Source organism: Cupressus sempervirens, chromosome 3 (genome assembly GCF_028749045.1).
Source record: "Cupressus sempervirens isolate cs-2001-9-10 chromosome 3, ASM2874904v1, whole genome shotgun sequence".
Classification (NCBI taxonomy): domain Eukaryota; kingdom Viridiplantae; phylum Streptophyta; class Pinopsida; order Cupressales; family Cupressaceae; genus Cupressus; species Cupressus sempervirens.
In genome coordinates this window covers 163,134,793-163,206,881 of record NC_143120.1, presented here as the reverse complement: position 1 = coordinate 163,206,881, position 72,089 = coordinate 163,134,793, and the positions used below count along the sequence as shown (strand labels likewise).

The 72,089-nt window shown below is 33.6% G+C and overlaps 1 pseudogene; it reads right to left on the bottom strand.

Annotated features, from left to right (window-relative positions):
• Positions 1 to 41,204: 41,204 nt before the first annotated feature.
• On the bottom strand, positions 41,205 to 47,204 carry LOC149565276 (wee1-like protein kinase; annotated as a pseudogene).
• Positions 47,205 to 72,089: the final 24,885 nt, after the last annotated feature.

Genomic DNA, 72,089 nt, shown 5'->3' with positions numbered 1-72,089 from the left:
ATAATGTTCTAGTAGTGCATGTCCTTTGATGCATGATTCAATATACACTTTTTTCCCCTCTGTCAACTATAACCAATCGAATACCTCTTCCACTTGCAACTAAGTCTATGAATGTCAAATTTAATGGTTAGGGCTCATTTGGTTGTAGGCATAAGAATTGAGAATAGGAATGCATGTTGGGAATAAGAATGGCTATTACAATAACAAGTATTTTTTGGAATGGACATAAGCTCATTTTAGGGGTAAAATGAGAATATGTATTCCAATTCCCTATTCCAATTAACACACCAAACAAAAAATAGAAACTAACATATTCCTAATTTCCTATTCCTGTTTTAGTGATTTTATGTTTTCCCTTCTTTCTTCTTTGACCATGATGATGTCCTTTTTTATGTACTGTACTTCCCCATAAATAGGGTGATGTAGTCTTTTGACAATTGCATCCCATCTTTTCTTTATTATATATATTATTATTATTAATATAGGAATTTTTATTTTTTTTTGATTTTATGATATAATTAATGTTATAGGTAGTGTTAACATAAAATACATTTAATTACTAGTAAATATGTTTTATATTAGAATATCTTATTAATTTGTATCATATTGACTTTCTCTATAAATTATGATATTATTATTTCAACTTTTATTCAATATTAATTATCAAATCAATAATTAATAACATGAAGTCAATTGAATTAAATTTTGTATATACAGTATTGGGTATATGAACTTTGCATTATTATATTTATTATTACTATAGAAGATTTTAATATTTTCGAGTTTATGATATAATTATTGTTATAGGTAGTGTTAACATAAGATCCATTTAAGTGCTAGTAAATATGTTTTATATTAAAGTATCTTATTAATTTATATAATATTGACTTTCTCTATGAATTGTGATTATTATTATTTTAATCTTTATTCAATATTAATTATCAAGTCAATAATTAATAACACAAATTCAATCAAATTCAATTGTGTATATACATTATTGGATCTATGACAATATATGTGTGTGTGTGTGTGTGTGTATGTGTATGTATATTTATATGCATGTATATATACATATACATATACATACATATATATACACATATACATATGTATGTGTGTGTGTGTGTGTGTATGTATATATGTATATTGTAATATGCCCGCTAAACAATATAATCTAATTATAATTAAATAAAAGAAAAACATATTAAAATAATTATTAAATATACCAAGGTAATTGAGCCACAATTATAATAGATAAATAATATTATATGATCAATACAAGTGATTGCTAAACAATAAAAGATTAATAAAATTATAGTAATAGATAAATAAATAATGATTACTTTATCTTACAAATAGACAACCACACCTTAAGATATGTCATGGTTTACTAAGCATTGCACCCTTCCATACAAAAGGGTATAAATAGAAAATAATTCAAATGACTTAAGCACCAAAAATTCAGATATAAAAATGAATATTCAAAAGCGAATATATGCATTATCTAATTCTACCAGTTTGTAAATGGAACAAGAATATTGCCAAGCAGAATGTTGAAAATAAGCACACTACCATTAATATGACAAGTACGAACTAGTCAGCAAATGTGTAGCATGACATGGCGTCCAAGACATTATAATCATTGCCTGTAAAAGTCAACAGCAAGGGCTATCAGACCAAGTGTGATGGAAGGCGAACATACATTATAAGAGGGATGTCAGAACTTATATTAGCAAATAAAATATATAAGAGAACCTGTCACCTACACCCTAATTAATAAAATGAAAAAATTATAAAAAAGAATAGACCATCGAATTGAAGGAAGATGGTTGTAACCATAGTAACAACGTAGCCACCGAGACCCCTCAAGTAATCAAAATAGAGAAAGAAGAGTAGAAAAGAAGGGATGCAGTTCACCACAATATATAATTGACTATCATTGTACAAGTACCCTCCAAGAAATTTGGATACCATGTATTCCCAATACGACACTGTAACGTGCAACTTATTTGCACTAAGTTGTTTAGCATCCGTTTAGCATTTTCGTTAGTTGCCCTTCCATCTCTTGTACTTGTTAGTTGATTTGACAATGTTACACAAAATATGTTTGTTGAAATGTAATTTACCTTCTTTGTGTGTTTTTATAGTTTTTGTATTATAGTTTTTATTTGTTTTTTTTTAGTTTTTGTATTATAGTATGTAATTTAAAGAATATTTTTTTATAATGGTTTTATAATATAATTGTAATATAATTTAATAATAAATTAAATATCTCAAATTCATATAAATAATTTTATATTATTAAAATTTTTAATATTATTATTATATACTTTAAATCTTATTTGTAATATTTAAACACAAAAAATTATAAATTATTATTATTTTTAAAAAAGAATTCTTAGTTTAATAAAAGAAGATAATATATTAATCTTATTTTATTTTATATTAAAGAATTCTAATTTAAATATATTAGATTAATAAAAGATAAAGTATCTTTTGAATTTAGACGTTAACGAGTTATTAAATGAGTGTTGATATACCAATTGAAATTCACTTTATCTCATTTTTTATAAAAATATTATATTTTGAAAAGTTACATTATAATTTCTTAACCTTATAATATTTATAGATTAATTTTCTAATTGGTTCAATGTGGGTCTTATATGTGATTTATGAATTTTGCATTCAGTCCTTTTATTATTAAATATTATTGTAAAGCTTATTTACTTCACTAGTCTCTATTTTTATATGTCATGAATTTTAGGTATAGATTATCAATATGATTAAGGTTAATGTTTAGACTTAGTTTTAGTTAGGTTTTTTTAGCATTAAGGTTAGGGTGAGGCTTAAGATGAAGTCTGTATCTAGGGTGGAGATTAATATTTACATCTTGTTTAGGGTTAGGGTTTGAAGTATGGTTAGGGTTCATATTTTGAATTAGTTTTAGGGTTATGGTTAGGGTTAAGATTTTGGGAAAATTTAGTGTTAGGTTTACAATTAGTACTACATTATGACTTCATTTAGAAGCTTCTAGGATTAGGTTTATGATTATCAATATGATTAAGCTTAATTTTAGATTTAATTTTAATTAGGGTTTGAATTAGAAATTACACAATTATATATATATATACTTTACAAATATTTATTTTATTTTAAAGAAATGGTATAAAAAAATTGAAACTTTGTATAGTATATATATATATAAGTAAAATAAAAATCTGTATAGTATTTTTTTTTATTATTATTGTGTAATTCCTAATTCAAACCCTAATTAAATTAAATCTAAAATTAAGCTTAATCATATTGATAATCATAAACCTAACCCTAGAAGCTTCTAAATGAAGTCATAATGTAGTACTAATTCTAACCCTAACACTAAATTTTCCCAAAATCTTAACCCTAACCATAATCCTAAAACTAATTCAAAATATGAACCCTGACCATACTTCAAATTGTAACCCTAAACAAGATGTAAATATTATTTGCCACACTAAATTATGGATATAGACTTCATCTTAAGCCTCACCCTAACCTAAATGCTAAAAAACCCTAACTAAAACTAAGTCTAAACATTAACCTTAATCATATGGATAATCTACACCTAAAATTCATGACATATAAAAATAAAGACTAGTGAAGTAAATAAGCTTTACAATAATATTTAATAATAAAGGACTGAATGCATAATTCATAAATCACATATAAGACCCACATTGAACCAATTAGAAAATTAATCTATAAATATTATAAGGTTAAGAAATTATCATGTATCTTTTCAAAATATAATATTTTTATTAAAAAATGAGATAAAGTGAATGTCAATTGGTATATCAACACTCATCTAATAACTTGTTAATGTCTGAATTCAAACATACCTTATCTTTTATTAATCTAATATATTTAAATTAGAATTCTTTAATATAAAATAAGATAAGATTAATGTATTGTCTTCTTTTATTAAACTCAAAATTCTTTTTTTTTTTTTAATAATAATTTATAATTTTTTGTGTTTAAATATTACAAATAAGATTTAAAGTATAATAATAATAATATTAGAAATTTTAATAATATAAAATTATTTATATGAATTTGAGATATTTAATATATTATTAAATTATATTACAATTATATTATAAAAACATTATAAAAAAAAATCCTTTAAATTACATACTTCACACATATAAAAACTATAATACAAAAACTAAAAACTAAAAAATAAAAACTATAATACAAAAACTATAAAAACAAACAAATAAGGTAAATTGCATTTCAGCAAACATATTTTTGTAACATTGTCAAATCAACTAACAGGTATGAGTGATGGAAGGGAAACTGACAAAAATGTTAAACAGATGCTAAACGGCTTGTAGCTGGTGCCTTCGCAATACAGAGGCAACACCATGTTGGGACATTGTGTCAACTTCCACTTACTCATAGCAACAACATCATAAATACATGGTTGTACTTGAAGGTGGTCAACACTAGTCAAGTCACACGAATTAGAATGCTCATAGACCAAGATAAGGAATAATTTTGTGAAGCAACTAAAGTTATCGAGTTCCATATCAATTATTAAGGTATGATTAATATAAAGAATCTTCCCTTATATAATAATTTGAATATTCTAACATTAGTTTTTAGTTTTATATATATTATATATTTATATAATATAAATATATAATAATAGAATCAATTATTAATTCAATAAATAATTATTTTTAATATGAATTGTGTGATGAAGAAAAGATTAAATAGAAAAACATAAGTTGATCCAAGCACATCTTGGTGGAGAATATTCATTATGAATGTCATAATTTGATCCAGGTATAACCTAGTGGAGGGCATCCCATATAATGCCATAATATAATCCAAGGCAATTTGGTGGACAATATGAAATATCTAAGTAGATTTATTGTGATCTTTAGTATTATTATGTATCCCTATCTAACCCTAATAGTGGGGACATACATACATACATACATACATACATATATACATACATACATACATACATATATACATATATACATATACATATACATATACATATATATAGATATATATATACATATATATATATATGTATATATGTATATATATATGCATATATATACACACACACATATACATATACATTATATATACATGTACATACATATATATATATATATATTTATTTATTTATTTATATGTGTGTATACATATATATATGTTTATATATACATATATATGTATATGTATATATATACATATATATGTATATGTATACATATATATGTATATGTATACATATATATGTATATGTATATGTATATACATGTATATATATACATATACATACATATATATATATACATATACATAAATATGTATATGTATATATATATGTATGTATACATAAATATGTATATGTATATATATATATGTGTGTATACATATATATATGTATATATATACATATATATGTATATATATACATATATATGTATATGTATATATATATGTATGTATATGTATATATATATACATGTATATACATATACATACATATATATATACATATACATATATATATATGTATATACATATCTATATATATGTATATATGTATATACATATATATATATGTATATACATATATATACATATGTATATACATATATGTATATACATATATATACATATGTATATACATATATGTATAGATATATGTATATACATACGCGCGTGTGCACGCCCACACACACACACACATATATCATTTGTTGTGTAAAATGGTGCATTTAGGAAAGGAAACTAATAAAATGGTGATATCAAATTATTTATTATAACTTTAATCACTTATCGTGGATTCTATAGAGGATGAATGTAATATTCATTAGAGATAGATTATTGGGGATGAGATTGGGACTCCATAGAGGATGAGTGTAATTCTCATTAGAGATGGATCTCAATATCTTTAGGGGGGCTACCAATGATTGTCATGGTCACCATAGTCTCAGGGTCATACCCAAATTTAGGCAGATATGGTTACCATATAAAATAAACTATATATTCATTAGAGATGGATTCCTATTTGAGGGGAATTAAAGGAACTTATGGTTTCCCTAATCTCCCATAGGCGGTATATATACTTAAACCTAGTCATATGCTTATGCGTAGGTTTGGATAATGGTGTCCATATCTAAGAGATCTTGGATTAGTGCTCTATGGAAAGATGGCATGATGCCAGACCTAGAGGCAATCCTAGTATCAATTCCCCTTACTAGCTTAGAATAGATTATATTTCTTACTAATATTTGATGTTATGCTATATTAATACTGGTTTTGCAGGTAATTTGTGAGGAGAATATCCAGGGACACTACATATATAAACACACACACTTAATAATTTATTATCAATAATAATAATGCTCCATCAAAATAATAGAGAAAGATAGATAAAAAATGTTTAATGGACAAGAGATCAATCAAATATTTCATCGATTGGAATCATCTGATTGAAATTACAATCATTAACATGTCCTCTTAGCTAGAAGGATGATTTCTATCTAAATAAATAGCACAGTGTGAAAAGACATGTCACTATAATTTAATATCAAATTACATGGCATTGTTCATGGATATCTTGACTTTGGTGATATCCATCATAGTTACATCATCTCATGCTATCAAGAGAAATGACCTACTAATATCAAGTCTTGTGATATTTACCAAGTACTCAGAGTAGTGGCCTATAAATATCAAGTCTCATGGTATTCACCAAGTACTCAATATGTCCAAGATGTTATCTTATGGTATCATTAAAACTGTGGTCAAAACATTAGAATCAACCATAAGATATTCACCATACTTATATTTTCCTTGGTATGTGCACTAGCATCAAGTCTCATGATTCCTATTGAGGAAAATATTTGCACATGGTGTCTCCATATACTAAGTCTCATAGTGTACACCATGCTATATGTTAATAACTATTAACTCAATTACATGAGATATGTACACTATCATGATCTCCAGGGACACCAACCAAATGACATCCATCATGATAACAGGTTAAATTATTTTTAGGATCATGACTTTACAATAGTAACCCTAAGTGAACTTATTGAAAGATTGTCACCTCTCAAGAAGTTTTCACAAGATTATGTAATAACTCACTTGACATCCACCATGAATCATATCAGAGGGTGGGTCCACCATGAATATTTCTAGAGGGTGGAACAAGGGTTTTTTCCTAAAAAATTTCTCTCACAAAGAAGCATGCATTAAGATACATCCTAGGAAATCACTAATGTTGTGTTTCCCTCTCAATAAGGGGTTCGACCCATAATTTTGAGCTTATCTTCAACATCTTGAAAACTTCACTTTGGTTGAAATATTTGGTAAAAATATCAATTGTTAGATATTTAGTGATAGTATATTCTTAATGAATAGCATTCCATGTGTTCATCTATGGTTTGGGCATTTGCATAAAGGTCTTTCAATTTACACATATGGAACTTTATCTTATGAATGATAGTCCTTTGATTGCTATAATTTTCTAAATCATTAGAGAATCCATCTTGACATGGTCTACTCCCTCTGAATCAATATGACCAAGATCCTCAAAAGTCAACAAAATCATATCCTCTACTTTATCCCTTTATCCCAAAAGAATACACTTCTCTCATGGCCTCGTTATGGAAGATATCTTGCTCTAAGAGATACTCATAATTTGGCATGATTCACATACAATTGAAAGTGCATGATCCAAGACCACCTTAGACCTACTATCATAAGATATATCCCTATACTAGATTAGAATATGACCATCTTTAGATTGGAATACAATATCCTCGTAGTCTCGTCCCTCTCACTAGAAGATCCCTCTTGTCAAAATTTCCTCCCTCTCACTAGCACAACCCTCTTGTTAGAACTTTTCTTTGTAATCTCAAATATTATCACCCACAAAAATGCCTCAACAACATTCCCAATGCACCATTCTTCTCTTGCTATAGAAATATCCTTGGAGACAAAGGAAAGGGAAAATATTATATCAAGGAAAATGTCTCTTATTTTCCATATATATAAGCAAGATACTATAATAAGAAAATAAATGTAGTACTCAATGGTAATGAGTACTTACTTGCACATCTTTAATACAAGTTGCTCCAATGAAAGTCCATATGCATCAAGTTCGAAAACACCTGGCCATATAAAGCATTTATCAAACAATGGTAATGGAACATTGGTAATTATCTCCCCCCCCTCAATGTAAAATTCCCACTTATTCTATTGTTTATAGATTTTTTAGTCACTTTTCACAACTAAATTATATTTGTTATTTTACATATTGGCCCACATTATTTTTTAATTTACTCAAGATAATCAATGTTCACTTCATTCTAATCTTAGACTAATTTATTCTCTATAAGACTAACTACAACTATAGAGGAAGATGAATAGTTGTAATGTTTCACTTAGCCATATAAGCCAGAAACTCCAACTTTCATAGTATGTCCTTTGGATTTTACCAAATTTGTATATAAACTAAGCAATTGATAAGTATAAATCAGTTTTCTAGTCATAAGTATTTTCTCTTGATAATTGAGCACTTGGTAATTTTGTGGAAAAATCCACTTCTTCAATATATTCTATTAATGTCATCTACATAGACCAATCATATGTTTTCTTCTAAATAGAAGATTTCACATATTCAATACTAATCTAAATAGCCATCTTTTGAGAGACTATTTTATATGGATTAAAAAATAATATATATTAATTTGAGGATTATATGACCAATGCTTTCTCTTTCTTAGTATGTTTAATATCCAAATCTTGAGTGTATTTTATTTGAATTATACATTATTTATTCTTAAATGAATATTAATATATTGATGATTGTTGATTTATGGCCCATCATACATGGATTAATTACTCCATTTTCTAGAACGATCAGTCATTTCACCAAACGACACATCCATGGCTATTCTAATTATTGCATCTTCCCATTAGCAATCAAATTGTATCCTCTTAACTAGTAATTATTGTTTTTTTATAGTACCTCTTCAATCCATTAGTATATAACTTGTGTCTCTCATATGGCTCTATTCACTAAGATATCGGTGTTGAGTCTTCTTGATGCAAGTAATAGGTGTAACTACCAAAATACACTCCCTATTCCTTCCTTGAGATTATCTTAAGTCTTACCAATATTCCTTCAAGTCCCTTAGGACCTACCAGTGGCTATAGATGTGGTGAATGACCTTTCTATCCCTTCACATTCACCTTCCAAAACCATCTCTACCTTCTAGGTACACCACAAGCCTTCAAAAGAAAACCAAACATCAACTTACACCTCAATCCCTTGCACCCTACAAGATATTAAGCACTCCAACACTCTCTTATGCTTCCTTCCATCTTTCCACCAAGTTTCAAGACCAACCAATAGGTTTTGGGCACTCTCTTAAGCTCAAACAACAAATTTCATTAGGAGACCTAATTGGGGGCTCTTCCTTGTAGCCCTATTTCATTGACTTGACCATAAAAATCACAAATATTGAAAAGGACCTACCAAAAAAATGTAGGGATATTTCATAAGTCACATAAACCTAAAAAACTCCAAAATATGGAACTTGGGTTTGTCATCCTTACCCCTTAACTATCGAGCCCTAGTTTAGGCCTCAAAAAGGGCTAATGCCACAATTTTCTCTAAAACCTAGCTTACCTTGTAACCCACTTCACAACTGATCATGCCAACACAAAAGGGAATCTCAAAAAATCTATAACTCCATGATTTCAAGCATCTACACCTTCCCTATTGACCTCTAGAATATTTTCTAGTAACTATCTACTTGCCAAGCACATAGAGATGCTTAGTCGAATAGGCTTCAAAGGTCTTCAAGCAAGTGGGTGGCACAATAGCTAACTCTAAAATTACTTCCTTCATCCTATCCCCTTTCCATATGCATAAAATGGAATTTTTCCACTTGTGTGTTTAGGAGGGAGAGCCCATTCTTGCCTCAAACCATAACTATTGTCTAAGGTAAATAATGAGCAGTAATAAAACAAAAACTTTAAACCTAGCTATTTACAATGACCAAAAGGTCTCAACACAACATATTAAATTTTTCCTTATAAAGGTCTTTGATCTACTCCAATCCAACACTTTGCAACTTGACTTCTTGAATTGTAAGTATCTTTCCCCTCAAAGCATTTTCCACCTTATTGATAGTCCCCTTCTTGTGCTTTATAGAAAAAATAAAGTGTTGGATCCATTCCACCCACTTGACATGTCTGTGATTGAGCTTTTCTTGTCTATTTAGCAAGCTGAGGGTGTGATTGTCAATATAAACTATAAACTCTTTTGGCATGAGATAATGCTTCCATTTCCTCAAGGCTTGTACCATGGAGTATAGTTCAAGATCATAAGTGGAGTATTTTTTCTTTTCTGCATTCAACTTCTCTACGAAGAATGCAATAGAATGATTTTCCTAACTTGGGACTTCTCTTATAGTATTTTTACTAGCATCACACTCCACCATAGATAATTTTGCAACCTTCTTCTTCAAAAATTTAAAACTCATCTCTATTGTTTCAATCCACTTAAACTTTCATTTGACCCCCCCTTTGATGGTGCCAAGTATGGGAGCAACTATTCCACTGAACCCTTTGATAAATTTCCTATAAAATGTAGCTAAACCATTCAAACTCCTAACATCACTCACTATCTTAGGACTAGGCCAATTTAAAATAGATTCTAATTTACTAGGACCCATTTTTAGGCAACCTTTGAAATCACAAAACCAAGATAAACTAGTTCAAATTTTTAAAAAAGTCACACTTTTCCAAATTGATGTATAACTTTTCTTCGTGTAACTTCCTCAACACCATTCCAAGATGTTTCAATTTCTCTTCTTTATTCTTGCTAAAGATCAAAATATCATACAAATAGACTATCACAAATTTACCAATGAATTTCACTAATACATCATTCATCAATCTCATAAAGGTGCTAGGAGTATTGCTCAAGCCAAATGGAATTACTAGCCACTCATATAGTCCTTCATTAGTCTTGATTTTTTTTTCCATTCATCTCCCTGCCTGGTTTTGATTTGGTGATATCCTAATTTTAATTCAAGCTTGGAATATACACATGAATCTCTTAGATAGTCCATTAGATCTTCAATCCTAGAATTGGGAAACCTATACCTAATTTTAATCTTATTGATTTCTCTTGAATCAACACATAGCCTCCATTTACCATCCTTCTTAGGTGCCAAAACTAAAGGGCATGCACATGGGCTCAAACTCTTCCTCACCAATCCTTTGTTTAGTAGTTCTAACACTTGTCTGCTTGCTTATTTATTTTTTTGGGGTGTGACTTTATATGTAGGCTTGTTTAGTAATGTTGCACTAGGTACTAAATCAATTTGATGGCTTATGTTCCTAACAGGTGGTAATTCCTTTGGTTTTTCCTTTATAACCAATGAGGGGTATTCTCTTAACAAGTCTTCAACCTCGTAAGTTGTGGCTCTTTGTCCTTGACCTCATCCTTTGGCTTTGTTATTAGGGCATACCCCTAAAAATCCTCCTCCTTGGTTATCTGTGGGAATTCTTTACCTCTAATTAGTCTAACTGCACTATTATCATTGTCTTTCACCATGTGGTCAGGTAGTGTATCCATTCTAAACTGTCTATCACCCTTTTCTATCAAATAGGTGTTCTTCTCCCCATTGTGTTGGGCTTTCACATCATATCTCCATGGTCTCCCTAGGATTAAATAGAATGCATCCATCAGGATTATTTCCATAGGAATCTATCCTTGTATTCACCTAATTCAAAATCTACCCATGCCTTCTCTTCTACTATAAAACTTTGGCTCTTATTCAACCATGAGACCTTATGAGGGGCTACATGAGCTAATCTTTTGAGTTTACATTTCTTAGCCATTTTCAAAGATACAACATTCTCTATGGATCCAAAATCAACTATAATTTTTCATAGCTTACCATAGGTCTTGCCTTGAGTTTTGAATATAGTCTTTCTTTGTGGTGGTTCTAACTTCAAGGACATCTTCAACATAGTTCTTATTAGCATCATGTTCTCCCCATCAAATACTAGTGTTGCACTCCCAACTTGTGCTACACTATTACTTCTACAAGCCTCATCATTCATGATTAACTGGTTCCTTCTATCTCTATCATTATTAGGGGATTTTGTGGTTTTGAGTGGGCATCGAGCCATTGTGTGACCTATCTGTCCACAAGAGTAACATTTCAAGATTTAATTCCCTCTTCCTCGTCCACCTTCATATCCCCTAACTCTGCAAATAGACCCCTCTAACCTTTAAATCCTTGGTCACCCCTATGAGAACATTCACCTTTGTTACCATTGTCATTCCTCTATTCATTATGTTGATGGTCTTCTGGTCTCTTGGCTTCATTTCTAGGAAAGTTTCCTCTAGCCATTTGCTAATTATTTCTCCCCACTCTACCCCTAATTGAATTATAATTCCTTCTCTTTATATTCTCCTCAACCTTAATAGCCAATTGAAAACATCTTGCCACTGTATTGGGGCATAAAATTCTTACTTCTTCCTAAATATTATATCTTAGGCTAGTTAGATATCTATCTATCTTCACACCCTTTGGTTCTATCATCCTTGACCTTATATATAGCATCTGTAATTCCTCAGTATAGGAGCTCACATTCAGCTTCTTTTGCCTCAAGTTTTGTCTTCTCGTATGTAATTGGACTTCATATTCCTCACAAACATAAGTGTCCCTAATCATGTTTGACATTACCTTCCACGAGGTAATATTTTTCTTTCCTTCTCTTGTTCTTTCTTCCTAAATGAAGTTCCATCATATGAGGTCTTCTCTCTTCATTCTTGTTTGTGCTACCCTCACCTTCCTTCCCTCTGTTATCCCATGACATTCAAAGTGACTATCAAGAGCCTCCATTTAATCCATTATAGCATCAAGATCCATCCTCCCCCAAAAAATAGGAGTGCCACTTGAATTTCTCCCAAAATATTCTAGGTCTTTTATGAAGGTTTCTTGGTTCAATACATTTGATATGTTTTGATTAGGTTTTGAATCTCTCAAAGTCAGTCATTTATTGTTGTCATGTTGATATGAATTGTTCAAAATTCTAGGAGGCATTATTTGACTTGTTATAACTTTGACCCAGTTGACTAAAATGAGAAAATTCCTTTTGTTTTGCATTCTAGAGGTTAAATACTTGCTATGTTTCAATTTTCAAATCTTGACGAATCCATTTGATTAGTTTTCAAATGTGATTCCAAATGCAATTTATGATGTTTTACTAGTGTCAGTAAATGCAAATTGGTTGGTACCCCTGTTCGTGATGTTATGACTCAAAAATTTTGATAGGTGGGATTCAATGGATTGTACTACTATGTTACACTCTAAAAATAATTTAAGTATGTCAATTTTCAAATCTTGACAAATCTATCTACACACTTTCCCAGGTCCATTCCATTTCCAAAAAACACTTTTTTGCCAGTGTTTCTAGTTTGGAATTTTTGAATAGCCCATTTTGACCGCTTGCCAAATATGTCCAGTTATTCATCATGATCCCTAATCATAGATTCATGTTTTCCTCATGAAAGCAAACCAATTCACTAGTTTCCATGCCCCCAAGTGTCAGTTTGCCCTATTTTTAGAGCCAATTCCGAATGCAATTTATTATTTTCTAACATGTTTTCTTCCAGGCAATTCCAAGAAGGAAACTTTGACACTCAATATCTTTTGACTGAGAATTCATCATGAGCTGAGATTCATAAGGGTAAGAGTGTGTGGAATAGAGAATCAATATGATTGATTTCAGAGCTCGGTTAGTTGTTCTTATTAGTTTTCAAACGCCAGTCAAAGGACCTCCTAGTACAAAGTTGGCAGTTTGCAAATTAATGGTAAAATGAGTTTTAATTAATTGTTCAGTGGTACAACTTGATTCTAATCAATATGATAGGTTTAATGGATCAGTTTCGAATATCAGTTGCTCGAAAATGAAATTTTTTTTAGTCAGACCCACTTGGGATCTGACTAATTCCATTACATTGATAAGATGTTGGAAATGAAAATATTTTGGTATGTGATTATTATTGAAAATCAAATTGGTGAGTGGTGCCTATTCATGATGGGTCATGAAGAATTTGAATATGTTAGAGGTGCTCTAATATCTATGAGAAAATTGAGTGTAGTCTATTCATTACTTCAATTTCCTTAAATTAGTATAAGTTTTCTATGAAGAGATGTATCGAGTGGTTGCATTTGAAAGAAAGGCACAAAATGCAAGTGTACATATTACACCTTTAAGATGCAATTGCTTAGCTTTAATTTTGTGGCCTTGGAATGTGGGAAATTTGAGTGCTCAAAAAGGATGAGATTTGGACGCACACATATTTTTTCTTATCACTCAAAGAGCACAAACCTCTTAGATGAAAAGCCAAAAAATTTCAATATTAAAGTGTGTTGGTCAAATAAATAGTATTGACAAATGAGTGTCAACACACTTAACCATTTTCATCATACATGCTGAGTACACAATAGATGCTGAGCCAAAATTTCAATAGGTGTTGAGTCACAGTTAGTGTTGAGTAGATTACAGTATAGCATTTTTTGAGAAATATAGGAATTGTTCATGTGCTAAGTAATAGAATCATTTAGATGTTGAGAAACTCAGAACAACATATGCCAAGTGATGTAGGATACAATAGGTTTCGAGTGAACCAGGAAATATAGTTGATGTCGAGCAATCCAAAAATAGTATGTATCGAGCATCAGTAATACTTCATGTGCTAAGAAATGCAGGATTAGCATAAGAGTTTGTACTTGCACAAACTAAGATGTAAACTATTTTTGGAGCCAACTTAGAGAAATTTTGAAGGAGAAAGAGGATAAGGATGAGTCATTTGTATTCCCTATGAAATTTGAATGCAACCAATCAGAAAAATGATGAAGGCATGCAACCAATGAGAAAAATGCAAAATATGAGTGGAAATTTGAGATTCAATTTGGATTGTAAATCCATACCTAACCCTAAGTCTTTGCATTCTTTATAAGGAGGAAAAATGCACCATTGTATGAATGGAAGAAAAGTTGCAAGGGGAGAATATAGTGAAATTTCAGTATGAAATGAAAAGACTTAGTGAAAAGGATAGCATTTATATTCAGTTGATCATAGAAAAACCAGGGACATATTCAGAGATTAGATCAAGCAAGGATCAAAAGAGAAAGATCAGATCAAGTGCCTGAACCCAGTAATTCAAGATTGCATTCAATCAGGTCTAAATTTCTAATACTCTCTCACAATTGTATTAGAGGTTGAAATCATATGGTGATAGGTTAGCTTAATAACTAGGAAGGAGAGTCTTTGGAGAAGGACAAGAAAATCTTATGTATTAGGTAGGTTTAACAACCTTTATGTAAATCCTTTAATAGGGTGACACTTCTTGTAAAGTGTTTGTAAATCCTTTCAAAAAGTCACTATTGACATAGTGTAAAGCCTTTAACAGGGAAAACCATCAGAAGTGGTTATACTCATTGCTACAGTAACTTTGTGGGTGTCATCCCCACCCCAATTTTACGTTCTTATTCCTAGAGGGTTTCTAGGTCACCAAAATCTCTTGTGTTATGTGTTGATGCATGATCTCATTTTATGTTTGTTTACTTGCATGCATGTTAAGTTCAGTTATATGTTATTAAGAGTTTGAGAGGATAACAATTGGTACTTCTAATTCACCCCCCCCCCCCCAACCTTAAAAAGTACTCTTCCCATTTGAATATTCTAACAATTGGTATTAGAGTTGTGGTTCTCACAAGGAGAAGCCTAATAGCTTGGAGAAAAAGGTTAGAAGATGGAAGTCTTCAAACTTGGGAAGATCATTGACAATCAGGCGATTGATGTGCAACTAGCTCTACACAAAGTAGAGGAAGCTAGGGAGGAACAAAGAAGAAAGGAGATAGCCATAGCTGAAAATGAAATACATTACAAGGAGATTGATACCACACATGTATTTTCCAATGGAGATTCCAAGGAATTTGATGCAAAAATAGCAAAATTAATGGAGAAAAGCATAGCACAAGCTAAAGAAATTAGATTACTCAAGCTTGAACAAGAATCACAAGCCACAACACTTTGTGAATTAACTGAACAAAAGAAAAGAGCTATTGAAGAAAAGGTCATGGTAGAAGACAACAAGAGAAATCTCATCAATAGATTGGAAGAGAAGACAATTGAATTTGAAAAGATTTCAAATCTGCAGCTAGACACCTTGAGCCAAACGATGAATGCTCATCATGAGTTGAACATGAAGGACATTGAGATCTCCACTTTGAAGATGTAGAATGAATAGTTGAAAAATGAATTGAAGAGAGAAAAGGAAATAATAGAAAGCTACAAAAAACCCAATGAGGCCATCAAGTATTTTGAGCAATTGCTGAAATCACCAAGGGCTAGTAATGATACTTCAGGACTTGGCTACATCAACACTGAACAAGGAGAATCATCTAAGATTGCAAAAGAAAGAATAAACAAAGGTGAGAACACTAAACCCACTTGTCATTTCTATGGTAAAAAGGGACATACCTCTAATATGTGTAGAAGCAAGAATAGTCATTAGCATGTTAAGACCACAAATGAAAGTTTTTGTCTCAAGTGCAAAAAGAAAGGACATTAAGCACATGAATGTAGAACCAAGATTATAAGGACACTAAGATTCGAAGGTCATTGCTACAATTGCAAAAATATGGACATAGAGCTTTTGAGTTCAAATCAAAGCCTATGTGGACACCTAATTAGCCTGCAAGAAGAACCAATCATGCACATCACTATAATTGGGATTACAACAACAGGTATAGCTATCACTATTGCCAAGAGTATGGACACATTCCTAAAAATTGCATAAGAACACATTTTAAGGAAATTACTCCAGATGGTTAAATCAAACTACTTTTTTTAGATGCTTAAAGACTAGTCATATTAGTAGGAACTGTCCAAAAAAAGTCAAAGCACCCAAGACTGAAGTTAATAAGGGCAAAGAAAAAGTTAATGACAAACACATTAGGGAACATATGAAGAAGACATGGCAAAAGAAAGGTGAATGCAGCACATCAAATGGAGAGATCACTTCACCCAAGAGGTCAAGTGATCATACCTCATCAAATTAAGCACTAGAAAGGCACATAGGTATGTTACATAGAAAGATGTATCATACATCAGCCAAAAAGAACATAGGAACACTACAAAGAAGAAATCTGCATAAGTTAAGATGACAGGATAAAAGTTGGAAGATGATGTCAAGCTATCTTTGGTTGGTGAGTAAAACTCTAGTACAGGCCGAGTTAAACAGTCTAGTGGATGCCAAGTAAAGAGATAATAGTAGCTGCCAAGTGAGTGAAATACTATTGATGCCAAGTTGGAAAATCCTTTGGAAGCTGAGTGTATAGCTGTAAAGCATGAATGCAGTAAATGCTAGGTTTAAAGCCTAATAAAAGAGAAAATCATTCATTTTCATGGCATTCAAACAAAGAGAAAAAAATAGAAGAGCTAAGAGGTGATCAACAACCACCTTACAGTCACTCGCATCAAATATAATAGAGATTCAACACAAACTCAGTGATTTGAAGGTATTTATTAAGTGTCGAGCTACATAGAGTTTCAATTTTTAATACATTTTATAGCCCTAGTTTGGTAATATGGCTTCTAGCTCAAGAAACCCTAAGGGTAAGGGAGATCATGAGATTGAACTGGTTAGTAATGAAGTTAAACAACCTGAATTTAGACCAATCTCCAAAGTAGCTTATAAAAATGACCTAGTTGGTGCACTATCTATCATTCAACCCAAAATCATCATGGTTCAAGACATAAGGAAATGCTACAATTGTAAAATTGGTGCCATAGGTGACCTAGAAATATTCAATGCCTATGATAAGTTATGTGAGAATAAGATATTAAAGGATGAGTTTTCAATCATTGAGAAGAAGGGTTTAACTAAAACCCTAGTTTTCCCCATAGTGTTTAAAACAGAATGGATTCGCATTGTTCTGAGTCAAATTCATGATGGATGTATGTGGCTAGAGTCAGGACTGATAAAGATTACTAAGAGGATTGTGCATAGGGTTACTGGTCTTCCAACCCTAGATCAACCAAAAAATTGAGAAGTGACAGAAAGGAGGTAATTGAGAAGAACATGGGCACAAAATAGAACAATAGGGGAATGACTATTGATACTGTGAATGACCCCCTATTTGACTTTGCTGTGAGGATAATTTCACACAAATTTTATCAATCTAGTAGACTAAACAATTTTCCTTGCATAGCTATTGATGTGGCATACAAGTTGGTAAAGAAATATCACACTTATGATTTGGTTGAACTCATGTTGCAACAAATCAATGAAAACTTAGGAGCCATAAGAAGATCAAAAGGTGCACAATGTAAATTTGGCTCATTTCTCATGTGCATATTCTTTTATGTGATGGAAGAATTCCCTTCAATTGGGAAGGTTAACTGGAATTCTAACAAGACAATAGTCACTCAAATTAATGAGTTCATTGATCAAATGGGAGACAATTTTGAAGCCCAGATGACTAGCTATTTTGAAGACTTTAGGAAGTCTATGAAGTAAAGGATGAGGATACCAGTCTCACTAGTTGAGAAACATGTCAATGACATATGCTTCTTGGTTGATATTGACCTCACATACATTCAAGCTGCAATACCAAGGGTAAGATGCCTAAGGCCATTAGGATATGAACTAGATATTGATGAAGCCTCGGTAGCAATCACAATGTATTTAGCAGAAGAAATTGATAAAGCAGCTCCTCACTTTGGAACTTATGATGTTTTTAAGTCCAAAATTGAGACAGAACTAAAAATTGCTTCAGTTATTAAGAAGAAGGATAAAATGGTGAGGAAAATAAAGAAGACATTTGGAGCAAATATTGAAGGTGAAGCAGAAGAAGTGGAAGAAGTGGAAGGAGACAGTGAAGAAGAAGAAGAGCAAGGGCAAGAGATAGAAGAGTTGACACAAGGGCAAGAAGAAGACAAAGAGGAAGATGTTGAGGAAGAAGAAGTTGAGGAAGCACCTACACCTATCAAGCAAAAGAAGAGAAAGGCAAAAACACAACCTACAGCTCAGTCAAAGCCCAAGAAGATAATGAAATCAGCCCCAACCAAGCTAGCTCCAACTAAGCCAACAACAACAAGGGTCACAACAAGAGAATCAACTCAAAAGGCCAAAGAAGTAGTAAAAGAAAAGAAGAAAACCACTGCACAGCCAGCAAAAGAGCCCAAGAAAAGAAGAAGAGATGTGCCTCAACCAGACACAGATGATGAAAGGATAGAATATAAAGATATCAGTCAATTTAAAGTGGTAAGCCATCCTCCAAAATCTATGATGATAAAATTTGCAACAAAATTAAAAATGCAAACTTGAATGATTTGAAGTCCTTAAATTTTATTAAGCTCACTAGGGAGGAACAAAATAAAATAGAGGAATATGTGTATGCCATGATGGCAGAATTCAAAAACACAACTCTAGAGCTTGATAACACTATGCCACAAGAATTGTATGAGATAGTAGAACATAAATGGCATTATTGTTTACAAATGGAAAGGGAGATTAGAGAATCTACCCTAGCACAAGTGAAGCCTGGCATGTCAAACGCTCAAATAACCAAGGCTAATAAGAAACATAGTGGGAAGTTTGCGCCCAAATACAGAGCCTTTTGTATTCTTCAAAATAAAATTGAAGATGTTGTAAATAAATCCAAAAAAATATGGAAGACAATATACAAGATAACTAATGATAAGGTGGAAGAAAAAAATAAGGCAAAAACAAGTGCCAAAGAAAAGATAGAAGAAAAGAGAGTAGAAGGAGAAGAGAAGAATGAAGAGAAAGGAGAGGAGGAACCAAGTAAGGGAGAAGAAATTATGGCAACAACTGACCAGCAATAGGAAGAAGAATAAAGTGTGCAAGACACACAATTGCCACCTCCCAGCCCTCCTCACTCAACTACTACACTTGCAGAGATAGTCATTATAAAGGATGTTACTAACAAAATAGCTCAAAACATCAACCCACTCACTGCAGAGGATTTCTCAAAGATCCTTCACCAATCTACTCTATAGGCACAACTATGCATAAGTCCTCTATTGGTGAGTGTAGATGAAATATAAAGAGCAATAGCAACACCACAAAGACAAAAGGTGAAGCCAAAGGAACAGCCTTTTACATACACTAAAGCTAAATTTTTGATGCTGCCACCACCACTGCCACCAAGTGTAATTACAGATAATGTTTAGATGTTGAGTACAAAGGAGAGGAAATCAAATGAGAGGGATGATACAACAAAAGAAAAGGAGCAAGCCACCATTAAGACATTGGTAGAATTACCAAAGACTAGCACTCCTACTAAGACTATTTAAAAGTTGAGCACTGAAGCTATTCCATTGCAATTTTCCATGCCAGGCTCGAGTTCAAAAAGAGTGGTCAGGGTACTTCACTATGGAGACCCTAAACTAGATGAAGAAATTGAGATACCCTCCTATGATTCCAAGACTATCACAATGGCACAAATGACTGAAATGCAAAATGCATTGGATAGGAGGATGATGTAGGAAATTATGAGAAAAGAGTTTAAACAAAAGCAAGCACTTCATGATATCAAGGACATCTTAATGGATGCCTTCAGCTTGTAGTCACTAGATGAAGGAAAACCAATAATTGAGCAACTATCAGACCTAGTTGATTAGGTGAGAAATGAGGACTAGGACACCAATGTTAAACTAATGGAATGGTCAGAAAGAAAGCTTCAAGAGAAGGTTAATGAGAAGATATCAAGTGGCATTGCACTTGAACAGGTAGAGTTGGCTAAGACAATTGACAAGCCAAAATTATTCTTGAAAATATTTTTTCATTATATAGGAAGTTATGTGATTTTTCAAATTTCACACAAGAAACTAATCAACAAATAATGAGCTTGGAAAGGAACTTGAAAATCTCTAGTATGCAATTACCTAGAGATCTAGCTCAAAGTGAGAAGCATTTTGCACAGACGCTTCACACACAAAGGAGTTAGTTGTGCTAACAACAGAGGAGGCAAATATAAAGGCTAAATTGATGTAGATCTAGTCCTCTATAACCCCTCATTTAGAAGTCCTCCACAAGGAACAAGTTTATGTTGAGACAGTATTAAAGAAAGATCCCAATCTTTCTACCCTTGATGGACTTGGACTTAGTTGTGCTAACAACAGAGGAGGCAAATATAAAGGCTAAATTGATGTAGATCTAGTCCTCTATAACCCCTCATTTAGAAGTCCTCCGCAAGGAACAAGTTTATGCTGAGACAATATTAAAGAAAGATCCCAATCTTTCTACCCTTGATGGACTTGTACACATTGGTGTAGAGATTGTCATCCAGCACAAGTCATTGGACATTGCTTTGGAGAATTGGGATGCAGCTCTAAAAATAATAGTGGAGGTAAATAGCAATTTTTTGGCTAAATATGGTATTACTCCATAGACCCCTTTGACATTAGTGTCAAAAAGGGGGAGAATGAACAAAGGGGGAGATATATATTATAGGGGGAGTAATAAGAAAAGGAGGAGATGTGTAAATACTATGGGAAATTACCAAATTTTGAGAAATTTTGATCATTCTTTCATTCTAAGAATAAAGTGGAATGATTGTAAATAGCCAAAAAGGGGAGATAAGGAACAAAGGACTGAAGAAGAGATGTAAACTTTTGGTAATCACATGGAATATAGGCACATCACACAAATTAGATACAACATACAGGGTCAGAATGTAGAAAAAGATCAAAGGACAGAGAGGATCAGGTATATTGGTACAAAATTTTAAATTTCAAAGGCATAATCAACTCAGGGGGAGCTATAAGGTATATTTTCACTCGCAATTTTTAAAAATTTTGCAATTATTGCATTAAAGTTGAGTGAGTAAAGAATGTACTCAATAAGGTTAGGATCATCAATGCTTAGTTAAGTGTTTTTGACGCTCATGTCAAAGGGGAGATTGTTGGTCAAATAAATAGTATTGACAAATGAGTGTCAACTCACTTAACCATTTTCATCATACATGTCAAGTACACAATAGATGATGAGCCAAAATTTGAATAGGTTTCAAGTCACAGTTAGTGTCGAGTATATTACAGTATAGTGTGTGTCAAGCAATATAGGAATTGTTCATGTGTCGAGTAACATAATCATTTAGATGCCAAGAAACTCAGAATAACATATGTTGAGTGATACAGGATACAACAGGTACCGAGCGAACCAAGAAACATAGTTGATGTTGAGCAATCCAAAAATAGTATGTGTCAAGCATCGGTAATACTTCATGTGCCGAGAAACACAGGATCAACATAAGAGTTTGTACTTGCACAAACTAAGATGTAAATTATTTTTGGAGCCAACTTAGAGAAATGTCGAAGGAGAAAGAGGATAAGGATGAGTCATTTGTATTCCCTATTAAATTCGCATGCAACTAATCAGAAAAATGATGAAGGCATGCAACCAATGAGAAAAATGAAAAATATGACTGGGAATTTGAGATTCAATTTGGATCATAGATCCATACCTAACCCTAAGTCTTTGCATTCTTTATAAGGAGGATGAATGCACCATTGTATGAATGGAAGAAAAGTTGCATAAGGGGAGAATATTGTGAAATTTTAGTATGAAATGAAAAGACTTACTGAAAGGGATAGCATTTATATTCAGTTGATCATAGCAAAATAGGGAACATATTCAAAGATCAAATCAAGCGAGAATCAAAAGAAAAAGAGCAGATCAAGTGCCTAAATCCAACAATTAGAGATTGCACTCAATTAGTTCTAAAGTTCTAATACTCTCTCACAATTGTATTAGAGGTTGAAATCCTATGGTGATAGGTTAGCTTAATAGCTAGGAAGGAGAGTCTTTGGAGAAGGATAAGAAAATCCTAAGTATTAGGTAGGTTTAACAACCTTTATGTAAATCTTTTAATAGGGTGACACTTCTTGTAAAGTGTTTGTAAATCCTTTCAATAGGTCACTATTGACATAGTGTAAAGCCTTTAATAGGGTGGTCCTTTAATAGGGAAAACCATCAAAAGTGGTTGTACTTATTCCTCCAGTAATTTTTTGGGTGTCATCCCCACCCTAGTTTTACCTTCTTATTCCTAGAGGGTTTCTGGGTCACCAAAATCTCTTGTGTTATGTGTTGATGCATGCTCTCATTTTATGTTTTTTTACTTGCATGCATGTTAATTTCAGTTATATGTTATTAAGATTTTGAAAGGATAACAATTGATACTTCTGATTCACACCCCCCCCCCCCCCCCCAGAAGTACTCTTCCCATTTGAATATTCCAACAAAGTGATTGTGGCATTAGAAAAATCCATAAAATATTAAGCTTTGAAAATAAAGTTTATAAATAGGAGATAGGTCTCTCCATATTATAAATTGTAAATAGGCTATAAGGTTTATATTTACACCAAGCCATCTTTTGAACCATTCACTTGTTCTTTTCTTTTCAATTACCAAGAGGGAGGAAGCATCCATGTAGAATCTTTTAGCTTAAGTAGCAAAATGAAGGGAGTTATGCCATGAGTTGAGAGGGGTAGTATAAATTGAAAGGGGTGTCTCTGGATGATGCCAATAGGAGTAGGTTGTGGAAGCAGCATGAAGGAGAAGTTTTGCAAATGGAAGATAGCAGTTGTAAGTCAAAGAAGAAGACTTTTTTAAGGTGAGCACAGTCATGCAAGCCTTGGTAGAAGTGAAAGGAGCCACAATTTGAAGTAGGTCCTTGCCAAATTTAATAGCAAACTTAGTCGCAGGAAGGGGCTATGGACTCATGCACTAAGGATTAGCTCAAGGAGGTTTTGAAATCATCTGCACAAAAAGAACCAAGTTTACTAGCTTGTATAAACAGCATGGCAAGTAGAAAATAAGTTAAAGAGGACATTATATGTTATGAATCTGAAATGTGAAGTCAAAGACATTTAGAAAGGCACTCTTGCAGTATAGAAAAATAGAAAATGCTAAGGTCTTTTACTAATAAAAAGAGTGGTAAGCCTCTGGGTTTTGGCTTTATCAAATTTCACACTAAATCAAGTGCTTTAAGTGCAATGAGGGATCTCGTAGAGGAAATTCAATGGCATGAGTAGGGAAATTTTTTATCGAGTATGGAGGAAGTAGGCCACCCCTTCTGTCCCATGGACTAACCTTCCTCCTTATTATATTTGTGGTAAATAAGGTTCCTCTACTTATGCTATTGGTGAAAAAGCTACTGCTAGATAAACTTTTGGATTGACTACTCATGGATGTATAGGGCAATGACTTAATAATCAACAGTGTCAGGTTGTTGGGTCTTCACTATCAACCAATGATACAGGCTTTGATAATCTAGATGTGCTTACTCTACTACTGGATATGATACTAGAACTACTGGCTAGATAAGATGGATAAATCTTGTTCAATCAGAATGAATTCTAGAAGATCAAACTCATGAGAAAGAGGAGGCTAGCGGTACTTTAACTTGAACCATTTACTCCCACATGCATTGTGGTGAGGTTCTTTTAGATGCTTAAATACAACTACACTTCAATACTAAGTTTCTTAAACAACACTACCATTTAAAGGCAACGACTTGCACCACGGAACTCATTGTGGCCGGTGGATGGCAAAGTCAATGGTTTTAACTAGTAGAGAAGACTTGCCGAAAAAGATGCAAGATTCTGGCGGTCACCATGTTGCCATTGGAAAATGGAGGATTTCACCAGTAAAGACATGGTGACCTCCCAAAAAACTTAAAAAGTAATGAGAGTTGTGGGACTAGATAGTGGTCAAGGGGACCTATCATAGTTCAACATGTGGCACTATTTGAATGGTCAAGAGAGGTATAAGGAGATGCATTGAAATAGTTATTATTTTATTTCCAATTTTTGTTTGAGAATTCAATCTCCAAATTTGAAAAAAAAAATTTAAGTGTTGATTTTTCTATAGTTTAGACTATAGAGATTTTCAAATTTGTTGCAAATTCATTCATTTAAACTATCCATTTTATAGTCTTAGGCTAGTTTTTCAAATGGCTACTAGAGGGGCGAGATTGAACCAAAATATGGAGTCCAATATATCATTGGAACTGGGAGGAGATGAATTTTTTGAATATGGGGTCAAAATTTGCACAGGTATTCAGTGGTACAATTTGTAAGTAGATTTGTATTTTGCAGGACATTCTCAACAGAATGGACAGAATTTATCATTGAGCATCAAAATTGGTTGGAGGGTAGATATGAAAGTTTGTTGAAGCTTGAATGTGGAGAAAAATGATTTTGAAAATTTTATTTTGCCTCTAGAAGTCATTTAACTAATTTTTTGCCTTTGCCTTGATCTCAAATCTAGCATCAAAATGAGTTATATTTTCCTTCAAATATATAAGATATTTTATGCTTTAGGGAGGTAAAATGAATGAGGATTTTATTTGTCAATTGTTGGGAGATATTAGAGAGATGTTTTTAACTTCTTGAGGAAGTTTTCCAAGTGGACTCATGGCGGTTGTAGAGAAGATCCAAGAATTCATTCCTTCTATATCTTTCTTTCTCTCATTCATTGTGGGAGTTTGTAATTTTCAGTATGAGACCACATTGTTGAATCCATAACTATGATTCCACTAAATTCTTCATCATCTTTTCTTTTGTATGAATAGTAGTAGTGAAGATAATATAGCTAGTTTTGATCTGTTGGGCATTTCTAGGTTTTAATTTCATGCATATGAATGTATAGTTTCAAGCAAATAAATATAAATGAGTAAGAATCTCTTTAGTTTCATTCTAATTCTCATCTCCTTCCTCTGTTGGCTGTAATGTTTTGTGTTTATGAATAAAGAGCTTAAACTCATTTGCAATCCCTTGAGGTTGTATGTCTAGATAGATTTTCTATCAGAACAAAGAGCCAAGCAAATGCTTATTTACCTTGACAAGGTTGCAAGTTTCACTAGGAGGATATTGCATAAGTATGATAGTTTTTATGAAGATAGATGTATATTTACAAGCTGAATGGATAGATCAGATATCTAAATATATGATTTTATCTTAGGTATCCATGTCTATGTTTTGACTTAGCTTATGCCTAATGGATAAAACACTGATCAACCATAGGATCAACTTGTTCTTACTGTTGTGTATTTGGGGTTTGTTTGAAATCAACATCATTAATCAAATGTTTTTCCCTTTAAATGTTAAAGGACTGAAATGTGATACCCTCACTTAGCTTATCAAGTTCTTTGGTCATGTTATTAGCTATTCCATGTCTGAGATATGTGCATAAGTGTTAGAATATTAAGGGATTTATCTACTTTGTCAAGATTCAAGTGTATGTTTAAGCATTGGTACCATATAAGTGAATCTCAAGGTTAACCCACTTAGGTTTTGCAGAGCTATATTATGCATATTCAGTTTTGTATGCAAGGTTTTGTGTTCTCTAGTTAAGCTTTATTCATGGAAAACAATATATTGTGAGAATTGGATGCAAATTGTGTTCTATGACTGTTATAAATCTATCTTCAATCGGTTCATTTTTGGCATGTGTTGTTGAGAAATTTTTAGAGTCAAGAATTGATTTATGAAGTGTATTCTCTTTTTCAAGGTGTTAATGATCTGCAAGTTTCTCCTATATTGAAAGTTTGGTTCAGAATTTACAAATGGTAAATTGTATCAAATCTTTTCTCACTAAGTGTGAGTGGTGACTCTAGTCTAAATCTCTGTGCTAGTGCATGGTTTATTTTAATATTAGAGGCTTTCAGTATTTATGGGAAAATCTAGTTGGTTAAGAGGAAGTATAAGTTTCTTGATTGATATTTCAAAAGGTGAATCACTATTGTGATAGCATTTTCCCCTTCAAGGAGGTGGTGGCTATATAAAGATTTTATCTATGGTGTCAAGGATTTGATGTTTACATAGTGCCAATTAGTAGATCAGAGGTTTCATGCAGCAACACATAAAGGTATTTTTAGTTTTCATGTATTTGTCTCTCATGAAAGTTGAATGATAGAAATGGTTGCCTCCAAGTAGTGGTTTCAGCACTAAGAAAATAGAGGTAGAAGTGTACAATTTAAAAGATGGATTCATAGGCTAGATATGAAAATGATGTGCTAACTCTTGAAAGTGTTTATACAAATATTGCTAGGCTGAAAAAGAGAGATTCATAATAAGATTGTCATTGGCAAGAAATGAAATTGGTAATATTGAGGGTCTTAATAATTTTCAATTTTACATGAAGTTTAAATTAGTAGTTATGAATCTTGATGGGTCTTTCAGACCTAAGGAGTATTCATGGCCAATGGTACTCTTAGAATTTTCTATGCCACATTCAATTGATTGGTTAGCAAAGTCAATGTTAGAAAAGATTTTTGAATTCCAATATTTTATCATGGAGGTTGAAAGTGATTTGAATGCTAATGAATTTAATGATAATAGAAATGAATATGTTGCAAATGATAATGAATGCAATGAATCCATTGAAAATAATGTTGAAGACAAAGAGTCTTAGCTTTATAAACCAGAGGATAGTAATAAAAAATTTGATGATATGTGTAATGTGGATTCATCTTGTTATGATGATGATTGTAAAAAAGAGTAAAACTGTAACAATAGTAAGAGTCTTTCTTCTAGTCATGAATATGAATGTGCTAAGACACTGGTTGTTGAGGTATTTTCTAAAAAAGAAGATGTATGTGATGATCAGAGTTCTGGTTTTTCAAAAAGTATTACTAATGAGTCTACTCTGTCAAGCTATCCAAATAATAATCACAGCCAAGGAGAAGAAACTAGTGATGAAGTCTTGTTAAGTGTTGATGAGATTTTAGATTTGTTGGCTTATGATTTTGAAAGGTATAAAAATCCATCCAAGGATGTTTGTGCTTTGCCACATTTTTCCTTTTCATATGGTGAAGTCATTTCCCCTAAACTTGATCCAAAAAAGATATAGTTTCAGAATATGCTATGTCAAGTTTTGGAGGTGTATGTGATGGTAGTTTGTACAACAATACACATGATGACTTCTATGTTGAGAAGGAAGATGTAGAGATAAGGTCTATTGTTGGTTCATTTTCTTCTTGTTTTTATGAGACTGAGATACATTTTGATTGCTCATATGATGAGGAAAGTAATAGGAATGAAGTGGTTCATCCTAATGAATTATTTGAAGAAAACATTGATACGGATCAACATATTGTGAAAATGCAATTTTATGATGATTCTTGTGATTTGGTATCTAATCATTTGTTGGACTGTGAGGAAATTGTAGTGAATGTTCAGTCTAATTTATGGAGTACTAATATTACAAACAAGGAGAAATCAGATTTTACATTTTCTTCATATCTGGATGCACAAGGTGAGTTACAAATTGATTCACGTAACTCATTGAATGAAGTAGAGTACCAAAATTTTGTGTTTTCAGTTGAAGGTGTCCATGAGTTAGTTAGTGATGATTAGTTTTAGTTTGATATTAGTAGTTATGATCACATTGATTCATATTTTGATAGTAAGCAAGATGAAGAAAGTATGTCTAGTTTTTGTATGCACTATGAAAGTGATGATGATAGTTTTGTTTTGCCTAACAAAGTGATTGAAAGTTCTAATATGCTGGGTGAACCAAAGGAGAATGAGAGTTTAAGTTTACCTCAAGAAGATGTCAATGAAAATCAGATTTATGACAGAGGTAAGAAGTTTTGACAAGTTTCGGTAGCCCAGGGCTATCGTTTGTACATAGTAGTAGATTTCTTGTTTTCAATAAAGTTGTTCAAGAGGAAGTTTTTGATGTCAAGTGTGTGGTCTACTTCTTGTAGAGATCTAAATCCTTTCCATGCCTATAAGGGACATGCATCCCCAGACACATCCACTTTTGGGACTCAAAATTAAAGGCCTAATTTTGAGTACAATTCAAAAAATCAAGCCCTATAAGAGCTTGTTGTTGCATGTGTACTTCGCTGTCCTTTTGAGGCCTAAGAGGTGTTTAATTTTTCTAACATCTTGAATTTAGTATTTCCACTTTTCTCATGAAGATAAATTTCCATTTTGAGTCATTGCGTGAATTTTTATTTTGAGTAATGTCCAAATCTGCATTTTTACCTAAGTGTCAAACAACGAGAGGAGGCCTTGTTTGCAATTGAATATCTCATACCTAGTAATATTTCATGACTCATCACTTTGGAAGTGTTTAATTTCCATACTTAAAAACCTATGTTTCATATTTTGAGTCACTTTGATATGTTTTGATTAGGTTTTGAATCCCTCAAAGTTGGTCATTTAGTGTTGTCGTGTTGATGTGAATTGTTCAAAATTTTGGGAGGCCCTATTTGACATGTTATAACTTTGACCCAGTTGACTAAAATGAGAAAATTCCTTTTTTTTTGCATTCTAGAGGTCAAAGACTTGCTATGTTTCAATTTTCAAATCTTGATGAATCCATTTGATTAGTTTTCAAACATGATTCCAAATGCAATTTATGATGTTTTCCTAGAGTCAATAAATGCAGATTGGCCAGTACCATTGTTCATGATGTTATAACTCAAAATCCATGATAGGTGAGATCAAATGGATTATACCACTATGTTTCACACTAAAAATACTTTAAGTGTGCCAATTTTCAAAACTTGATGAATCCATCCACACACTTTCCCAGGTCTATTCCGTTTCTAAAAACCATTTTTCTGCCAGTGTTTCCCGTCTGCAAATTTTGAGTAGCCCATTTTGACTGATTGCGAAATGCATCCAATTATTCATCATGAGCCCTAATTTTAATTTCATGTTATCCTCATGATAGTGAACCAATTCACTAGTTTTCGTGCCCCCAAGTTTCAATTTGCCATGTTTTTAGAGCCGATTCCAAGGCAATTCTGAGAAGGAAACTTTGAAAATCAATATCTTTTGGCTGAGAATTTTTCATAAGATGAAATTTGATAGGGTAAGAGTGTGTGAAACAAAGAATTAGTATGATTGATTTTAGAGCCCAATCAATTGTTCTTTTCAATTTTTAAAAGTTGGTCAAAGGACCTCCTAGCACAAAGTTGATAGTTTGCAAATTAATGGTAAAATGAGTTGTAATTGATTTTTTAGTGGTTGAGCTTGATTCTAATGAATATGACAGGATCAATGGATCAGTTTGGAATATTAGTTGTTCAAAAATGAATTATTTTTTAGCTAGACCCACTTGGGGTCCAACTGATTCCATTAAACTGATAAGATGTTGGAAATGAAGATATTTTTGTATGTGAGTATTATTGAAAATCAAATTGGTGAGTGGTTCCTATTCATGATGGGTCATGAAGAATTCAAATATGTCAAAGATGCTCTAATATCTATGATAAAATTGAGTGTAGTCTATTCATTACTTCAAGTTCCTTAAATTAGTGTAAGTTTTCTACGAAGAGATGTATTGAGTGGTTGCATTGGAAAGAAAGGCACAAAATGTAGGTGTATATATTACACCTTGAAGTGCAATCACCTAGATTTAATTGTGTGGCCTTGGAATGTGGAAAATCCAAGTGCTCAAAAAGGATGAGATTTGGAGGCACGCATGCTTCCTCTTGTCAGTCAAAGAGCACAAATCTCTTAGCTGCAAAGCCAAAGGATTTTGATATTAAAGTGATTGTGCCATTAAGAAAATCCATAAAATATTAAGATTTGAAAAATAGAATTATTAATAGGCGATAGGTCTCTCCATATTATAAATTTTAAAGAGGCTATAAGGTTTATACTCACACCAAGCCAGCTTTTGAACCATTCACTTGTTCTTTTCTTTTCAATTACCAAGAGGGAGGAGGTGTCCATTGAAAAATAATAATTTAACATCCATTTGATATACCTTGAAATTCATGTAAGAAACATAAGCAAGAAATAATCTAATAGCTTCAATTTTAGCAAAACATGAAAATGCCTCGTTAAAATCAATTCCTTCCATTTGTGAACATCTGTCACAAATTAATCTAGATTTATTTCTACCCACTTCACCATTCAAATTTAGTTTATTAAAAAAAAAATTAGTTCCAATAATATTTTTGTCTTTAGGCCTCAGAACTATAATCCATATCTTTTTATTCTTAATCTGATCAAGTTCTTATTTCATAGCTTTCATCCAATTAATATCTTTGTAAAAAAATTTAAATTTAAAATCAAAGAAATGTCATCTCTAAGAATATTTACTCTAGTCATAACTGCCTGATTTTGATCACTAATAATATGATCTTCTCCTTGGAGTCTTCAAAAATTGAAATTCTTTAGCCTTAATACCAATATCAATTTCTTCAACTAAATCTTCTTGAACAGTATTCTAATTTTTTTGTTGAACTTCTGTGATTTGTAACTATTTCACTTCATCATCATCTAAGGTGATAGCTCCTATTTTCATTGAGTTCAATTTTCAAAATTATAGTGAAATATTGAATTTATTGTTAAGGGTTGCATATTTCTTGTTTTCATCTGCAAAGGAAACCCTAGCATGTTTTGCCCTGATTCAATTATTTTTATTCTTGTTCGAAAGTATGAGGTTTAATCCCCTAGGGATTTAATCATCCCACATTGCAAAAATATACATGAAATTGGTCTAGACCCTAACCCCAGGTTTTGAAATTAAGTGGGTTTTCATTTTTCCTTAAACATTGTCTTCTATGATGTTACGATAAGTCGGTTAGCGGAGCATTGTAAGGAAGTGTTTTCAATGTTATGATCTCAAGATAAAGGTGTTGTCATCTTAATGTGAATGGTATTTTTTTCTTTCTAATCTCATTATTTCCTTTGTATCCTAAGATCATATCATAGTTTAAATGGTTTATTTTGTGGTGATCTATGATGTTATGACAACGGAGGTCATCATGGCATCGAGAACAATGAAAAGGGGTGCTACGATAATACAAAGCAATAGATATTGTAGGATCATAGAAGGAATAATGGAATGTAGTAATGTTACAAGGTATCTATGATCATAAGATCGTAAAGACTTTAAACAAAAGTAAAGGTGATGATGTGCTGTCAGACAAGTGTCAAGTTTTTGATTGGTCAAAAAAGAGGTATGGATGCCATATATGTGTTTGTCAGGATTAATGGGACCAAAAATTAATTTTATATTATTATTATGAGGCATATAGTGTCTCCAACCTCACAATAAATGGCTCATCATAAGATATCAAGGTAATAAAAGGTGTGTTTTGATGTTACACTAAAGCCATGGTTGTAAGATAGCACATGAAAATGGTAAGGACTATGATGCTATGATGCAAAGGGTTAGTTGTTTGTCGTGATATTGTAGAAGCTTGAAGGATCATCGGAGATGTTATGAAATGATAAAACTAACCATGACTGTAAGACCGTATGAGGGAAAAGGTCAATTTGTGATGCTATGAAGCCATTTGCCAAGATATCATAGAAGAAGAAAAGGATAGTGCTGATGCCACAACAACAAAGGAGTTGTAAGATCGTAGAAGGGTTTTTCTAATGTGTTTGACTGGTTGACAAGGGTTTTTCAAGGATTTTTGTAACATCAGGAGACTAATTTTTTAGTTGTAAGATAATATAAGAGATCTCTTCATTAGGCATGGTTGTAGCATCGTAGGCCCTATTTTGATATTAAAATGATAAGTCACTTTTCTAAGCTAGAAACAACAATAAAGTTCTCGACCAATAAGAATTAAGTGCAGTACAAAAAGTGCATTGTTGGAGAGTAATGGTTATGCTCCACTGAGTTAATAGAATGAGTTGATATTGTGTTTCAAGCATGTTAAAAATCAATGCAAACTGAACATTGATTTGTATATATTAATTTGTAAAGATTTTCCCACTTCACAATCATAGTTCACCATTTGCAAAGAGAAAGAATTTGTACAATTTTAGAAGCTTTCAGTGCATTCGAGATTGCTATTTTTAGAGCTTTTGAGAACAGAGCAATTTCAATATCCTATATTTGCTAGCATAGTGTCAAGATGTCTGACAAAGAAGCAGAAGAGATTCAAGCTTCAGACATGTTAGCTACAGAGCCTTCAACCTCTAAGGGAGGAAAAACTAGATAGAAGAAACCAAATAGATTTGCTGAAGAATGGATGAAGCTTTTTCCTGGTTCTTCCAATGCTAATGTTGTGAATGATCAAGCTTTCATTGATCCATATGCCCTTTGTAGAGATGATATATGCCCTGGTGTTATAGATTCTGATTTTTTCAAATACTTCTATTGTAATAGGGAGAAGAAAATTCCTATGTACAACCCATGGAAGAAGAATCTTGCCAAACTAATATTTCTAGAGGTCTTTGTAGATGTAGACCTGATGAAGACTTTTTTTTGATGCTATAATCTAGCCAAAAAATCCTTTCATAGGAAAGATGGAACCATCCTCTACACTTTAGACTTAGAATCATTCATTGAGGCCTTTGGATTAGATGGAGCTATGGGTCAGCCTATAGATTTAAATGATTTACAGAGGAAATTCTAAGCAAACACCAAGGCATATACTAGGAGATCTATGCTACAGCATATTCCCATGGACTTGAAGGAAGTGGGTGATTACCCTAAAAAGGTGGATAAAATGATACCACTAGATAAATTTAAGAATTATTTTTTAAATATTGTAAATGGTTTCCACAAGGTGGTTGGGAAAGATGGAGTTGACATGGTCTAAGGAGTAGAATTCATAATTGCAAGAGATGTACAGGACTCCTACCATGGTGAGGAGTATGATTATGTCAACTACATTCTAGAGGTGATGAAAGAAAATATTGCCAAGGCTCGGAGTGGGAAGTTAAAAGACTTCAACTTCCATCATTATTCATTGTTGATGCACCTAATTCTCTACAAGAATGTAGGATACATAAGATCTGATTTTATTGATCACACTTCTAATGCAAATGGAGACCTACTAGTGCAATTGTGGACATGGGTATGGGATAGCAATTACCACTTTTTTTATTCTATCTCATTTTTCAATAATTTTAATGATGTAATTATGAGAATGTTAGATTTAGGATACTTTAGGGCTCCTGATATACTAGAAGGCCTCTTGAGACCAGCCCTGCTTCCTGAGGGAAAGAGACTTGACCATAACTAGGGAGACATTTTCGTATTTCCCACCTTTTCCTTAATGATAGTCTATGGTTGTCCTCAGCCACCCCATATATTGCCAAATTTTATCCCTCCTAGGTTAGGTATAATTGAATTTATATGGAAATTATTTATGGTCAATAAGGAATATCTAGGACCCAAAGTACTAGAGGAACATTTTTTGTAGGTGTTTTAGGGTTGGTGACTTTACAATTGGGCAAGAGGCCCTAGACAAGATCGATTCATATCTCCACCACTACAATTTTTCCACCAGTCCCTATAGAATGTATGACCTTGATAATTGGATGAGAGCCACCCTTAAAGAGATGAGAAACTACCTACTACCCAACACCAAGGAATTTCCCCATGAGGATGTCATTCCAAATATAGTTGCAGAGGTTGAAAGCAGCTAGCAAGCTAGCTAAGTTAGATGATGTCCTAAGAGTGGAGAGAGAGTTGAAAATAATAGATCCCCAATTCTTGGGAGTCTACATGGATATTCCATATCCTTAGAGGATTAGGAAGATGGTCATTGACCATGCTAAAATCATGGCTAAGATGCCAAAGGGACCATTAGAAGAAGAACATATGGTGTCCCCTGATAGCCTTGAGCTTGATGTAACCCTTGAAGTAGAAGATGATGATATCCTTGAGGCATTGTGGGTGACCAAGCGAAATAAAAGATAGAAGATTATCGACATCCCTACTCAGGTGAAATAGAGGAAACCACAGATCTTACTTGGGAATAGTCAGTATTTTGCTAACTTAAAACAAAACTACCTCCAAAACAAAGCAAATGCAATGGAGAATACCCTCATAGATTTGGAGTTAGCAGCAACAAGGCTATATGATAGGATCATCCAAGTCCAACAATTCCTTGAGGATGATGAATTAATCAAGTCCAATACACTCAAGAGCTTCCTATACAAAATCAAATAGAGTGAACTGGTATTGAAGATGGAACTAGGGGAGTCTGATGAGCAGAAGATGGAACTTGTGGAGAAGTTGCATGCCTATGATCCTGAGAGCGAAGTAATGACTCTAGAGGAGGCCAAGGATCTAGTATAGATGAGTGACATGCTATTGATGCCTAGATGGGACTTGGAACAAGCATTTATGCTTGATCAGATAAGGAGGCGGGAGAATGTCATTTCATATGAGACATTTGGTGTAGGTAGATTATAAAGAGGAACTAGTTTTAATATTGAAACCAAGTCTCTTGCAATCTAGATTATGGCTTCTTCCTCAAATAAGCTAAAATTAATGGATGTACAGAGTACTAAACAAGGTAACATGATTGTATGGAATCTACAGGGCACCTCTAGCATAGAGATTTCAAAGGCATTAAAGCATTTTTCATTTATGAATGAAACCAAGGTAGAGGAGATGGAGACAAGATTGTCCAAGTCTATACATGATTATATAGATGTGAGGACCATTCACTTGGAATGTCACCTAGTTAAAGGATTTACAAAAGGCTATTAGGTCAACCTTAATCAAAAGGATTTATCCTAGATTGGTAAAATGATTGGAAAGTAATAGTAAGGCTTGATCTGATAACAAATTACAACACACTTGCAGATTATAGATCATTGTTTCAGTCCTCCATTATGTTTGGCTTTCACACACTTTGACTATAACAACTTGTTCACCCTTCAAGCATTCATACCATTAAGCCTTCTTGCTTTGCTTGCCAATGCAGTCTCTTCTCTTAGGTCATTGAATGAAGCAATGCCCTAGACTCCTTGTCTTCCTTAGGTTCTCACATATGACAAGCTTTGCTTCTAACTATCCATCTCTATAAATAGAAAATTAAGATCTTTTGTCATTCATCCTCCTTTGTCCATGTTAGGGTTAGGTTAGATTAGGTAGGATTCAATGAATCTACCCATTATTTCATTTCATTCCCTTCTAGTAACTTCTCCTTCAATTCTCTTTGAATTTGCCTCAAAATAGTTCATCTTGAATTTTGTGCCACCAACTCATCAAGCTTATCTTTCATGTGGTTCACAAAATCCAAGAAATCAAACTTGTCAACTCAGATTCATCAAATTCATGATCTTTCTCATTATGTTGACACTTGGCATTAACTTTCTTCTGATGCTTGACACATACTCCATTGCTTAGCATCCACTATCAAAACACTCGGCACAAACTAAATTTTACTAGTGCTTGACATAAACTAAACTTTACTTAGCTTACATTGTATCACTCAACTTACTCTGAAATTGAGTTTTCTTGGCTCCAACTAATTTTTTGCTTGGCTTATGCTAACTTTTCTCAGTACCTACTATGCAGATTGTTAAGCTTGGCAGACATACTTCATTTAACTTGTCCTTCTAAACTTAATTAGTGTATCCATCCTTTGCAACCTTAAGTGGATTATCAATGCACTATAATATCACTATCTTAACTCATCCTTATACTCCTTTTCCATATCATAATAAACTTTTCCTCTAGGTGCTATTGTTACCTCATTTGATCAAATCATCTTCATTAATCAAACAAATGATAGTACTCAAATTATCTAAGAAATTATCTTACTAGAAAGTAGCAGGTTTGACATTAGTGTAAAAACAATGATTGAAACACATATTCATACTTGTATCAATTTGTTTTCAACAGAACCCTACTGCCCAAGTATGTTGTAAGGTTGTTAGTCATCCAAGAGCTGAGAACCATGGACAAGATGGAGGTGTCCCTTGATGCTTTGATAGGAAAGTTCACTATGTTTGAACTTAGAAACTTCAACAAAAGTCAACCACCTAAGGTCAAAATTGCATTCAAGATCCCAGTTGCACTAGCTGTAGTGCCAAGAGAAAGAGGAGAACCAAGCTCATCCAGACACAAAAAAGAGTTGGAGAGCCTATATGTTGAAGAAGATGAGAAAGAAGAGTCAGAGGCACTAGTTGAAAAAATAATGGTAAGATGTAAAGGGAAGTACTAGGGTAAGCTTCCTTTCAAATGCTTTAACTACAAAAAGGTAGGACATTATACTTCTAGATGTCCATAACCTATTAGAAAGGAGATCATCAAATATAGAGAAATAAATAATTGGAAAGGTCCTAGTAAGAAGTGGTCAAAGGAAAAAGAGAAGAAGTGTTACATCATTGGAGAAGGTGTGACTGATGAAGAATCAACCAACAACAAGGAAGATGATGATGATGAACTATCCTTTGTTTCCATCATAGAAGAAAGTGTGGAGAGAGCCTTGATAATAATTACTAGTATCCAAAAAACTGGGTAATATATAGCAGTTTCTCACATCACATGTCAGGTGATGGGAGAAAGTTCTACAAGGTCAAGGTCTACAATGGAGGAAGGCTAAAGTTCAAAAACAACTCACCATGCACAATGATAGGTAAGGGTATTGTAGCCCTAATGAATCCACTACCTATCAAGATGTGCATCTAATGAAAGGATTGAAATACAACGTATTGAGCATGGCTCAACTAATGGACAAAGGCTACAAATTCAAGTTCAACAAAAGGTCTTGTAAAATATTTGACAAGAAAGGCAAGCTATTGGCTATAGGAGAACAAAAAGAGGTCACATTTTCTAGCTCAATATTTCTCATAACACTTGCATGATGCCTAGAAATGATAACAGTTGGTTATGGAATAGGAAGTTATCTCATGTAAACTTTCAAAACATTGTTAAAGCAAGAAGGAATAACTATATAAGGACTTAAACCCTTATTACTAAGCATGACAATGTTATCTATAAATATTGTCAATTAGGAAAATTGACAAGTTCAATTTTTTGTAGCAATTCATTCATGTCAGAATATGCATTAGATCTAGTTCATACTGACTTGTGTGGAACAATGAGGTCAAAGAGTGTATCTGGTGATAATACTTTATCCTATTCATTGATGATTTTTCTAGAATTATATGGACTATTTATTTGAAAGATGAGTTAGAAGCCTTTCACATGTTCAAAGTGTACAAGAAAAAAGTGGAAAGAGAGATCGGTAGAGTATTGAAGTGCTTGAGATTAGACTAGGGAAGTGAGTTCACCTCACAAGAATTTGAAGGCTACTATGAGGAGCACATAATTAGAAGGAAAATTTCAGCTCCCAGAGCACCATAGTAGAATTGTGTCGCTAAAAGAAGAAATAAAATAATTATAAATTATGTCAGAACATTAATGATTCAAACCAATGTTGCATAGATCTACTGAAGAGAGGTTGTACGCACATTAGTGTACACCTTAAACCAAGTACAAGTAAAGAAGGGGAAAAAGAAGACTTCCTATGAACTATGGTTTGGTCACACACCATTCATCAATTAGTTCAAGGTATTTGAAAGAAAGTTTTATACAAAGAGGATCAATACCAAGAGAAGTTTGAGCCTAAGATCGATGAAGGTATCTTTTTGGGATACTCTACTAAGAGCATAACATATTGATGTCTAAATATTTGGACAAACAAAATTGTGGAATCTACAAATTTAAACATTGATGAGTTCATAGAGAAGAATGAGGAAGAGAACAGAAACGAACTAGATGATTACAAATAATTTGAGTATATTCCACTAAGCGACATAATGGAGAGGATATTGGTTGAGGTAGAACCTATACAAGACGTGTTGGTCCAAGAAAAATAAATCAGGTATGAAAAGTAGAGGGAAGAAGTACCTGAATGAGAACAAGTTCTTGCTAAGTACATGAGAATATATCACTCAGTATACCAAATCATTGGAGGCATAGATGCTAGAGTAATGACTAAGAGAAAGGTGAGAGAGATAGTATGCCAACTCTCACATGGAAAGTCTAAGGTTATAAGATAAGCTCTCAAGGATGAAGATTGGAGGAAGGCCATGGAAGAAAAAATTGATTAGATAGTGAAAAACGATACATGGACCTTATTATCCTGACCACATGACAAGAATGTCATCGACACAAAGTGAGTATTTTAAAACAAAATGAATGAAGATGGAGAAGTCGTTAGAAAAAAGGTTAGACTTCTTTGCAAGGGATATGCCCAAGAAGAAGGTATATATTATGGAGAAACCTTCACAACAGTGGCTAGATTTGAAGGAGTTGGGATACTCCTAGAATTTTTCACAAACAAAAAATTCAAAGTATATTATATGTTGTAAAGTTTGCATTGTTAAATAGAGTTCTAGAAGATGAAGCCTACATCAAGAAACCTAAGGGATGTGAAAATGAAAAAGGCAAGAACCAAGTGTGTAGATTGAGAAAAACATTATATGGATTGAAACAAGCACCAATAGTGCAGTATGAGAGGCTATGCTCATACCTAATAGAGATTAGGTTTGTAAGAACAAGTGATAATTGAAATCTATACATGAAGCAAGAGATAAAAACAAGTCAACTGGTCGCAAAGACATTTATAGATGATATCATCTTTGGTGGAGATCAAAAGCTAAGCATTAATTTTGCTAAAGCTATGAAGGAGTTTGAGATATCTTTGATTGGAGAAATTAAATTCTTCATTGAAATTTAGGTGTCTCGAATAAAATGGGTTATCTTCATAGGGAAAAAAAAGTATGCAAGAGAAATACTTAAAATATTTGGCACGAAAGACACAAGGCCAGTAGGAACTCTAATGACAACTGGTTGCAAGATACCAAAGCAGGATGAAAGTTGTGAAGTGAATTGACACTTTACCAGTCAATGATAGGTAAACAAAAATATGTGGTACATAATGTTGGTAAATAGATTATTTCTTTTCAATTTAACTCTCAAATGCCCAAATTTGAAAGAACAATCGGATACCAATAGTTTGATAATTTATCTTTAGGTTGATATATTTCTTCTAAATTGAAAGGTACAACTCTCTTATCAAATGATATTCAATGAATTTACTAGTTCCTAAACTAATTGGGTATGTTCTTAACCTAAGAATGGAAGTGGGAAACCAAGCTAGCCCTAGACAGAACTAACTTAGGCAGATTTTAGTTCCTAAACCTAGCCAATACCAAGAACCCACAATTCCTACGACTTCTTGACATTGGTAATGCAATGATGTTGCTAATTATGCAAATGAAATGACATGAAATGAAAATGAATATTAAACATACTAATCCTTACAACAAGGATGAATGACAGTACTCTAATCTATCACCCATTCACCATTTAGCTAAAAATGCATGAAAGTGCTCAAAACTGATTATAACAATACTTCGATTGAAAGTGATAAAAACAAGTGATGCTCAAATACTTTGATTCATAACAAAACTTTTTTTTTTTTAACACAACAAACACAAAACTTTGATTACATTTGCTCACAATCTCAACCAAATTTATTACAAAAATTGATTATCAATCTCCAATGTATAAACAAAAATATAGAAAAATCAAATGCTCTCCCCTCTACTCCAGCAATCCTACTTTTTATAGAAAAAGAAGAACCCTATAAATGAAAGGTTTTACTATGCATAAATAATGGCATCCCATGACTATTATGATTCTTCTATAACCATTTGGTTCACCTCTCCTCATTACTTTTTAGTTTTCATGGTGGCCTTTTAGTTTCATAACTGATTCTTTTGCCTTTCCAATTTTCTATTTAGTAGCCGATCTTTAAAAAGAAGACTTTTAATGGAGTAAGTTAAAAATCATTCTTTTTCCTTACTTTAATGTTTTTTTCTCTCTATTTTGTATCAAGACTTTAGCTAACTGAAAGCAATGTATTAAATGCATGTCTTTTTGACATATGGCATATGATTAGAGCTTTTTTCTTTAGTCTTGGAGTCTTCCATGCTTTTGGCTTTCTTACTCGCTTGTTGTCTTGATTGTGTTTAAAATTACCCTGCACATCTTTGACATGTCTTTAGGTCCACTCGTAATAAATAAAGGATGTTTGTCACTTGTTAGATTACAAAGAGATCATGCAGTCAACAAAGCCTATGCATACTGCTTTAAATTGATAGATGTTCAAAGAATAACTTTACAACAAAAAATAAAAAATAAAAATCCTTCGAATGCACCTTATATCTACATAGGATTAAAGTCTGCTTGTTCCCATGAAATGAAATAAATTTTCACAATTATCTCAGACTGAATACTAACACAAAAAGTGAATGCTGCTGAATCGCCTGATATTCTAGAGATTGAAAATTCATCTCTTGATCTGGAGTTACATTTCCTTCAATTTTTGAAGCTTGTCAAAATTTGGATTTTTTAGCAAATCTTTTGTAGAAGGTCTTTTTACTGGATCATCATCTAATAAAGCCTATAGCAGTTTTTGAAAATAGACTTAAAAAACGAGGGGAATCTTGATTTCTTTGCTCTTGTCTAATGCTCTTTCAACATCAGAAGTCTACTTTCTCTTTACAAGTTCATAAAAATTTACACCCAGTGAGAACATGTCTACCTTCTCAAGATGCTCATAATTACCATTCATGATTTCATGGTGAATATATCGTGCATCACCTTCTTCAATCTGAAGGGCTCCATCAAGAAGTCTTGCATGATCAAAATCTCCAAGCTTGTAAGTACCACGATAGACATAAATGTTTTTAGGCTTAAGATCCATATGTACCACTCCACGGTTATGAATAAACTCTAGTACCTGAGCAATCTGATACATTGCATTAAGAAAGTCCACATCTGACTTTAGAAGCCCTTTCTTAGAAGCATTTTCTAGACTATAGTCAAAAAGCTCCATTTGAATATAAAGCATGTCATTTTCAAACTAGACAGTGTGATATCCCACAATATTTTCGTCAGGGCCTAATGCTACTAGTACTTGAACTTCCAAGAGTGCCTCCTCACATGCACTATCCAATTGCAACTTGTGCACTAAACATTTTACTACATAGTAAAAGCCATCAGATCTATTCAATGCTTTGTAAACATAGCTAAAATTTCCTCAACCAATTTCCTTCAACTCATGGAAATACGCATGGTACTGGGACAATAAGCTTTGTTTGTCAACATGAATTCCACATGCTAGAGATCAGTGATAAATTCTTTGAATCCTTTTGTTTAACTCTTCATTTTCAAGCATATAGGGATTTTTGACACAAGGTGGTGACCTAGCATGCTCCCGTAGTGTCAATGCTGATTTTGAAGTGATTATGCTCTGATTACAACAAATAGGATTTACATTTTCTATATTGAGCTCGATATTAAATGTGAGCTCTAACTCAAAGTAGTAAATCTTTATGACGCAATGTGACAAATGGGAGATTCCCTTGCATAGGGTGTCTTTATTATTGTCAAGAGTTTGGCTTTGACCACTTCAAAACTATTGGTGAAATTTAGATTTAGGTTTTCACTATGTATCCTATCAATCAATTATGAAATGTTCTCAGCTTCATTCTCTAATGAATGTCACTATAATGTGATAAAGAATTTCGATGAAGATTTGGCCTCTGCATCTTTCTGGTGGAAAATCCAAAATTTGGCTCTCTATTGCAGAAAATCCGAAATGGGAAGTGAAAAGCACCTCTTTCTTCATTTTCTGCAAGTTGTGAGGATGTCTTTTAATCAACCTTTTTCAACTTATTTTGTTGGGTGATGCAACGTGCTCCCCTGCCCACAAGTGGTTAATTATGTGGTGTTCCATGTTCACTAACAGTCATGGCTTTTGGTGCAATGGCAAATGGGCCCTACAATTGGTATTAGAGCCTAGTTTTGGCTTGGTCATGGGTTCAAATCTCCTCGGTGCCTTCCCGACCCGCGTAAGCACCTGGTATGCGCGTCGAGGGGGAGATTGTTAGGTGATGCGACGCACTCCCCTGCCCATAGGTGGTTAATTATGTGGTGTTCCATGTTCACTAATAGTCATGGCTTTTGGTGCAACGGCAAATGGGCCCTACATATTTTCCACTGTCAATAGTTTTTAATGTACCATTTGGTTTTGACACCATTGAGATTCCTACTTTGGAGTGCCCATCACATTTGGTAGAAAAATCCGCTTTGAGGAAAAACAACGTACTAAAATTCTAATTTTTTGCTTGTACTTTCTTTGTTAGTGTTTGACTTGAACTTTATTTGGTAGGAAGAGTAGACCTTTTCTTTCGGTACTTTCATCATCTATGACCACTTTGCCTTCATTAATCCATTTGGCATAAAATGGCAATTTGGCTTCTTCGCTTCTTAATGGAAAGTCCCAAATGAGCTTCTCCTATGGCAGGAAAATTAGAAATCCAGTTCTACATCATAATTCTAATTCTACATTCCAATTCCAATTCTACATTTCAGTTCTAATTCTACTTCTTGTTTGTATATTCAATCAAACAATTTTGAAGACTAACTCAACTGTTTCTTTCTCTAAGTCAGATTATGAACATGAAGTTGAAGAAGCATAATAGATCATATCAAACTAAACTTGTAATTCTGAACTAAGGCAATGAACTCTGAATTGTGGCATAGGAACTTTCACATCTGCATTAGAACTTTGATCTTTATCCTTCATAGAAATATTAAGCAAACTAGAAACAATTTTGGGTAGTTCATTACGAGAGGCGACTTTTTTTTTTTTAAATAGTGTATTGAAAGTGCACCTATAGTTGGCTCTGAATGGGGATTATGTGCTGCAAAGTACATAAAGAATCCAGAATCTCAAGTTTCATAGACCAGGCCTTATCGATTGGGCTACAAAGTTGGGACAAAAAGAGGGGAAACATAGAGCTACTTTCTAGGAGGGTGAAGGGGAGTGAGGCAAAACCAAAACTGAGAAAACGAACAACACAAGAAGGAAAGGGAAAAAAGAAACTATACTAGGCAAGCCAAAATTTGGAAAGAAAAACATATTTACAAATAGGTGAGGAAACCTCACCAAAAGGAGGGGAAGCATAATGAAACTCATACATGGCCATTAACTAGTTGAGAAAAGAAAGAGCCATTTTGAAATAATGCATGGTATTTCAATGAAGTAACCCATCTTAGTTGTAATTTAATGACCCCATCAATATTGAAAGTCAACTCAATAAAATGAAGAAATCTTGTAAGAAAAGTATTATATCCAAAGAGCCATGCTTCATCATAGAATTCCAGCTTTTCTTTAACCTTTTGCACAGAAGATTCAAAACCACTCCCAAACTCAAATTGAAAAGAACATTTCTCAAATATCTCCAAAGAAAACACTTTGTTATCTTTATCATTCAAACTCTTGGGATTGTCATAATTTGGAGGACATTCAGCATACTTGATGACCTCAAATTTTGAGCAGGCATCTTTAATTTTAGGATAAACTTTGACTAAGATAACTTCCTTATCCTCCTCACCAATTAAATCTAAAAAAATTCTATCCCAAACATAAACATGGGATAATGAATCAAAACCTGAAGCTATCGAAGGAGCATCCCATTCTTCAATAATTGGTTAAAGCTAAGAGATAACCTCCTCTTTACAAGGTAAGTGTTTGTTGAAGTCATGGATGGTATCAAATATTGTAACCTTTTAACTTCTTCAATCTCCCGTACTTTCATCTTGAAACTTAAAGGAAGAGTTAGAAAACAATGATCCTTCATCTATTTGACATGATGGAACTTTATCATAGCATATGAATGGAACTGATACACCTTGAATATTGCTTTCTATTAACATAGGATCAAACTTCAAATTGAAACTTCCTTTATTCTCAAAAAAATGAACCTTTTCCTCAATCGAATAATCAAGCTAAAAATGTAAATTATAAGAACATCTATCATAACTTACTTGGGGGTCATCTTGTATATGTTGTTCTTCTTCATGTTCATGCAACACATGTAATGAGATGATGTTAGGCTTCTCATTTTCAGCTTGCTGGAGATTTTCACATGCATGCTCTTGTTCTTTAGGTTCTTGCACATGAGGTTTCTTCTTGATGAGGAAAGAACCATAGGCATCTTTCAACCAATTCACACTTATTGCCATGTCTTCTGTAACTTCTTCAATTGGGTTTCTAAATCCTGGGATAAAGATAAAGATGTCTAAAACATCTTCATCCTTGCTGGCATCCAATCTTTTAAATTTTTTGAATATTTCAAGAAATATTCTTCAACAGAGCCACCAACCTCCATCCTAGGGGAGGTACCTCAAATTCTAAAAATGAAAGCACTGAATTGCTTGACCACAAATTTTGAGAATTAAAAATAGAGTCGCCAATATCCAAGTAGCAGAGATAATAATAAATTGAAGAAGTAAAAATCCACACTAATCTTCTTTTCCACCTCCTCAGTAGAGTCGCCAAAAATCTATTGGTAAACAAATTGGTTCTTTTTAATTTAACTCTCAAATGCCTAAATCTGAAAGAACAACCAAATACCAATAGTTGGATGATCTACCTTTAGGTTGATAGATTTCCTCTAAATTGAAAGGTACAACTCCCTTATCAAATGATATTCAATGAATTTACTAGTTCATAAACTAATTGGATACATTATTAACCCAAGAATGGAAGAGGGAAACCAAGCCAGCCCTAGAAAGAACTAACTCAAGCAAATTTTAGTTCCTAAACTTAGCCAATACCAAGAACCCACAATTCCTATGACTTAGTATCATTGGCAATGCAATGATGTTTCTAATTATGCAAATGCAATGACATGAAATGAAAATGAAGATTAAACATACTAATCCTTACAATAGGGATGAATGATAATACTCTGATCTATCACCCATTCACCATTTAGAGAAAAATGCAAGAAGTGCTCAAAACTGATTATAACAATACTCCAATTGAAAGTGATCAAAAAAAGTGATGTTCAAATCCTCTGATACATAACAAAACCTTTTTTTTTTTAAACACAACACTCTGACTACATGTTCTTGCAATCTCAGTCAAATCTATTACAAAAATTGATTATCAATCTCCAATGCATAAACAAAAATATAGAAAAATCAAATGCCCTCCCCTCTACTCCAGCAATCCTCCTTTTTATAGAAAAAGAAGAACCCTATAAATGAAAGGTTTTACCATAAATAATGGCATCCCATGACTGTTCTGATTCTTCTATAACCATTTGGTTCACCTCTCCTCATGAATTTTTAGTTTTCATGGTGGCCTTTTAGTTTCATAACTAATTCTTTTGCCTTTCCAATTTTCTATTTAGTAGCCAATCTTTAAAAAGAAGACTTTTAATGGAGTAGTTAAAAATCATTCTTTTTCCTTACTTTAATGTTTTTTTCTCTCTATTTTGTATCAAGACTTTAGCTAACTGAAAGCAATGTATTAAATGCATGTCTTTTTGACATATGGCATATGATTAAAGCTTTTTTCTTTAGTCTTGGAGTCTTCCATGCTTTTGGCTTTCTTACTCACTTGTTGTCTTGATTGTGTTTAAAATTACCATGAACATCTTCGACATGTCTTTAGGTCCACTTGTAATAAATAAAGGATGTTTGTCACTTGTTAGATTACAAAGAGATCCTGTAGTCAGCAAAGCCTATGCATACTGCTTTAAATTGATAGATGTTCAGAGAACAACTTCGTAGCAAAAAAAAAAAAATCCTTCGAATGCACTCTATTTCCACACAAGATTGAAGTCTGCTTGTTCCCATGAAATGAGCTAAATTTTCACAATTATCTTAGACTGTATATTGACACAAAAAGTGAACATAGCTAAATCGCCTGATATTTCTAGAGATTGAAAATTCATCTCTTAATCTGGAGTTACATTTCCTTCAATTTTTGAATCTTGTCAAAATTTGGATTTTTTAGCAAATCTTTTGCAGAAGGTCTTTTTACTAGATCGTCATCTACTAAAGCCTGTATTAGTCTTTGAAAATAGACTAAAAAAATAGGAAGGAGGAGAATCTTGATCTCTTTGCTCCTATCTAATGCTCTTTCAACATCAACAGTTTGCTTTCTCTTTACAAGTTCATAAAAAGTTACACCCAGTGAGAACATGTCTGCCTTGTCAAGATGCTCATTATTACCATTCATGATTTCATGGGGAATTTACCATGCATCACCTTCTTCAATCTGAAGGGTTCCATCAAGAAGTCTCACATAACCAAAATCTCCAAGCTTGTAAGTCCCATGACAGACATAAATGTTTTCAGGTTTAAGATCCATATGTACCACTCCACAGTTATGAATAAACTCCAGTACCTGAGCAATCTGATACATTGCATCAAGAAAGTCCACATCTGATTTTAGAAGCCCTTTCTTAGAAGCATTTTTTAGACTATAGTCACAAAGCTCCATTTGAATATAAAGCATGTAATTTTCAAACTAGGTAGTGCGATATCCCACAATATTTTCGTGAGGGCCTAATGCTGCTAGTACTTGAACTTCCAAGAGTGCCTCCTCACGTGCACTATCTCGTTGCAACTTGTGTGCTAAACATTTTACTACATAGCAGCTCAAATCGAGATTCCTACTTTGGAGTGCCCATCACATTTGGCAGAAAACTCCACTTTGAGGGAAAAGAGCCTACTGAAATTCTAATTTTCTGCTTATACTTTTTTTATTAGTGTTTGACTTGAACTTTATTTGGTAGGAAGAGTGGACCTTTTCTTTTGGTACTGTCATCATCTATGACCACTTTTCCTTCATTAATCCATTTGACGGACAATGGCAATTTGGCCTCTCCTCTTCTTTGCAGAAAGTCCCAAATGAGCTTCTCCTATGGTAGGAAAATTAGAAATCCAATTCTACATCACAATTCTAATTATGCATTCCAATTCTAATTCTACATTCTAGTTCTAATTCTACTTCTTTTTAGTATATTCAATCAAACAATTTCAAAGACTAACTCAATTGTTTCTTTCTCTAAGTTAGATTATGAACATGAAGCTAAAGAAGCATAATAGATCATATCAAACTAAACCTGTGATTCTAAACTGAGGCAATGAACTCTGAATTGTGGCATAGGAACTTTCACATCTGCATTAGAACTTTGATCTTTATCCTTCATAGAAACATTATTAAGCAAACTAGAAATAATTTTGGGGAGAGGCAACTTTAAAAGTTTTTAAAATGGTATACTGAAAGTGCACCTAAACATGGTAGACCAGATATAGCACAAGTAATTGGATTAGTGTCTAGATTCTTAGCCAACCCAAAGGAATCACACATGGTGTTTGTGAAGAGAGTTTTCAAGTATCTAAAAGGTATTCAAGGAAAAATGGAGGAACTTATAGTTATCAACTATGATAACACCAGTGCTATTTATATATCCAAAAATCTAGTCATGCATTCGAAGACCAAGCACATATCCATCAAGAACCATTTTTTGAGGGAATAAGTGTGTTGGTAAACATATTTGTCACTTGAAAAATATGTATTTTTTTCCAATGGAATGTGTGTGGCAAATAAATTTCTCCAACAATTGGATAGGCCCTTGGATACAACCTTCCTCTACGTTAAGAGGGGCAGCTCCCTCGTAAGCTATAAGTTTTAATTTTTAAACAAAAATGTATCCAAACTTTAAAAGATAGAAAGAAAGCTACTAATTACGAATGCACCAAACGACACCAAAGTTTTTTTAGATTAACTAAAACTACTATCAAGAACAATCTAAAGCCACACTTGAAGGCTATTATCAACACAATGTTAATTCAATAATAGCTAAACATTTGCATAATACCATGAAAACATCCATTACAAAAAGAACCAACACTTCAAAAGTTCAGATTTATAGAAAGATAACCCAAAATGTATTCATTTTTTTTAATACCAAGAGCATAAGATAAATTTCTAATTAAAAAAACAAGATCTATAAACACTTTACAAAAATTGCACTGCTACCAAAACTCCAACATAAGTGTTCTCTAATTCAACAATGTCCAAAAAGTTACCCCTTTTCACATTACAAATTGCCTCATATTTATAGCCTTCATGGGTAACTACCTTCTCTCTAGTTTACTAACTAACTCCAATTCACATAATTTGGTAGAGGTTAATTAATCTCTACAAAATTAACCCAAAGTGACATCTATTGGAACAATTTGGTGTTCAATCCACTTGGTTAACAATTCACTATCTTATTACAACTTATGTGCACACTCTCCGGACATTGCATTTACATTTGATCTTGAACTGGTGTAGTCATCCACATCTGATTGTTGAAATTGGTATCAATTGTAGAGGACATTTCTCTTTAATCTTTTCTGAGTGAATCACTCCATGTTGCAATATTAGATTGTTTCTAATATTGAACTAATTATTTTCCTGATTCTTTCCTAAATTGATTCTTTCATTTCTTGTAGCCTTCCTGTAGCTATTTCCTTTCCTGTAGCTTTATGTTTTTTGGCGCACAACCATATATGTACCTGTACAGTTTTATGTGAATACAATGAATGGAAAATATTCTTCTAGATTTCTGATTTTCAAGTTGGTATTAGAGCTTTGAAGCTTGAATTATTTGTATCCCTTTATTGAACTATGGTCGATTTAGATTTGGAAGTATTTGAGAGCAAATCATTTGAAAGCAAATCTGCTCCCATTATTATTCAATCCAAAGGTTCATCATTTAAGGCAGGGATTACACTCGATGAAGCAAACTATGATTTGTGGTCTCAAATCATGGAGATGCATATTGCTGAGAAGGAGAAACTCTCTTTTATTCGTGGTAACTCACAGCCACCTACCGAGAAGGATGATGGATATGAGAAGTGGTATGCAGACAATCAGAAGGTTAAAAGATGGTTGTTGATATCTATGTCCCCAGAAATTATGAAGCTCTCCAATTGCTTACCAATTGCTTGAGATATTTGGAAAGCTCTTTCTAAGGCTTTTTATGATGGGGCAGATAAATTGCAAGTGTTTTTCTAGAATTAGAGGGTTTTCTCTACCAAACAGAATGGCAGAACACTCTCTGTGTATTATGGAGAATTAATTGAATTTTTGGTGAGTTGGATCATCATGATAAAGTGATCATGGAAAGTGAGAACGATGTTGAATCTTGCCGAAAATTAGTTCAATGACAAAGGGTGCATATTTTTCTTGCTAGATTAGATGGTGACTTCAAACAAGTTCGTGGTGAAATTTTGAGAAAGGATCCTATTCCTGAATTAGAAGCATGTTATGCATTGGTCCTTTGTGAATCTGTTCAACGCACAACAATGATTGGAGAACCAGAAAAGACTGAAGCTTCAGCAATGGTGACTCAAAACTGATCTAATTAGAATGGGCCTCCTCAAAACCTGCCTAAGATCACTAATGGTGCTGATAAATCCACCTACAAATGCACCCATTGCAATCAAACCGGTCATACCAAAAGTTTCTGCTTTGAACTTATTGGGTATCCAAAATGGTGGGATCATAGCTGTGATTCATGAAAGAAGAATTCCAAGAAGACCTCCAGTGCAATGTTTATTGAAACAAAGATAGAGGATAATGTTCTTGGACAGATCTCAGCATTAGCAATAGTGGCAAGTAATGGTGGTAGGTCTTTAAATATGTCTACACTTGTTTCTAATAGTGCATGGATAATTAATTATAGTGCTATGGATCATATGATGTTTGATTCTAAATAGGTCTCATCCCTTAAACTGTCCTCACAAAAATTTGTTTCCACTACCAATGGCCCTCCGACCCCAATTATTGGAGAAGGATCCTTACCTCTCACTGATACTTTGAATCTAGATTATCTTTTAGTGGTTTCATCTTTGGATTACAATTTGTTGTTAGTTTCCCAAATCACCACTACTTTACTTTGTGTTGTAATTTTTTGGCCTAATTGCGATGTGTTTAAGGACATCCAAATGAGGCAAACGATTGGTTGAGGTGTTAGGCAAGGGAAGTTGTATTACTTGGACTTGGTGTCAAAGAGTTCGGACAAGCTGTGTCAAGCTCTAGTGATGGATGGCTTTGAGGTTATGGCATCGACGTCTGGGACATGCTTCCTTTGGTTACCTAAAGAAATTATTTCCTAGTTTATTTGCAAAATTTGATGTTTCTAGCTTCCAGTGTGAAGTTTGTGAACTTGCAAAAAGCTGTCATGCTTCTTTTCCATTAACTTTGAATAAAAGTTTAGTTCCATTTATGATCATACATTCTGATGTTTGGGGTCTATCCAAAGTCACTACCTTGGGTGGATCATGTTGATTTGTTACTTTTATTGATGATTGTACTCGGATGACTTGGTTATGCTTAATGAAGTCTAAAAGTGATGTGAACTTGTTATTTCAAAAAATTTATAACATGATTCGTACTCAATACAATGCACAAGTTCAAGTTCTTTGTAGTGACAATGGAGACAAATATTCAAGTTTTGAACTTTAGCAGTATCTGGAAGCACGCAGAACTATTCATCAAACTACTTGTTCCAATACACCTCAGCAGAATGGGGTAGCTGAAAGGAAAAATTGTCACTTGTTGGACGTTGTCTGTGCTTCTCTGATAGAAGCCCATATGACATTATCCTATTGGGGCGAAGCACTTACTTCTGCAACATATTTTATCAACCGGGTACCCTCTAGCGCTATTGATTTCCAAACACCATCCCAAGCTCTCGTTGAGACGGTTGTTGCTCCTTCTGTCTCAAATTTACCTCCTCACGTCTTTGGTTGTGTAGCTTTCGTACATCTCCATAAACATTAGCACAACAAGTTATCTCCTCGAGCGCTGTAATGTGCCTTCCTAAGATATGTTGCTTATTAAAAGGGGTATTGATGCTATCATCCTCCAACTCAATGAATGTTTATTACATTGGATGTAGTTTTTCATGAAGACTTGATGTATTTTTTCCTTTGAGCCTAAACTTCAGGGGGAGTACCAGAAGGAAATTCAAACTCTAGACTATGATGATCACATCTTTGAAGATGTGGATGCTCACATCTTTGAAGATGTAGGTAGCTTGGACATCTCTGAAGATGTGGATAACACCTTTGAAGATGTTGATGTTCACATTCCTGAAGATGTGGGTAGCTTGGACATCTCTGAAACTGTTAATCAAGAAGTAGGTGAAACTTTGGATCAAAGCAGTGATGACCACCCAGAAAGTGAAGCTATGGGTCCACCTCCATCTGAGTCCCTCACACCACACCAATCACTTACCAAGGGTGTTCCTCAACCATCTAGAAAATAGCTACCTCAGCATCTCACCAGAGGTATCCCTAAATCCACATATGAACCCAAACTTTCTAGTAAAGTTAAATATCCTATGAGTCATTATGTGTCTAACCATTGTTTTTCAAAATCAAATCAATCATTTGTAAATCAATTATCTATTGTATCTATTCCTAACAATGTGCGGGAAGCCTTAGCTGATCCAAGGAGGAAAACCACTATGAATGAGGAGATGAAATCATTACAAGAAAATAATACCTGAGAACTTGTTGACCATCCACCAAGAAAGAACCCAGTTGAATGTCGGTGGGTTTATACTGTTAAGTACAAAGCAAATGGTACAATCGAATTCTTTAAGGCGAGACTAGTGGCAAAAGGGTACACCCAAACCTGTGGGATTGATTATACAAAGACATTTGCACCTGTAGCTAAAATTTATATAGTACGAGTCTTGTTATCTCTAGCTACGAACTTGGGTTGGTCATTACAATAGTTTGATGTGAAGAACACCTTTCTACATAGAGAGTTGTCCGAAGAAGTCTACATGGAACTCCCACCTAGCTGCATGATACTAGAAATACATAGTTTGAAGGTGTATAGATTAAAAAAGTCACTATATGGGTTGAAACAATCTCCAAGGACATGGTTCAAAAGATTCACAATGTCAATGAAAGCCTTTGGTTACCATCAAAGCAATTCGGACCATACTTTATTCATAAAGAATTAGCAGTGTAAGATTACTAAACTTATTGTGTATGTGGATGGCATGATAGTTATAGGAAATTATCCTGAAGAAAGGAGGGCTCTCAAGGATTACTTGGTCAGAAAATTCAAAATGAAAGACCTCGGTCCATTGAAATATTTCCTTAGGATTGAAGTGTCTTAGTCTGATAAAGGGATTTTTTTTGTCTCAAAGAAAGAATGCCTTGGACTTGTTACAGGAAACCGGTATGTCAGCATATAAACCCACTGATATGCCCGTGGAAGAAGGATTGAAGTTATGTATTGAGTCTAATCAAGTACCAGTTGATAAAGGAAGATACCAGAGACTCGTAGGAAGATTGATGTACTTAGCACACACAAGGCCAGACCTTGTCCATGCATTAAGTATTGTTAACCAGTTTATGCATAATCTTGGAGAGCAACATATGAATGCAGTTATGCATATTTTGAAGCATCTGAAGTCTGCTCCTAGAAAAGGAATTTTATTCACTAAAAATGAGGATTATCAAAGTGTGGATGCATATACTGATGTTGACTAGGCTAGAGCAGTAGATGACAGGCGTTCTACTTTAGGTTATTTCACCTTTGTAGGAGGTAATCTTGTTACATGGAGAAGCCAAAAAAAGAATGTTGTTGCATGATTAAGTGCAGAGGCAGAGTTTAGAAGTATGACACTTAGAGTATGTGAAGCGTTGTGGTTAAGACTTCTCTTGAGAGATTTGGGTTGTCTGCCTAGGCGGCCAATTCAACTATATTGTGAGAATAAAGCAGCATGTGATATTGCTCATAATTTTGTTCAACATGATTGTACAAAGCATGTGGAGGTAGACAGATTATTAAGAAGTTGGATGAGAAGATTGTGGAGCTGCCTAAAGTTTGATTTGAAGATCAACTGGCCGATATTCTTACCAAAGTGGTTTCAAGTCGAGTGTTCTCAAAGTTTTTGGGCAAGTTGGGCATGTAAGATATCTATGCACCAACTTGAGAGGGAGTGTTGCAATATTAAATTGTTTCTAATATTGAACTGATTCTTTTCCTGATTCTTTCCTAAACTATTATTTTCTAAATTGATTCTTTCTTTTCCTATAGCTTTCTTGTCTTTCTTGTAGCTGTTTCCTTTCCTGTAGCTTTATGTTTTTTGGCACACAACCATATATGTACCTATACAGTTTTATGTGAATACAATGAATGGAAAATATTCTTGTAGATTTCTGATTTTCAAGTCTCCATTGCTTAGATTTACCTGCATTTGAAATGAAACAGAATAGAAATTTTGAGGAAGAGGAACACCGAAAGATGATCATGTCGGCGGATGTTGATGTTGATGCATTTGAAACGCACCCATTTCACTAGGAGCGTACGAATTTCCATCTTGATGATCTCATTTCAAATTTATTATAAGATTTGTCCGAATCCAAGGATGAGAATAAAAATGGGAGTTTTGCCGATGAGTGAGAGGATCTTGATGATGTGATGAACTGCCATTGAATTCCTCTGTAGTGTGCTCCTTGAACTCTTCCCAATGTAGTCTGATGTAAATTGAGCATTTACAGAGTATTGCAAGATATCTCTAAAGCACCGAGTACCAGGAGAAAGGTAATGTTCTTTACATTCATCAATTGCATTTTATGTTTAGCGTGCACCCTCCAGTTCATTTTGTCAAACAATTCACAACATACTTCTTATGATCTAATTAAAATCACTACCTGGTTCCAAAATTCCAATTTTGGCACGCGCAAACAGAGAGATCAAAATGGTTGTTACATTTTCGTTTCTCAAATTTAGAAGCCCGTGTCTTGGTCGTGGTAGTCCCAGCCTTGGAATTTTTCTTCTTAGTCCATGGATTAATACTTGGTATTCATGGAGGCTGCGCACTTTCTCTGTGGCAGAGGCATCATTTCCAATCGTTCTATGTTTTCCATAGTTGCTACACCTAAATATTCTCCCATATGGTGCTCGAGCTCTGAATAAGTCCTATAATTTGACATTTCATCAAGAAAGTTAGAGGCCATGTCATTTCGCGCTCCAGTCAAAATGTACTGTTTTGGATCACAAAATATAAAGATTAGGAAAATTTCATTTTGTTTTAGTTTTTTTTTTGAAATTTAGTCGAAATTTAGTTAATAGTACAATTTGATGGTACACCTTTCCAAATATCTTCATTTTTGGTTCTTCCAGACTGAGACTGAGAGCATGACTGCAGAGTTCTACCCAATGCAATTACTCATTTTACTCACATGTTCCTTGACATTATGTGTTGAAGTGATGTTCTAGAACTCTGATTACTTTTGAAAGATGGAATTGGGTTTTATCGATATTTCCAGTTTGGCCATCGTGACTTGACTTCGTTTTGGAAGCTCCCAAAGTCTCCACAACAAACTCATTATCTCCCAAAGTCTCCACAACAAACTCATTATCTCTTGAGGCTGTAAACTATGGAATATAAGTAGGCCATCTTTCACCTATGCGGCATTATGTCAAACATTTGATGCGTGTTGTGAAGATCGATTAGTGGGTTATCTTTCACCTGTGCAACATTCTGTCAAATATTTGATGCGTGTTGTGAAGATCGATTACTGAAGTTACATTTGGGGAGAATGCACAGCTCACTTACCGCTCTTTTGGATGTTCTCAAAGCGGCGTTAATGGATTCACGATCTCCTTTCATGAGACGCTATCGTTCCCTCTTGAGCCTGTGACATTCTATTCATATCATGGCACCTACCTCTTTGAGACTCTCCAAACTCTGATTGTTTTGTATTCCCATTATCTGTGCACATCTATACTGATGTTCCATATTCTATCCTTTGGTCTATTTGGCTGTGGGAATATATATATGGGAATATGAATACTTAACATATTTCTATTCTCGTTTGGTTGACTCAGAATTTGATGGGGAATTCACTAACCCAAAAATTTATGTTTTCTAAAATAAATTAAACTGGAATAGGAATACGTATTCCAATTCCACCTATCTAGATAGAATAACAAATGCTCATTTTTTGGCCAAAATTGAAATACGTATTCCTAGTTTATTTCTATTCCAATTTTGATTTGGTGCATCCAAACAGAGAATTCAAAATTTTAAGAATTTACAAATGCGTATTCCACTTGTATTCTCATTGCCAAACAAACCCTTATCAATTAAATAGCCCACACAATTGATCAAACATATCACGTCACTCTTTGCATATCATCTTCGCAAACCAAACTCTTCAACTTTAGCCCACAACTATATAGAGCATCAATATTTTGATCTCATCCTCAAAATTGCTTGACATTTAGATATTTATCAAAAAAAATGAGATGCAGAGTTTCTTCGAACCTTATTCCATGAAATGATTTGTGGCTAGTATGTTTGTTCATTCTTTACCATCCCAATCTTAATGTTTCCATGTTCAATACTTTTGACAACTTTGCATTGCTTGACCAATTGCATAAAGCAATATTTTAGGGGAATCCTGTCAAACATTTCACATTCCTTTAAACTTTATTTTCCGTTATGTTTCTACTATTGCAAACTTGGGTAGCTATCTACAACTCTTACATCAAGAGGTGACTTTTTCCATTGTATAAACCCTTTCAATGAATGCTTTAAAGCTCTCATTTGGTATGAAGAGGCAATACTAATCTGAAGAGGAAGGATTGGCTTGATGATCACAAATTTTCTACTTGCAACTATTCCAAAGAGAGTATTTAGAAAGAAAGTTTTTTTCCAAAATATAATCTTGTCGATGCCTGCAGTCTGTTCTAAGATTGTAATTGGATCATCCTTGTGTAGGAGATGGTTTTCCCAAGGCTCTAACATTTGATTTTAATCCCCTTCAAAAAGTTACCTCTTGCATATATTTGAATATATGGTGTTTGGATAGAATGCCTTGTGTTATTCCTTACAAAGGTGCCTCAAATTTTATGTCAAATTCCACTCCTCCAATTGTGGTCATTAGAAATAGGAAATACTAAGAGGGGGTGAGTGAGTATTTCACAAACTTTTGCCCAAAACTTGATATCTTTTTAAATAACTTTATAACTTGCATAAGAAAGTAAACTAACTATGTTGAATAATAAACACAACCTAAAAATTGTATTTTGTTAACTAGGAAAACCCTAGCCAAAGGGAAACCCCAGTGGGGATGGTACTATCAAAATGATCCACTAATCAAAAGTATTTGGTTAAAGATATTGACCCTGTTAGGAGTTTGTTACATCCATATATAGTCTTAGTCTTTGTTAGAGGACTTAGGCCTTGTTAGAAGCCTCAACCCTGTTAGGAGTTGTTATTACAATTTACAAATGTATGCAAGATGAACCCACTACCCAAACATGCAATATAGAAGGAAATTGTGTATACAAAAGATAGATACAAAAACCTTTGTTGATATCTTCAATATCTGATATTTTTCTCTGATGCTCTTCACAAAACTTGATCTTCACACTATTTTGATCTCAAATCAGAATTCACATCACATAATATATCATATTCATATCACAAAACGTGCACACTAAACTTCGCATTCACAACTTTCCTTTATACCTTGTTATTACATAGTTATCTTCTCTGCCGGCCTTCAACTCTTCACATGCTTGTGAAAATACAAAATTTACTCTTGCTAAGTTAGGGTTGACATCTAGGATGTCACTCCTAATTAGTTAATTAGTAATTAGTTTGATAAACAAAATAATTCTTTAGCCCAAAATTCTTACCTCTTTATCTTTACTATGTTCAGTTGGCTCAACATTGTCCTTGAAAAATTGAAATATTTGTGTTTGTATTGTCTTGTACCCTTGCACACATCATCCTCATAGTCTCTGCTAGCTATACATAGTTGTGCATGTATCAACATTGCTTCTGTGAATTGCATTGACCAAAATGGTTCATGTGCTAACATATGTACTCTATGACATTTGGACAATTTTCTAAGTTTACATCTTAAAATATTATCTCACAGATCTATTGACTTTATCTAACCTATATGTTGTCATAAATGATAGATTCATATACTACAACCTAGCCAAATTACCAACAATCTCCCCCGTTGGCATTTATGGAAACATATGGGAAAATTGGCTAAGTCCCAAAAACAAAATCTTCAAAACTTGTAACATCACTTACATGGCCATTACAATTTTTTCAAAAATTGTGGATCATCATTATTGATACCATATTTTCCTTACATCTCCTAATTATAATATAACTCCCTCTTATATATACATACAATTTTCCTTGTATCTCTACCCCTTTGACATCATTGATAAAGGTGTCAAAAGCTATATATAGTTCAAAAAAATTACTAATTACCTTCATGAATTCTAACTTGATATCTGCGAGATGCAATAAAAAAAGTTAGCCTTCAAAATAGAAAGCCCCATGTTCCATTTCTCTTTCACTCCATATGTTGAGCACTGCACATAGTGCATCTAAAGTGATTTCCATTGCCTCCAAGTTTGTGTAAGAAAACTTTTCATAAGATGCCTTGACTGACATGCATTCATCTAACTGTCTCTATACAAGATCAATTTTTCAGAGTAAAGTACTCCCTTAAAAATAAAAATCTCTTTTAATGTTCTTTCCTTTTGTAGCTCCAAAATCCCAATCTCATCATGTAGCTTGCTAAATGTTCTCTCTAAATCCATAATTTGCACAGTGGGATTTTTCAATTCATTCACAAGAGTCTTTAACTCTTCTAGTTTAACACTTTTTTCATCTGATGTATCCTTGATAAATGCATGGGATAGAGCACATTTACCATACTTCATTTCCTTCTACTATATATCTTATTAGTTCCTTAATCTTTTCATCAGGATCTTTCAAATCTCCTTTAATGTTTTCACAAACTTTTATGAACATTTATGCATCATACAGAGTTTGTGCCTTCATAGTAGCTTCTGATAAGTGCGTAAAATATGTGTCAAAATATTTGATTACAACTTTTTCGTTGTCCTAAGGTTCTGATTTTGTCAATTTTTTTCTAATATAATGCTTTGGAGCATATTTGTCACTTCCATCAATGAACTTTGAAGACTTTTCACCCTTTTATTTTTCTCAATAATCTTAGTAAGTAATGATATCAATTCAATTTGATGATCATCTTCTAATTTATCTCCTAATAAAGTTGTCAATGTAAGTTCAAGTGGTGAACCATAAGGGCTAGGTTCAATTGCCTTTGATTGCTTTCTAGCTTTGCTTTCTTCCTCCTTTTTCTTCTCTTCTTTCTCTTCTTTCTTTCTTCTTTCTTTCTTCTTTTTCTTCATTTCTTCTTCTTTCTCTCTTCTTCTTCCTTCTTCTTTCTCTCTTCTTCTTCCTTCTTTTTTTCTTCTTCTCTTTTCTTTCTTTCTTCTTTCCTCATTTGCTTCTCTGCTTCTTTATTTTTCTCCTCTTCTTCTTTCTTCCTCTTTTATTCTTCTCCATCTTCTAAGCTAGTGTAGTCCATCAAATTGTCAACAATAGTTGGGCCAAAAACTTTAAAAGGATTCTTTGTAGTATCCAAAGTGATGCTTGTACTATCTATATGCATGGTTATCAATATTAATTGTTATGTGTGGCATTTTTGTTGATTTTTCCACCTCTTTCATTTCTATATGCTTTGTGGTTTTTACTACTACAAAAAATGTAGGCGTTGTAGGGATTTCTCCCCCTATATCCTTGCTTTCTTTTTCCTTGTTGGGTTCCATAGAAATCGTAGCTTTCACAATAGTTTCTTCAATTTCCTTATTGACCTCTTCATCATTTTCCCCCATTAATAATATTACTCTCTTATTAGTCCTTAATAAAGGTGCAATTTTTTTCATGATTCTTGCAAAATTCTCATCATCTTCAACTTCGCAAAACTTCCTTATCATGTTTTCCCTTATCTTCTTCAACTACTCTTTTCTTTATCATTTTCAATCTCTCATAGAGATCTTTTGGAATCTATTTTTGTGCATCCTCAAATCTCTTGTTAGACAAAATCCTACGCCTAACAACATCATTTTTAACTGAATTCTATCAATACCTATGTATAAATGATAATATTTGTTCAACTAAACAAAAATCCCATCATTGATGATTGCACAATTTATTTTTTCAATATTAGGCTTCAAAGGTCTCCTTCCAGTAAGAGATTTTGGCTCTACATTTTCTACTGTTTCTTTTACTGTCACCTCTGGTTCTTTTTCTTCTGATTCATCTGATTCAGACACAACAATTTGTGTCTTCCTCCTTTGAGTGCCTCTGTAAGTAAGAAGTGTCTTCCTCTTCTTTTATGAACCAATAGCCATCAACATGACTCTCTTTCTTAGGAGGTTCAATTTTCTCCTATTTTACTTTAGTTAACTTCACAAACCTTTTGGTGTTAGGAGGTGTGATTGTGTGTACTTTAGTAATGCTAACATCTTCCTCTTGTTGCTTTTGAATTGGTGGAATAGTTTGAGGTTGCACCTATGATACTATTGCATATGGTGCACTTGGTATCTATGTGGATGAACCTACTACAATTACTCCTTATGTAGTACCTCCAATTTCTATAGGCTTAACAATTAATATTTTAGATTATCCACTAGCCATTATTTTCACTGATATACCCATGGCCTCCTTGAATTCTTCTCTACTCATGCTTGATTCCTACACAATAGTCTTTGTCTTCTTATCAACTCTTTTCTTGATTTCCTTCTTGTGGAGTTGAGTGTCTACCTCTCTGACCTTTTTTTCATATGTGCCCCATATAGGAGACTACTTATCTCTCTTTGATTCAAAAATTATCTTTACACATCCTTCTATTAATTCTTTAGACATTTCATATACCATAGGTTCAACGAATTTTACCCTTGGTTCAACTACTTCCATACATGTTACATCAGTTTCAACCATGAAACAAATGTCATCTTTGTACTTCTCTACTAGGGATGGGTGGATTATGTATCTTTATTTCATTTCTACTTGAAAACTCTTCATCTTTCTTGTTATATCCTCTATTATTATGTCCTCTAAATTATTTCTATAATAATAAGTAATTAGGTTCATTGTACAATTGTTTGTGTTCCAATCATAATTTTGCATTTCGGGAAATCTTCTCATCACTTGGAAAAACAAATGTGTTATCAAAGATTCAAACCTAAATACTGCATTCTTTGTCTTCTTGATTCTGTCAATATTATCTAGTAATTGATGTCTCAAGATCTCACACATGTTTACTTTTTCCCTGTTAATATTCGTTAGATAAGCTATATGGATAAATCTAGTAGGTACTGAATTCAATCTTGAACTATAGTTTAAATCTTATATCCAATTATCTTTATTATCAATCTGACATCAGTTTCATTTATCATATCCAATTTCATATTCCTTCCATTGGACTTGGTTTTTAGGTTAGTTCCGACTAACTTCTTTAAATTCTTCTCATTCATAGGATTTCTACCTTCATTACAGAGCCTAGTGAGTCTATGAATCATATCATTATCTATCACGATTAGTATATCTCCAACCCTAAACAAATCTTCATAAATTTGGCTTAGGATAATTCTTACACCCACTTGTGATTGTCAAAATCCATGTCGAACATGTGCCTAATGATGTTCAATTCATTCAAGTGCTCAAACTCTTTTTTAAGTGTGAGGTCATTGTTGTAGACTAAATCCAACTCATTATGAATGTTGTTATCACCTATACTCTCAAAATTGAAGTGAATGCATGCCCTAATGTCCTCTACATGTAAAACATTGTAGGGAACTTGTGTGAATGCTCCTAGTGGGTCATCTTGCATTGAAACATAGGGGTTCTTATTGAACTTATACCTATTGTGGTTTCACAATGCACAACCCATTTTGCCTAGAAATGGGTACCCCCTACTTCATTTTTTAATTACTAGATCCTAGTCTGAGGTTCAAGTCTTTTAGGTTTTTGGCTAAGTGTCTTTGATCAAATTTGGGTTCTGCTTTGAAAACCTAGATTCTGAAAATCATCATCTGAGAGGCTGTCATTTTTCCAAAGAAAAATGGTGCACTAGTGCACTTGGAAAGGTGCACTAGTGCACCAAATAAACCAAAGAGGGTATTCACCCCTTGGTAATGTGCAACAATGTAGTTGCATAGCACCAAGGGGTGCACAAGGTCCTGGGTCTATAAAACATGTGGAACCCCCCGCTTCTCCTCACTTCATTTCTTCCTTTGAGCTCCAGTCTTCCATAGTAGTGCACCTGTTGAGGTGTGCATCACCGCCTCCTTGCCTCCACCTACACAAAGATAATCAACTTTAAAACACCTAAAAGGTGTCCAGTTGTGCACTTGTATAGGTGCTAGCTACACACCTTTTTTCTTTGTTAAAAACATGTAAAAACTTAAAAAATAATAAAAGACCTATTAAAGGTGCATAGCAGTGCACCTATTTAGGTGCACTACTATGCACCTTTAGTAATAGTTACCTTCTTCTGCACCAAAGTAGTATGAGGGTGTGCACCAAGCGCACCTCATGAGGTGCGTTGGTGTGCCCTTTTTTGCATTTAAGGGTTAAATTGAGGTTTTTGATTTTTTTAGCAAATGGGGTCTTTTTTGGGTTTTGTTTGTGTCAATTTTAGGGTCAGTATTGATTTTTTCTTCGATTCCAGGACTAATAGAAGTTGCTTTTGTGTAGATTCAATACCCTCTTCATCATCCTCCCTTGCTACAAATATGGTTCCCAAACTTGTGGTATTCAAGTTTCAATGTGTTCCAAAAAAAATCACATTTCCAAGATGATTACTCAGAGATCCGAGACACCGAACTCGGTCACATAGACTTGAGTGCATTCCTAGCATTGTGTAACAAACCCACCAAAAGATCCCCAATGATATCCACTCTGATCTGATCAAACTTGTTAACAGAGAATCACATCCAGTATCAATGCAATCTTCAGAATTGATCATGTCACTGGTAGAAAATTATGTTTCTAAAGAAAGGGTCATGAAGAGCATAACTAGAGAGATTGTCCTAGATCTTCGACCTAAGAACATAAAGAAGGTGTTCCATCTTCCAAGGGAAGATCATTTCATTAGATTAACTTATCACCAAGTAGAAAGATGGTACAGGGAACATGTTGAGGAAGCATCTGAAATCATTCAGTCCTCATACCTCATTGAGAAGACTCATCTAGGGTGTAAAGCATGCAAAGTGGACATGATGAGAAGATACATGAAGGAAGATATTGGATATTCTATCATACTCTTGAGTAGAGTCATGGGGATGCTAGCGTTAGGACACCTAAATGTATGGATGGTGCATTTTATCAAGACTATCAAGACAAGGAAGATTTTGATTGGTTGAGCTTCCATTCTTAGTGTGAACTTGGATGAGTAGCTGATGATGGTTAAGAATAACTGAAAGTTCTATATGACATCATATTTGGTATACTTGTTAGCTGCAAGGGTGACAGATTATCCAAGACTCAACAAAAAGGGTATGACATCATATTTGGTATACTTGTTAGCTGTAAGGGCAACAGATTATCCAGGACTCCACAAAAAGGGTAGCATGCAAGATGCAAATGCATGGCCCTATATAGTATGTCCTCAGCTAGTGAAGAAGAAGATTCCAAAGCACATCAAGGAATATAGGATAGTGAATGATGCATTTATATTCACAATAATCCAGTTTATTGAAGGGGATTATGTGAAGAGTATGTCAAAGGAGGCAACAACTAAGATTTCAGAGGTTGGAGCCTACTATGTCCAGTTTCAAACATTCACCTATTTAAGGGTAGTTGTTACCACTATCAACCCCAAGAAGCTCCCTAGGTATCCTAGTGATAGACTTATTCTACTGGAGATGGCTCGACAACTCTTCTCTGTATACGATAGAGTTAGGAAGCAACATAAAATAACATGGGTATCGCCTATTACTATAGGACCATTTAGTGTGGTCCAGAGATAAGATATTCCATCTTTTGAGCCTGAATGAGATCAATCTCCCTTAGAGGAATATAACTCTCCTTGTCCTTATTTTGATAACATTGGAAGGGTACAATATTTGGCTAGCAAGAAATTTTAGCATGAAGATGCAATCGAGGATCATTGGATGAATGCAGTAGAAAACTATGATATTTTTATAAGGGATTATTGTAGGATGACTCTCTATCTGGTAAGTAATACCTTGAAACTAGAGATCCCTTTGAAGGTTGTTAAATAGGATACAGAGGATGCTCTTGATCCATTATTCAATAGGGACAAGATTGTTGATCAACCTATCATGAATGTTGAGATTGACAAAGAAAAAAACTTAGATATCAATCATAGGGCTAGGCATGTCATCAAATTGACAAAGGATTGGATCAAAAGACCTTTCAAGTTGGATCCAATTCCTCAAGCAATGGTTTTCCATGTTTAATCCCACTCAGCAAGAGGTTGAGGAGCTAAGGTCATAGTGCCTACTTTTATAGCCCAGTCCCCAGTGAGGCCAGAGATAGTGCGCCAACTTGATAGACAAGTTGGATATTATAGGGCTCAGAAAGGTAAAGGTAAGAGGAAGAGGACTTCTTCTCAACAAGTCAAGCTAAAAGAGGGAGCAGCTCAAGCACCTCCACAGCTAGGAGAGGAAAATGTACAAGGGTTGGAAAATATTGAAGCTACACAAACCTTGGACAATCCTCAAGTGCTACCAATGGAAGAGGAGCAAGGAGGAGCTAAAATAGAAGTACAAGAGGTGTCTCCACCTCAACAAGAGGTACAAGCCTCTCCATCTGCTATTAAAAGATGAAAGATTAAGACTCTAGTCAAGAGGAGATAAAAGGTGATTAGGAGAGTGATTCCTTTCCCATCAGTCTTGGAGGTTATCCTAGAAGGAGAAGAAGAAGAGGATGATGAGGACGAAGAGGATAACCTTCCTTTGAACTAGAGGACTCGTCTTGCATGAGCTACAGAGTTAGAATGGAGAAGAAGCTCCATAGTTACACTGTGATCCATTCTTGAGCATCCTATTCAATCTACTACATCAAAAGATGAGTTGCAACAATGGATCAATGTGTAGGAGGGAAAAGGCACTGATGTCTTTCAGATGTCAAATTTTGGTTTTATGCCAGTTAATATTGAATTAGTGGGAAAAAAAAAAGGGATACTACAACTAATCAACCTCAATAAGAGGATTGGAGTTAGTTGCCACCTGAGCCATAGGGACCCGAAGTAGCTCCACCATCACCCATTAATGTTACATTTTGTGTAGATAAGGGATCGGCTACCCCTCTTCCTCCAAACACTAAAGAAAAACAAGGGGAAGAGGCACAACAAGTATCCACTGATGAAGTGTCTGAGGAAGAGCAAATAAGTGAGCAACCTTAGCAAACTTCCCAAGACACAGAGGTGAAAACTGTGGACTCCATAGATATAGAGGCTCCTAGTGTGGATCTCTCACAGAAGGAGAAGACTCCAGAGAGGGGTTATAAGGGGAAGAGCATAGCAGAGAAAACTCCTTTGTCTTCAAAAGGAAAATCCTTGATAGAGCATGTTCCAAGATGGTTGAGGAAAGAAGTCATAAGAAACAAGAGGTAGCAATTCACTACTGAGGAAGAGGATAGGATGGAATTGATTGAAGTTTGTAGGAAGTTTGAGTCACCACCAAAGGATGCATGGGCATTAGCTTTCATTATGAGTGATTAGAACTAGGACTTATTTTCTCATGTGGCTATCCCTCCTCCGCATGCAGATTTTGAAGAATTGACTCCACGAGATTATCAAATCAAGGAGGTCATGCTTGGAAAACCTAGGTTGGACACAGCTAAGTTGATGGTAACAATAGGAATAAAAGAAGTGTTTAGGCACGTAGAATAGGATGGGGCAGAATTGATAACACTTCAGAGACAGAATATCTAAATGAAGTTGTTGGTCCTTTAGATCTTGCAAATCCTAAGGAAACTTTGAACATAACACTAGAGAGAAGAGACAAGGGGACAATACATCTAGACCCATTTTTGAGAGCTTGTCAGTAATGGCAAGAAAGTTTTGAAGAGAAAGGTGTATAGATTATATAGGTAAATCTTAAGCTGCTACACCATATGTAGGATAATGTGGATATGCTAGTGGCCATTTTCAATCAAGATTTTGGTTTGATGGATGAAGTACATACGTGGGGCAAGGACTTGCAAGCACTACATGCAATCAAAGGCCAAAGGTATCAAATGTTAATGGAGGTGTATACAGTAGAAGAGTTAGATAAGATTGATGATTGCATAGAGAAGATTGCGGATGGCAATAAAGTAATGGAAACATTACACACAGAGAATCAGAAGCTCAAGGATCAAACCCAAGAGCAAATTTTGGAGGCAAAGAAGCATTACAGTGATGCATGTTTAGACATTTGGGAAGATGATTCAAGGGACAAATTGGTAGTTGTAGAGGTAGTAGTTGAGCAATTTTGGAAGACTTTTGAAGAAGCTTCTAATGATGATGACATCAAACAAGCATTCAGAATGGAGGAAGCATTATTAGAGTTGGATGTAAAACTCAAATATTTTGCAAAAACTCACACCGAGGTGGGAAATTACAGGCAAAAAGTGAAGGACAAGTATGAAGCCTTAGATTTTCCAGATGCAACTCAAGTCACCGAGATCATTGAGAAATTCAAGGGCAAATACCCAAGCATAGCTCTAGTATAAAAAGGAACAGAACCCAGAAGTCAAAATTTTAGTTTTGACACTTGGGTGAAATTTTGCATTTTTTGAGCCTACTTTCGAGGTGTGCAAGTGCGTTAGGTGCGCAAGTGCACTAGGTGGGCAGGTGCACTGCTTCCAAGGTGCAATTTTTTAGAGGTGTGCTAGAAGATTTTGAAGAATTTAGAGGTGAGCCAATAGTTAATTGCTAGCTCTAAATTTAGAGCTTTCCATGCATCAGAAATGCATTCTGACGGCAGTTTAACTCCTACAGACACCTAGTGAAGATAGAGCTTCTATTTCTGGCACTTATAGACACTCCTACATCATCTAAAGGCTTTCTTCTTCTTATTTTCTCATATTTTATTTGTTTTAAGACATGTAAAGGCTCATGCATCCATTTAATGATATAAATATAGATGGAGTCCTACTAAGAACCAATTAGAGAGTTAGTTTGTATATAAATAAATTTGTTTTATTAGTTTAGAAGCATATGCTTTCATAAAGATATCTCTCACTCTCAACACAAATTGAGGAGAAGATTTCTTATAAGTTCAGGAATGTAATATGTATTCCAGGCTTCCATGCAATAATATATGCTATTGGTGCTCACATTTGGAGTGTAGTCATTCTTTCCTAAGTGCGTTATATTTTGTGAATGTATGTTCATGAAGTGTAATTGAGCCAATAGTTTTATTGCGTTGTTCTGGTTGTGCAATCTTTTAATTTTGGTGTTTGCTACAGGTCTAAAAATTCCACTGACATACTTAGTTCAAGAAGAGATCACCATATTGTTCCTACGTAGCTTTTTGTCTCGCATGAGTGCACTTTTTGTGGCCTTGCAATTTGATGAAAAGTGAAGCATCTTAAAATTACTGAATTCCCATCGACGATTGCATCGGTGGAATTAAGGAAGCGTTGCTCCTATTTTCATTGGTTACCTACCAATCTTTTCAAATGATTAACTCGCAGATGCATTATTTCTATGGTTTATGTCTGTTAGGATTTTACTTTTATGTTATTTGCTTAAACTTTTTGTTACCCTATCTTTGTTTTTTACATTTACAAACACTTAGTTAATTAAGGAATTCATATAGTTGCATTGTTAGATTGCATTCATCATAAAAATAGAAAAATAGAAAAATATATTTCTTTTTGTGTGTTTTATTCTTTTGAGATACCAAGTAGATTCTACATCTTATCTAAATTGTTTGAACCAGCAAAGGCCTAGACCTGTGAACAAATACATTTATCTTCAACTAAGTAGATTCTAGTAGGTTGCAAGATCACCCAAAACCTTGGAGTTGATTCTAGATTAGCTTTTTCAAGAGAGGAGTTTGAAAGGATTCCTATCATTAAGCATCATGCAAATGGACAGCTCAACAGTACCCATGTATCTCACTAACATCACATACTATTGGGGTTTTCATTCTTTCAAATTAAAATTCCAAGTTAGGACCACACAGGCAATAAATACCTTAATTTAGTGAAACTAGGGATTGTTGAATTCACATCTTAGAACACTTCAATTTTTCCTTAAGGGCATGTGTAGGAATATGATCAACCAAACTATGCCCTTAAGTGGCAATGAAAAATCAGCAAATCAGGGTTATGTCAACTTGATGTGCAATTTTAAACTTGTTATGAACTTTCAATCAAAAAGTTGTGAGAAAAGAATCTGGAGGAAATTGAATATAGTTTTTGAACTACTAGGCCTTATCTAAAGAAAGGAAAATTCGATTGATCAAAATTTTGAATTTTAATGCAATAACGCAAAAATCTTAGGACAAAAATATGAAGTAGGCATATGTTTGACCACCTTAGCCAAAATTAAATGATAATACTTTTAAATAAGATTCTAGATATAAGAAGTAGACTCATGCCCGGATGTGACACATATTTTTGGGTATTTTTATTCCAAACAAATAATTAATTATACATTTTACACTATAGTATTTTCAGAAGAAAAATAAATCTCATGTTTGACCACCTTAACTAATTCAAAACTTTGCATAATTTAAGTTTTATCTTATTTTTCTTATGGTAGAAGAAGTGTATAATGTGACGCATATTTTGGATTTCAAAAATGTTATACCATTTGAAAGTTATATTTGTTTTTCAATCAGTGTGTCAATCAACACGTTATGCATAACTCATTACAAAATGAATAATAATTACTTATTGAACTCATAATTTGGCAGACATTAAATTTATGGAAAGATAAGAACATGCTTAAGAAACCTTTTTCGTTTCATCAAATTTGGGTGAAAAAAAGTCACCAGACACATGTTTGAAGTAAAAATACACAAGAATAGGCCAAAGACATATTTTTAGGACATTTTTTAAGTTGATCATGTAGGGTTGGTATCCAAAGAAATACTAGACCTTATAAAGGTATTAATATTTTCATTTGGTATCAAGATGGGTGGGAAAAAAAGTTAGAATAGATCTTAAAATGCTTTGAGGCATTTTAGAACTACATATTTTTTAGATTCCCACTTTTCGACATACCATGATCCTGCACATACCCTAAAATTCACTCCAAATATCTTTGTTAACACTTGCACAATCAAATGGTACTCAAAAACTTGATTTCAACCTTTAGATCACATCCAATTCACTTAAGCATTAATTGTGCAAGTACACAATCAACAAAAAGTTGTTTATGTTTACTAGTGAAATTTTTTTACTTCATGCACTCACATGTGAACTTTAAATATTATATTCACTTAACCATAGCTTCTTCACATCATTCTCTACCTCATACTAATTGTGCAAGTCTCAATTCTTTTCCTAGGTTTCTAACTAAGTTTTAGATCCTAAATTCCTAATGTTTTTCTTGTAAAATAAGTTGCTCAATCAAGTAATGGTTTGTTACCAACTATTACTGACTTCAATTTGTTATCAGATGCTTCACTTGACTGACTTTCCAACACAACATATGAACTTGATGGTTCTTTAGCTTCGACAAATAATTTGTCAAGGTTTCCTACAAGATATTTCATATTTTCTCTTTGATTGTTACTATTATCCTCATTCCATCTATTATTGTTCATATTCCTTCTAGGGTTAGGGTTTCTCACATTGTTTCTCATGTTCCTCCTACAGAATCTTGTAGTGTGTCCCATGTTATTTCACACCTAACAGAGTATAGCATTGTTTTCATATTTAGGTCCTAACTGACCAATTCATGCTTTGCAATCTCTAGCAATATGTCCAAAGTTGTTACACTTATAATACATAATATCATTCCTTATAACATTGGTTCCTCCAATAGATCTATTTGTTGGAGGGTTAGTACCTCTAGACATTCTACCATTATTATTACTATTATCAAATTTAGGCTTTCTATAATTTACTACTCTTTGATGAAAACCATGACACTTAAAACAATAACAAGAGATAGGTTTAAATGACTTACCTATACAGTCTCTTTTTATATTACCAAATTCATTTCACACATAGTGTCTACCTTTGAATTTATTCCTCACTTCTTTAGGTGACTCAACTTGCTTAGGTTGGTTAACTTGCTCGACTTGCTTAGGTAATTTTTCAAATTGACTTAACTCAATCTTATTTTGATTATCTTCCTTGTGTTTAGGCTGATGGCTCTCAAAATCTGATTATTTTCTAGCTTTAGACTTCTTAGCTGACTTTTCTCTGAGGTATCTGAGACTCGTCTCATCATAAGAGGGTCTTTGTATAAAGATTTGTTTATCAAGGTTTTCCATGCTAGAGTAAAACTTCTCAAGATGTTGCTCGAATTGAGCTAACTCTCCTTTCACAATAGTATTGTACTTCTCAAGTTCTACATATTACAACTTTGTAGAATCAAGCTCAAGTGTCACTTTGGTAAGGTTGGATCTCAAATCTTCATTTACAACTTTCAAAGCTTACTCAACTTTACTATCATTATCCTTCAAGCTCAACTTTAGATTAGTGATCTTTAGTTCGTGCTTCAGGATCTCATTTTCTTTCTTCAGTCTTGAAATTTCATCATTGTCCTTGATCTAATATTTAGGCTCTTTCTTGGAATTAAGATAATTTATCTTGTCTTTTAGCTTCCTGATGTAATCTTTATCATCTTCATACCTTTCTTTCAAAGTATCTCTTTCTTTAGTAAGAATATCAACATGATCAAGATCAGCTTATTCCAAGTTCTTATGTAACTATTCCATATCCATAGGGATCTTACTCAAGTTGTTAGGCCTTATCTTAGTAACTATTCTCTAATACCAATTTTTAGAAATAGGAAATATTGAGAGGGGCAGGGGGTGAATCAGTATTACACAAACTTTTTCCCAAAATTGGATATCTCTAATAACTTTATAACTTGCATAAGAAAGTAAACTAAATATGTTGAATAGTAAACACAACCACAAAATAAAGTGACTCATAACACCATTTTTTTAAACTATGGAAACCCTATCCAAGGGAAAACCCCGATGGGGATGGTACCCACAACATGATCCACTAATCAAAAGTATTTGGTTAAAGATATTGACCATGTTAGGAGTTTTTTGCATCTGTATAGTGTCTAAGTCCTTGTTAGAGGACTTAGGCCTTGTTATAAGCATTAACATTATAAGGATATTTTATTACAATTTACAAATGTATGCAACATAAGCCCACTACCCAAACATGCAATATAATATGAAATTTTGTATACAAAATGTAGATACAAAAACCTCTGGTAGTATCTTCAATATCTGATATATGCCTTTCCTACTCTTCACAAAAATTGATCTTCACACTACTCTAATCTTAAATCATAATTCACATCACATAATATATCATATTCATATCACAAAAAGTCCACACTAAACTTTGCATTCACAACTTTCCTTTATACCTTACTATTACATAGATATCTGTTATGTCAACCTTCATATTTTCACATGCTTACCAAAATACAAAATTTACTCTTTATAACTTAGGGTTAGCATTTAGGATTCTGTCCCTAATTAGTTGAGAAATTATTTTGATAAATAAAATGATTCCTTGACACAAAACACTTAACTCTTTATCTTTACTCTATTTAGTCAGCTCAAGACAATCATGGAAAAACTGAAATATCTCTATCTATACTATCCCCCACTCTTGCACACATCATTCTCATAGTCTCTGCTATATGTAGCTAACTATGCATGTGTCAATATTACATCTATGAACTATGTTGACCAAAAAGGTTCATGTGCTGACAAATGTACTATATCACACTTAGACAATTTTTTAACTTTACATCTTAAAATATTATCTCCCAAAATTGTTGACTTGATCTGAGCTATATGTTTCCATAAATGACAACATAATATACTGTAACCTATCCAAATTGCCAACATTGGTTCAGCCAGTGTCTGAAAAGTCATGAGCTCCACCTCAAATGGCTTGTATTTTCTTCAATTTTAGCATGTGCCTTCAAATAACTAACTGTTACTGAGGATCATTAACCTTTTTATTTTTAAACTTTCGTCTTTGGCAAAGAGGTTAAGAATCATCTCCAAAACACATATTTTGAGTCTTACACTTAACCTTTTTGGTTTTTTTAGGTTAAGGTTGGATGTTCAAAATGCATGTTTGAAGTGCTCTTCTTAAATCCTTTTTCAGTAGGGAGGTTAAGAATTTGAATGAAATTACGTGTTTTGAACCCCATTTCTTAACCTCTTGAAGTTTAAAGGTTAATGTTTTGATTGAAAACACATTTTTTGAGACCTTTCTTAACATGTCATAACTTGGGACTTAGGGGATAGATTTCAAGAATTCGAAGT